General features: G+C 34.7%; 3 protein-coding genes and 1 pseudogene across 3 annotated transcripts; 1 reads left to right on the top strand and 3 right to left on the bottom strand.

Moving 5' to 3' along the window:
- Nucleotides 1-13,978: 13,978 nt before the first annotated feature.
- Nucleotides 13,979-18,700, bottom strand: LOC148581576 (uncharacterized). The gene is made up of 12 exons (XM_088492619.1): nucleotides 18,639-18,700; nucleotides 18,435-18,549; nucleotides 18,306-18,364; nucleotides 17,676-17,793; nucleotides 17,031-17,149; nucleotides 16,469-16,939; nucleotides 16,243-16,320; nucleotides 16,007-16,200; nucleotides 15,737-15,925; nucleotides 15,364-15,547; nucleotides 14,421-14,503; nucleotides 13,979-14,331 (listed from the first exon to the last, which is right to left on the bottom strand). Exons 1-12 carry the CDS (start codon nucleotides 18,698-18,700, stop codon nucleotides 13,979-13,981), a joined length of 2,025 nt encoding a protein of 674 aa, XP_088348745.1.
- A 27,200-nt stretch (nucleotides 18,701-45,900) lies between these two features.
- On the top strand, nucleotides 45,901-53,025 carry LOC148581575 (uncharacterized). The gene is made up of 8 exons (XM_088492613.1): nucleotides 45,901-46,192; nucleotides 47,981-49,152; nucleotides 49,833-50,168; nucleotides 50,250-50,398; nucleotides 50,549-50,603; nucleotides 51,184-51,268; nucleotides 51,372-51,778; nucleotides 53,020-53,025. The coding sequence occupies exons 1-8, from the start codon at nucleotides 45,901-45,903 to the stop codon at nucleotides 53,023-53,025; spliced, it is 2,502 nt and encodes an 833-aa protein (XP_088348739.1).
- Nucleotides 53,026-63,634: 10,609 nt separating this feature from the next.
- Nucleotides 63,635-64,603, bottom strand: LOC148581574 (uncharacterized). Its single transcript, XM_088492609.1, has 3 exons — nucleotides 64,357-64,603; nucleotides 63,917-64,246; nucleotides 63,635-63,786 (listed from the first exon to the last, which is right to left on the bottom strand). The coding sequence occupies exons 1-3, from the start codon at nucleotides 64,601-64,603 to the stop codon at nucleotides 63,635-63,637; spliced, it is 729 nt and encodes a 242-aa protein (XP_088348735.1).
- A 72-nt stretch (nucleotides 64,604-64,675) lies between these two features.
- Nucleotides 64,676-65,793, bottom strand: LOC148581573 (uncharacterized; annotated as a pseudogene).
- Nucleotides 65,794-72,089: the final 6,296 nt, after the last annotated feature.

The following is a 72,089-nucleotide window of genomic DNA, read 5'->3' as shown; positions in this document are numbered from 1 at the left end:
AAAGCCAACAGTTAGTCCCACAGAGAGTTTGCGGAATCTGTGCTGATTATAGCCATTATACTGATGAATGTCCGCAGCTCCAGCAGGAAGACAACACCGTGGCAGCCACTCATAACTTCTATGACCACTCCAACCAAGGGTACAATCAAGGTGGCAGTTACAGCCATGGATGGCAGGACAATTCTAACTAGAATTGGAGGGACAACAATAACAGAGGAGGCAGAGACAATCAGGGAAATTAGAGGTGGAATAATAACAACAACAGGCAGCAGAACCAGAACCAACCTTACAGAGCACCTCACTTGAGGCAATCCCAAGGACCACAGAATACCCAACAGCAGACCTCTCAAATTACTTATCCTTCTTCATCGGCTAATGATGAGTTACTACAATCTATTGATCAGAGACAACAGGCCATGGAAAATAACCTTTATGCTACACTAAATGGTCTGAACTCTACCTTGCAAGCTCTTGTCTCACAGATTGGATCAATGAATAACTCCAATAACCAGCCTTTGAGCTCCAGTGGAATCCCCTCTCAACCATTACCTAATCCAAAGGGTGGCATTAATGCCATCACCCTAAGGTCATGAACCACACTGTAGGAGAGGAATCCGGAGGAGCCAAACCCACCAGAACACGCCTCAGTTGAAGAGGTGATGGAAATAGAAGATGTTGAAGAGGAGGAGAACATACAGGACATGGCTGAAAAAGAAGAAGCTCAATCACAGGAAGAAGAACCAAAGGGTGCAGACACTGCAGAAAACGCCACCCCTATTCCATTTCCACAACTTGCAAGGAAGTCCAGGAAGCAGCTGGAACCTGATCCCAAAATGGTAGAAATATTCAAAAAGGTTGAGGTAACTGTTCCCCTTTTTGATGTTATTCAACAGGTACCTAAATATGCAAAGTTTCTAAAAGATTTATGTATACATAAAGACAAAATTAATGAATTAGAAACTATTCCTTTAGGAAGTTCCATATCTGCTTTAATGGGAGGTTTACCTGAAAAGTGTAGTGACCCAGGTCCATGTATGGTTAATTGTACTATTGGCGGTGTGATATTTTCTGACTGCATGTGTGATTTAGGAACATGTGTGAGTATAATGCATTTGTCTATATATGATATTTTGAGGCTCCCTCCCTTAAAAAGGTCGGCAGCTCGTTTTGTGTTAGCAGATAAAAGCATTATTACAGTGGCTGGAGTTGCTGAAGATGTATTAGTGGGCATTAAGGGGCTCACATTTTCCATTGATTTTTATATCCTGGAGATGCCCCAAAATGACTCAGAGAAGCCATCATCAATCCTACTTGAAAGACCATTCCTGAAGACCTCGAAGTTCAAATTAGATGCTTTTTTAGGAACATACTCTTTTGAAATAGACGGCCGAGTAGTAAGCTTCAATCTGAATGGAATTATGAAGCACCCTCCAGAAGATCATTCTATCCTCTAGTGTGACATCATAGATGAAACCGTGGCTGAAGTTCACCAGGAGGAATTTGAAGAGAAGTACATAGGACAAGGTCCAAGTGTGGGGACATTCTCAGAGGACAATGACAGTGCTTTACCATTGTTACCATCTCCAGACAACCCAGAGCCTGACCATGAGCAGAAGTTAGAATTGAAACCCCTCCCTCCACACCTCAAATATGCTTATCTTGAAGACAAGCAGAAGTTTCCAGTTATCATTGCAAGGGAACTCACTTCCCAATAAGAAGAGCAGCTACTTAGTGTGCTGAGGAGGCACAAGAAGGCAATTGGTTAGAGTTTGGCAGACATAGTAGGCATCAACCCTCGAGTTTGTGAGCACAGAATATTTCTAGAAGGGGGAGCAAGGCCTGTCCGTCAACCCCAGAGAAGACTGAACCCCACTATCTTAGAGGTTGTCAAAAAGGAAGTGACCAGACTACTGGAGACAGATATCATCTATCCCATCTCAGACAGTGAATGGGTAAGCCCAGTACAAGTGGTGCCCAAGAAGTCTAGAGTCACTACAGTGAAGAATGAGCATGGAGAGCTCATGGCAACCAGAGTTCAGAACGCCTGGAGAGTCTGCATTGACTACAGACGCCTCAACCAGGCCACTCGTAAGGATCACTATCCTCTTCCATTCATTGATCAAATGCTGGACCACCTGTCAGGTAAATCACATTATTATTTTTTAGATGGTTACACAGGCTATTTCCAGATTCATATAGCTCCTAAAGATCAGGAAAAGACCACTTTTACATGTTCTTTTGGGACTTATGCTTACAAGAGAATGCCCTTTGGCTTGTGCAATGCACCAGCTACTTTCCAAAGGTGCATGATGAGTTATTTCTCTGATCTTATTGAGGACTGTATGGAGGTTTTTATGGATGACTTTAGTGTATATGGCGATTCCTTCAATCTTTGCTTGGATAGTTTATCTAGAGTGTTAGAAAGATATGTCAGTACAAACCTTGTATTGAATTTTAAAAAATGTCACTTTATGGTTAAACAAGGGATTGTAGTAGGACATGTTATGTCTAATACTGGCATTTTTGTAGATCCAGTAAAGGTGGATGTTATTTCTAGTTTACCGTACCCCTCTTCTATGAGGGAAGTCCGTTCGTTCCTTGGCCATGCAGGTTTTTACGAGAGATTCATTAAGGACTTCAGTAAGGTAGCTCTTCCCTTATCCAGACTACTGCAGAAAGATATTGAGTTCGAGTTCAGTGAGAATTGCAAACAAGCGTTCGATAAGCTGAAAACCACCCTGACTCAAGCTCCAATTGTGAGAGGACCAGACTGGAGCCAACCATTTGAAATAATGTGCGATGCTTCCAACCATGTAGTAGGAGCAGCACTGGCTCAGCATGAAGGTAAGGACCCCTTTGTTATAGCTTATGCGTCAAAAACTTTAGATGCCGCTCAGTCTAATTATACTACTACTGAGAAAGAGCTTCTTGCTATTGTTTTTGCTCTGGATAAATTCCGAGCCTATTTACTTGGTACGAAAGTAGTAGTGTATTCAGACCACGCAGCTCTAAAGTATTTATTAGCTAAAAAGGAATCCAAACCAAGGCTTATACGTTGGATACTGCTACTACAAGAATTTGATTTAGAAATTAAGGATAGGAGTGGTAACCAGAATTTAGTGGCAGACCACTTGAGTCGCCTTGAGCACATTAAAGATGACTCCACTCCTATAGCTGATAATTTTCCATTTGATAACCTGCAAGCAGTATCCGAGGTAGTCCCTTGGTATGCACCTGTAGCTAATTATCTAGTTAGCCGTACCTTTCCTCCAAACTTTACTAAGCATCAAAGAGACAAGCTAAAAAGTGAGTCTAAATATTATATATGGGATGACCCATATTTATGGATATGTGGCACTGACCAGGTAATTAGACGGTGTGTGCCTCAATCAGAATTCCAGTCCATCTTAGAGGCCTGCCACTCATCTGAGAGTGGAGGACATTTTGGCCCTCAAAGAACGGCTAGAAAAATCTTAGACTGTGGATTCTGGTGGCCTACTCTTTTTAGAGACGCTGCTGAATTTTGTAGATCTTGTTTTCCATGCCAAAAATTTGGTAATATATCCAATAAGGATGAGATGCCTAAACAAATAAATTAGGATATATAGTTAGATTTTTCTTTTGTAGAATAGGATAAATTACATAGTAATAGATTAGTTGCATGCATGTTCTACTTGATTGAAAAGACAATAAGTTTCTTCCAAGACCCTATCTTTGGAACGAAATTTCACAAATTTTAATTAAAACTTTTATGTTAAATTTGCTTGAAGTTGTATTTGGAACATGATTTTTGAGCTAAAAAACACACAACCTGTGAGATTTGAGCCTTTATGCATGGTTACATTATTTAACCATAATTATTTTATTCTTGTGTGTTTACTTTTCTATGATTGTAATCTATATTTTGTTTCATCCTATATGTCCAATGTTTATTATATTTATATGCTTGCATATGATTGAGGCCATTATTTGTTTAAACTCACTTATCCAAATTAAGCCTACCCTTTCAATTACCTTTGTTAGCCACTTTGAGCCTTTAAATCCCATTTGTTCTATATTTTACCACATTACTAGCCTTAAGCGGAAAAACAATTATATATCCCAAATTGAATCTTTGGTTAGCTTAAGATAGAATTGTGTGTGCTAAATTAAGTATGGAAAATTGTGGGAACAAAAGATAATAAGGGAATGTGTCATGATAATACAATGGGAATTTGGATACCTACTCATGTGAAATTATAAGAATTAAAAAATCTATGTGCATTGATAAGCTGTGTTTATTTTTATGTTTATGTTGAAAAAAAAAGATCCAAAAATATTCAATAAATAAATAAGAGAACAAAATTACCCCAATGCTAAATTTAAATTCAAGAATCAATGCATATATGATAAAATTAAAATAAAAAGTTGATACATGAGTATGGAAGGTGAAAGAGAAATTTTTGGGTGGCTAGGTATGAATTCTAAAGTTATATAGAAAATATATAGGTTAGGTTAAAGCTTGGGTTAACTAAAGATTCAATTCATAAGCTTACTTAGCCATATATGTATCCTTACCCTTACTTTGGCCCCATTATAACCTTGAAAAGACCTCATAATATTTGCATTGGTATATTAAATGTTGTTGAGTGGTTAGGAGAATAACAAAAATTAGAGAGCATGATTAGAGAAGGATAGAGTGATTACCCTATACACTAGAGAGACTAGAGTGTACATACATCATCAGTGAGGGTTTAATGCTTGAATTTATGTGTTCCCTGCTTTCATGAGCTATCTTCTTTCACTTTTATCTGTTTTTACTGTATAAGAATTGAATTAGTGGAATTTGATTTGTAATTGTTTTGAAGAGCTTATTTACTTTTGATCAAGTAGACAAGAATCATATAGTTGCATTCACATATATAGGTTGCATAGCATTACATGAGTTTTACATGTTCCTACTCATTTATTTTATCTCCTCCAACTAAGCATGAGGACATGCTAATGTTTAAGTGTGTGGAGGTTGATAAACCATTAATTTATGGTTTATATTGTGTTTAATTGTGTGGTTTTATCAACTCTTTACCCACTTATTCATTAAATAAGCATGCATTTATAATTCCTTCCTAAAAATGCTTTATGGTTGAAAACTTGCTTCCTAGAGACTTTTAATTATGTATTTTAATTCTCCTTTATTCCATTCGATGCCGTGATCTGTGTGTTAAGTGTTTCAGGCTTTATAGGGCATGAATGAGTTGGAGATTGGAAAGGAAGCTTGCAAAAATGGAAGGAACACAAGAAATTGAGGAGATGACCAGCGAGAAGTGACGCAGACGCATGGCTCACGCGGCCGCGCGATATAGAGGAAATTGCAGTGACGCGGACGCATGGCTCACGCGACCGCGCGGATTGGAAACTGCATCAGTGACGCAAAGGTGTGGACGATGCGCACGCATGGCAAAGCAAACGCTGAATGACGCGTCCGCATGAATGACGCGATCGTGTGACATGCGCGATCTGCATAATCTGCAAAATTCGCTGGGGACGATTTTGGGCCCTGTTTTGACCCAGTTTTTGGCCCAGAAAAGCAGACTAGAGCCAAGAAACATGCAGAAACGAAAGAGAACAATTCATTCTACACACTTTTAGTTTTTAGATCTAGTTTTACTCCTCCTCTAGGTTTTTCTCTCTACACATTCATAGTTCTTAGGATTTCAATTATTATTGTTTTTGCATTGGGATATTGAGAAGAGTTATTGCCTCAGCAAGACTTCGTCATTCTAGTTCATTCTCTTTACTTGTCTCTTACTCTTCCATGTCCTTAATTTACTCAATTTCACTATTGGATTATTTTAGAATTTATTAATACAAGAATTACTTTTATTTTTAATTGATTTCTTTGATTATTATTTATCATGTCTTTCTTTAATTCCCTTTCCTATGTTATGAATTCTATATTCACGATGAGTGAGTAGTTCCATAACTTGATTGGGAGTTGATTGAAAGGAAGACCTTGAGTTGGAATGCTTAAAAGAAAAATTGTAATTGGGTTTATTGTTGGATTGCCCTCTAGTCACTGACATCAATCCCTTTTAATTAAGCGGATTGGAACTTGTGAATAGAAATAGCATTCCAACTTGTTTGACTTTCTCTTACCTAGTAAGGGATAACTAAACAGAACAACCTTCAATTGTCAATTAATCTTGAGAGTACTCCAACAAGAATAGGGCTTCCAACTAATCTACTCCCAGTCAAGGCTTTTATTTAAATCACATAAATTCTCTAATTTAATTTCCTGTTCATCAACTCAATTCATTTTTGAAAACATCTGATTAATAAAATAGCACACCTTTCTGCAACTCGTTGGGAGACGACCTGGGATTCATACTCCCAGTATTTTAATTTTAATTTTTGTGACAACCCTTCTAAATTGATAGGCAGATTTCTGGTTGGTTGAGAACTATACTTGCAACGCATATCTTATAACAATTCTTAACTCGCCAATTTCCGCCATGTCAGTGCACGACCGACCCAGTGGAGTAGTCATATTCGGACTTGGGCCGGGTAACGTCGGGCTATGGGTAGCCAACCGAGGCATGATCTCATGACCTGCATAGGACTAGAAATGCATCATACTTGGTTGCTACATTTCCTTGCTTATGTCTTCTTACTTGTATATGTGACTGTTATACTGTTATATACTTGTGATTGCATCTGTTTGTATGATTGATTTTTGTTGTGACCTTATAAACTATTAGACTTAGGCTGCGGACCCCCTTTGATTTTTCGTATAATACCCTACTAGGAACCTTAGGTTCTCACCCCCTTTTTTCCATGTCCGTAGATGGGGACTGACGTGGACCCCGCAATGGGGAACGCGGTATTTTGGGGTAGTCTGCGTACATGCACCTATTATCTTTTCGACCATCCTTTCTCTCACCCTCTGCTCAGCCAGGAGTTTGACCCTAACATGCCTTATGATAAACTGCTATCCGAGCTTTACCCCAGCAGAGGCCAGTATCCTTTTTCGCCATACCCTATAAACATGGCAGATCCAGTACTGGAGTCTCCGATCATAGACATACCCGAGTATCCATCATGGTTCAACCCCGAAGAGGATCAAGTGGTTCCTGATGTATCTATGTCCGATGCTCCACCACCATCCCCTGTAGTCGAGCTAGGATTCGACGGGCCAAAGGTTCCTGAACGCTCTAGTTCTGCACCTTCAACCGAGTTTAGCTCAGAGGCATGGATTGACCAGATGATGGTGAGTCTGTACTCTAGCTCTTTTGAGATTGGGGAAGAGGAATCCACAGAGGATGCGAGCAGTAACAACATCATAGGCGCGTCAGAGTGATTCCCTCGCTTCAGCATATGGTGACAGCAGTTTCCGGATATCCAGTATCAGCAGCAGTAGTAATGGTAGTAGTCTTAATAGTAGTGGTCTTTATCCTCGCTTTTGAATAGTCTTTTTAGAGGGATAGCTCTTTTTATTTATTTAATAAAGTAGATCGGGTCCCAGTCTAGGGTGGCTCTTGTGAGCCGGGGCCTGTAAGCATTAAAATAAAGTATGTAATTAAGTATAAACTTGGGTTTTGTGATGAATTAATTCTGCAAAAATTTCATGTATGATATGATTATGCTATGCTATGCTTTTTCTGTTTCCTGTATTAACTGCTTAATTTATAATTATTTCAATATGTGCGACTAGATACACGATTTTTGACTAGCGCTATAGACTCATATGTATACACTTAATATATGGTCTAAAGTATCTACAGTCAACTAAATAGTAGCGTCTGGCTGCTAGCCTTGGTTATGACGGGCTAGAAGTTGGGTCGTTACAGGTGTCGTGCTGGCAGTCATCAGGGGAGAACATGATCACCGCTGGAACTGACGAGGTTAGTGCTTGATTTTTTACTGCTAGGACTTTGAGCTCCTTTTTTAGTATTTACTTTGACCTTTCCGGCGCGTCCTTTCCAGTGATGACATTAACTATTATGGTGGCATTGGTTTCCAGACTTTTTTGGGGGTGTCTGTCGTATTGCCCTCGGGTTGCGTCCTTCTTGTTCTGGTGATCTTTCTCTTTCAGGTTTCCTGGATTCACGGATGATCTTGGCGAGCTCGGGTAGTTTGCCATCTCGGATGGCTTGTTCGAGAGCGTTCTTTAGGTCAAAGCGGTCTTGTGTTTTATGTTCGTATCCTCAGTGGTAATTGCAGTATAGGCTCTTGTTGCCACTTGTTCGTCCCTTCAGTGGTCGCGTCTTCGGAAGGATGCCTCGTTTCACTATTTAGTGACAGATTTCTGTGACGGGGATGGGTAGGAGGTGTAGTTCATGAACTTCCCTACCCTGGGTGGTCAGTTGGGGCAGTGGTTTTGAAGTGTTCTTTTGGGGTATCTTTAGGTGGTGAGTTGTTACGAGGTGCTGTGTTACTGTGCTGTCATTTATTGGCGGCCACGACTTGCCTTATCTCTTCGTTATTTATGTATTCTCTCGCGATGTTTTGGATTTTGTGCATGGTCCAGACTGGCTTGGTGGTAAGGTACTTTGGGAAGTCTTCATTCATTAGTCCATTGGTCAGACAAAGACTGGCGACCGAGTATGTGAGTGCGTCGACTGTTAGGCACTCATTGTTGAACTTGTCGAGGTATTTCCTCGTGGATTTGTCTTGTCTTTGGGTGATTCTAAGTAAGCTAATTGGGTGCTTTGCTTTGGTGATCCTGGTGGTGAACTGGACCATCTTCTTGGAGACATCGTCGAAACTGGCTATGGAGCTGTTCGCGAGGGCATTGAACCATTTGATCGCAGGGGTGGCTAAGGTTACCAGAATAGCCCTGCATCGGACTGCATCGGTGGCTCCTTCCAGATTCATCCTGGCCTCGAAGGCCATTAGGTATTCCTGGGGATCCTTGGTGCCGTCGTACTTCATGTCGGTGTGTTTGTCAAAACCTTTTGGGAGTTTGGCTTTTAAGATTTTCTCCATAAATGAGGTGGCTCCCATTATCATGTTCTCATTTTATGTTCGCTTGGCATCCCAACAGTGTCATTGATCGTCTTCGTCTCATCGGTGCTCTGGATCCCTGGAAACGCTGCGGTTGCGTCATTTTCTGTGTCATCGTTCAGGTGATTTGTCGTTCCTGGTCTTATGATGGGATCGAGTCCTAGATGTTGCTTGGCTTGTGTATTCCGGGTGGTATCGCTCCTTGGACATGAGTCAGCCTTCAAGGTTTTACACTTGGAGGAAAAGTTCTTGGACTATCTGGATGGCTTTCTCTCCTAGACCGTCAGGTGCTCGAGTATTACCTGGCTGCCAATCGTTCTCCTTCGGTTGCTGCCGGTCGGGGGTTGGCTGATGGTGCACAGCGCTGGTTATCCTCTCGTGGGTGGGGGAACTCTATCTCAAAGGTTGGGCATTGGGCTTTGTGGGTTTGAGTTGTGGTGGCGGCTTGAGGATTGCTCCTCGAGCTTCTCCATCATGCTGCCACGACTTGCCAGTTCCTCACAGACAGCGCCAATGTACTAGAGGTCTCTGGTACGGGTTGTGAGATGTATCGAGAACTTGCGAGTTGAGACGGTCGTCAGATTATCTAACTGGAGCAATGGGATGGGTATCTGCAAAGACACTCCGACGCTCAAGTAAGAATGGATCTAAGAATTATAAGGCGTGCGGAATGAGTGATGTACCTGAGGGGGCTTCTGGCTCCCCTTTATATAGCCAGTGGTAGTTATCTTATCTTATCTTGTCTAGCTAAGATAAGAGAGGCATTTGAATTTGAATGTTGGACCGTGATATTGGAAGTTATTGATCTGTTTTGAGCCGTATGGATGGCCCAATTTCGGGTATCCGAGTTCGTTGACCGTTCCAAGGAAGGACCTGGGGGCTGGGTTCGGAACAATTTTGTTAATCTCTTTTTTATTTCTAATTTATTTTACATTGAATAATATTATTTTTTATTGATTATTATATTCACATATAGCATTTAAATGTGGCAAGATAAAAACCGTGTTATATATTTTTCATTATTTCAATCTTCATTATTATTTTTCTTCTCTTTATTTTTCTATCTCATGGCCATGTAAGTTTTAATTTATTATTTTTCTTATATATATTCTATTTTTTACACTATTTTATTTTATTAGATTTTCTAATTTATTTTATTGTATTTTTGTTTTACTTTCAAAAGTTTAGGGTCTAAAGATCTTCCATTTAAATGATTCCAACCATACGATCAAGAAGTATTTTAAGAGAATAGGTTTGAAGTTTGGTAATTTATTGAGTCTAATTGAAATAAACATATTAAAATATAATAAACAGAATCATTAATTCAACATTTATTAATGGATAACCAGAAGAAAAAAATATTGCATAAATAATAGAAATAAGTTAATATTATACAAACTGATTTAGATAGGAAGAAAAAGTAATAGAAGGAAGATATAAATTTTCACCTTTTATTATGTGGTACAAAGATAATATATAATATAATAAATGGCAATGTTCTCATATATAAGAACATGAAACTTAATATTATTCTTTCATGGAATTTCTCTGCATTTATATTTATTTTTGTGCTTAAAAAAAGAACTAATATCATTTAATTTTAATTTTAATTTTTTAAGATAAATAAAAAGATGTGATTTTTTATGCATTAGATAATTTAAAAGATACTTATTATATAGGAAGTTAAAAATACTCTAAACTTAAAAAACTATTTAATAATAAAATTGAGTTTGTTCAAATTATTAAGAGAGATAAAGAGAGAAAAAAAGTTGAAACATTTTAACTAATTACAAAAAATCATCACCATCAAAGCTATTAAATTTGAGTATATTAAGTGAGGATTAAGAAGCAAACCAGAACGATAAGTCTAAAAGTTTTCTGTCTCTTTTTATATAATGTTTTACTTTAAATAACTATTTTTTATGGATAATATTCAAATGACAAATAAAATAATAAAAAAATTCACATTAAATTATAAAAATTAATCTCTTCCTTATAATACAACGATATTATTTCAAAACATGTAAAATAAAATAATAAAGTACAATTTAATTAATGTGCATAATAAAATAAATTTGAAATTTATATAGTAGCAGTCCAATGTGGATAGCAATGGCTTAAATTTCGACTTAAGTTTATAATTATTAGTTAAAAACTTACAATTATGTACCATTTTTTATTATTTTAGTTGAAAATAATATATTTTGATATTATTTTTAAGGATTACTGACATTAAATTTTGATAATTTAGGCAAAATTTTTAAATGTTTCATATCTTAATTCTTTTAGCAAAACTTCAATAATTCATAAAAGTTAATAGAATAGATGATTATAAATCAAAATGATAGATAAGATTAAAAAATTATGATAATAATACTTAGTGATAATTAATTACGATCGGGTGAAGAGAAGGTCGAAGAAGGAAAAAAACAAGAAAGGAGAACAAAGTAATATAATAGTGGCAATGAGACAATGACAAGTATGTGTATAGAGAATAATAGTAAGAGAAAGAATAGTGTTTGATATAGTGAGTGGATATAATAAAAATATAAATTAATAATTAAAAAAATAATAAAATTAAAGATAATTTAAAAAATAAAAAAAATAAAATATTTTTAATTATAATTATGTATGAAAATAAAAAAATGCTTTGAATATAAATTTTTTATCTCTGTTTCAAATTAAATACTATTAAAAATAAATAAATAAACTTAATAAGTAATAACTTTTATAAATAGTTAATTTGTAAATATTTGTAAATATTTATTTTGATTTTGCTACACATAATAACAACATAGTAAATTTGTTTAATATCTTATTTAATTTAAATTTATAAATTTTATACATTCTAAAAATTAAATAATTTATAAAATTTTTATTTTTGTTTTTAGATTTTTATTCTTAATATTTAAATTATTTTATGAAATTTATAATTTTAAAATAAAAATATAAAAATTAATATCTTAAAACAATAAAAAATAATTGAATAGTGCTTGTTGAACCGCTAATAATTATAACATAAATAAAAAATTTAGTTATTATATACATGTAGTTTAAGAATATTCCGATTATGAAATTAGTGTCATTTTATTCTTATTTATAATATTTATGCAATGTATTTAATTTTTAACAGAGCTGGAAAAGTCTTATTTTTCGAGAGAAATAAGAATTTGGTTAAAGAATTGTCGGACACACTCCTCTTTATCTGGGATTTTTTTAATAAATAAATTGAAGAGTATTTACAAATTAATATATTAATATTAAATATAAATGGTTGAATAATTGCCATTTACGGTTTAATTCTTTCTATAACGGTTATGTACCTACATATATATCTTATGAATGCTTGTTAATGTATGTTAACGGTACTTTGTACCTATTTAAGGAATAATCAAAAGTCACATTTATTCATTATGTAACTATTCAATGAATAACCAAAGATTACATCTGTTCATAAGTTACCTGATTTTTTATTCTAACTAGTGTATGAACCCGTGCTCAGCACGGAAAAATTTATTAAAGTAAAAAAAATTATATGTTTAGATATTTAAAAAAAATACAAAATAATTATTATGTTAAAAAATTTATAAAATTATTATCAAAATCAAAGTTTAACTTAAAAATAGTGAGTAATAATTATTTTACACTTTTTTAAGTAAAATAACTATACATTGATACAGAACTTAAAATAAAATTAAAATATTTATATTAGAATCCTATTTTTTCAAAGACTTCTTTATAAATAACATTGATGGTTGAATTTGCAGACATTCCTACGTGATTCATAAGTAAAATTTTTAAATCTCTCTTACTCTTAACTCTTGAAAGTGCCACATATAGTTGTCCATGTGTAAAAACTGGTTGGGCAAGTACAATCTAACATGAGATCAAGTTTGTCCTTGAAACTTATTAATTATCATGGCAAACGATACTATTATGGAAAAATGTCTTTGTTGGAATCTAACTGGGACGGTTTCATTTGTTGGTACCATATTCATTCTTGGAATCAAAGCAATATGACCAACATTGTTACCCGTTAAGACTTCACATTCTATGACATGATTTCCAAGTGTCCTAGCTTGTAGCCTTGTACCGTTACAAAGACCACTGGATTGGTCAATATTCCTCAGTAACATCACCGAAACACCAACTTGAGTATTAATTTATGTGGAGGCAAACCAGAACAATTTATGCTATTCAGTAATTCAAGACCATAGAAATCTAGTTGACTCTCCATATTCCTTTCATCCATACAAATCGAATCCGAACTAAGATATAATTTTTTTCCCTCCAGGAATGATAGCCATCAGATGGTTGTTGACCTCTTCAACGATGTCCAGCATGGGAGCTAGTATAGTTCTTGCTTTGAAAAAATCCTTTGAGGACATGTTATCCAAAATATTTGGATAAGAAAAATGAACCAACTCATCAAATGTCTGGTTCGAAGAAGGAATAACAATATCTCCTAGAAGATATATCTCAGATTCACCATCCATATTGTCACATATTATACAATCACAAACTTTCAATAAGCACTCACCAAATTGCTCTATCTCATCTTGATCTGAAGCAGTCGTCCCTACAGAGAGTCTCATGTTTTTTGTTAGTTTGAGCACGCGATAAAACTTTCAAAGGTAAGACTAATTTGTCTCAATCCTCATGAAATGATAGAAAAAAATTGTCTAAAGTCTCCACCTAGTACAACCACTTTTCCTCCAAAAGAAAAATCTTTGTTATATGTTGGATAAAACCTCATGATATCACCTAAGAACTTATCAAGTGCTTCATAGCAGTACCTACTAACCATTGGAGCCTCATCCCAAATTATAAGTTTGGCTTTCAACAGTAGCATTGCTTGAGGAGAACCAGGTTTGATGTTACATACAGAATCCTTAGTTATATTCAGCGGTATTTTGAACCTTGAGTGTGCCGTTCTTCCATTGGGAAGAAGCAAAGATGCAATACCACTTGAAGCAATGTTTAACACAATATCACCCTATGAGCGAATCTCAGCAGATATAAGGTTCCAGAGAAATATTTTCCCAGTACTCTCATGACCATACACAGAAAAAATTCCTTCATCACAATACACAGCTGTAACAATTTTATCGAATGCATATTTCTGCTCAGGTATTGCGATGGCTAACATGTCTGAGGAATTTTTCTTTAAATCATCCCTGTTAAAGTTTAGCTCTTCCCTGATAACCCTTTCGGTTAACAAAGAACTATCAACTTCAGTTGCTAAAGGCATAGGAAGATAGTCTTTCATAGTTTTACCATAGAAATGTAAGATCTTGTCTATATCTATTAAGCATAACTGATTAATCTCATCATCTAACATGGTTAACTCTGCATATTATACGATACTGTAAAAATTCAAATAAACTAAAAATGATCAATAATGAAGAACTTTTATAATTGCAATTATAAAAACTTACCCCTCATGTTCATCATGGTTCTCTGTCGATACAAAATATCATCTGAGAGTTCATGCCAACATCTATCCCAGACATGTTCTGGTCTTGAGATATTATTGGATGTTAAAAGAATGACAAATAACCTTTTAATATATGATCTTGAGGCCCATGAGATTGCTTCCTTAATTGCATCAATGAATTCTTCGTCATCTTGCAAGAGTCCAAGGACGAAGTATGCATCTCTATACGTAGCATAAATTGTTCCTCCTACTATTTTTATATCTCAAAAATTCATACATCCTCTTTGAGTATTCAAGAGAAGTCATTGGTAATATTATTTGGTATTTGTTGCAAAAAACTTGGTTAAAATCCCACTTTTAAATTGCTAAATGAATTAGGCTATGCGATTTCAATTATTATGTAGCTACACATCCACATAAGATTAATTTTTCTAAAAAATATAGAACAATTCTAAAATTGTATAATCTACAAATTATAACTGCTGAAAGTTATTTGAACATTTGTTTTCTAGTGTAGATAAATCGAATAAAATGGACGTGGGGTACATGCTGTTAAGATTTTAAATTTAAATCATCAAATATATAAGATCAAAATTGAATATAAACTCGTCATTACCTGCAAGTACATGAGTCAACCTTCCAATTGCGAAGCCTTGCTTTCAAGGAAATCACTTTAAAGCATCGTCCATCCAAACAAACTTGGTTAGAAACTCAGCATAAGTCAGACTTCGAGCATAGGGATATGACATGTTCGCCGCCATCCATCCCAAAAACATGGACTTGAGATATTGCTCTTTCGACGATATCATTCACATTAGAAGTTTCACTATAAATCACATGTTGCTCATCCTCCAAATGGAATGGAAGTCTAATCACAAATGGTTCTTTCTCTTAGATTTCATATCCAAATAAATCAGACTGCCTCACATGCCGAAAAAATGTACCTACAATCGTAGTAATTCCTAATTTCCTCAACAACTTGTGTTGCTTCTGACGGATCACCAGTGTTGTATAGGGTAGTTGTTACACGGTCATTGCCCTTGTGTACATACTTAAACAAATACATAATAGAACTTGTTTGGCATGTGTATTCCATATTTATGTGGCACCCGAACTTGAGCAACAATTCTAGATTATAAGGAATAATGAACTTATTGTCTAGTACACATTCCCTTTTCTTCACTGTTCGACCGTTATCAGTATGTCTATATTTGGGAAATCCGGCTTCATCAATGAGTGTTCACTGTCTAAATTCTTTGGGATAAAACTTTGAGCATGATCCATTCTTCATGCAAGGTGAATTCTTATTGTACGAACCACATGGACCATGTACCATATAATTTTGAACAGTTCCATGTAGATTTGGCCTTTCATTTTCATCAGGAATCTCAGTTGTTATATGTTTGTCTATGTCATCTGGTGTTTGTGGCTTGAACTCGTTACTCATGAATAAAAGGATATGTGTATGCGGAAGCCCTCTCTTTTGAAACTCTATAGTGCAAACATCTAAAAATTGAAAAAGACAAATGAGCAAAACATTACAACATAAGATTTTAATAAGGTGTTGCATAAACACAAACTTATTACATCCCAAAATTTTGCCAAAGATTTTTTTCTCTTTTAGGTCATCAATCAAACCATCAAGTTTGATCTTGAAAACTTGACACAATATATCAGCGCGATCTTTTGCCTTTAATCCAATGGGAGTCACTTCTCTTTTTATCTCATTCCATTCAGGGTTGCAGGTCATAGTGATAAAATAGCTAGGATATCCTGCATATCTGCAAATTGTAAATGTATCTTTACAATTATTCATCATGTACCTAGGTCCACCGGTAAAAGCACTGGGAATAATGATTCTTTTGCCAAGCCTTGTAGCATCTACATCCTCGTTTATAAGACTTTCATGCAGACATTTGTATTTATCAACCTTCAACTATGGTTGTTTACACCTAAAGGATTTTAACCTCTCTGATTTCACCATTGTGTAGGCATCTACCAGAAACTGTTGGAATAATCTCTTTGATCTCAGAATTAACGGAGATTCACCCGTCCTTTTCTGTACATAGTTGAAAAGCAAAGAATTGTCGCAAAGTGATTGTTTTGTTTTTCTTTGTAGGCCTAGCGGAGATAGAATCTGATGTTGCAATACCCAAACGAAATCCATCCTTCCCATACAAAAACAACAATGGATATTGCAAGGCTAAATAAGATAGGTGAAAAACATCAATCTGTTGGAGCTTTCTAGTTTGACTCTTTATAATAATATCTCTATCTTTGTTTAGTTGTTCGACATCGCCAACAATCAATGTAGCCACTTCAGATGCAGATGGCAAGTTGTATGTCCTGCCATCTGTAGTCTTTTTATTAATCAACATAAGCTTTATGTTTGTGCAATTTTTCTGTTGGTACCTATCTCTCGCATAGTAAAAACTCTTTGCCAAACTATTATATTTGTCTAGCATGTTTCTTAATATTGCTACAATTTTCTTATCCTGCTCATTTATAGTTTTATTGAAACTGCACACAAAAAAATACATAATAAATTTTATATTATTTTTTTCACAGATAAAAAATAACTAAAATGTTTGACTGGTTGCATGAAAATTACCGAAGTGTGCCTATTCGATTATCAATATCATTTTCTATGTCATAGATATATAGTTGGGCAAATGTTGGTCGCAGACTATCCGGAGGAAGTAAGCTACCAAGCCTATGGTAGTTTTGACCCTAGGCTTAAAAATTGGTGGAGCAGTCCTATTATTCACCCACGGTCAATTTTTTCGGCCATTGATGTAAAATAAAATATTGAATTAAATGCCCTTATAATATTTAGGAAATGAATACTTCTTTGATCTCCTCTAGTATGAAGCTGAATGAGCTCATCAGGAGGCACAGAAAGTAGAGGAAGTTCGATCTTTCCTTCCATACAACATAATAAAAATTTTAGTTCGGGCGACTATTTGAATTTAGCAAGCCTTTCTTCAGACCACATCCATGCTTTACAGTGTTGACATTGATAAATAGGATTTTCTATATCCCACACATCTGCCGAATGAACTCTCTTTAGATACTCATTTGTCATACCGATGCAATTTAGTCCATGATGTACACAAAGATGCAAATAAATATACAGATAAAATTTTTACATACCGTCTATAGTTTCTGAGGATGGTATAAAATTATCTTCTATATTCACATCCGATATTGAATCATGATAACCATTCAAATGGTTTCAACAGCAGAAACTACATACATTCAACTCTTTCACCATCTCAGTACATGTCCGTCCGAATAAAGCTGCGGCCTCCTTATCGAACACAACAAAAGTTGTTGTAGCAGTACCATAAAAAACTAACAAATTCAACTTATACCTACTTTTTTATTAAAAAATATCAATTAACACTTGGTCTGTCACCCTTTAGTTACAATAAAATCATAAAAATTATATTCAACATAATTTAAATGCTCAAACACAATTTTTTTAGGCTTATCAGTTTTCTAGATTTTAGTCTAGCAGAGAAGACTTTGGTATAAAATTGTTGTAGGTATATGAATTTTTTCTATGCACTTTATATCATTTTGCCAATTTTTTTTTTTTTTGTGGATAGACAATATTTCCATCAATCAAAGCAGTTTTTGTTTTTAATAAATTGTTCTCTTATTGTCTATTAAATATTGGTATTAAGCTAGATATTGCTAAATAAATTAAAAAGAGACATAATCAATTACATAACTATATTGTTTTTTTATGAAAAGATTGCACAAATAAGTCCAATTAGAGTCGTACATATTAACCACATTATTCACGTCCTTATTACAACCATCGCAGAATTATGTATCCGCATTAGCTTTTGCCTTCATGCTGCAAACACAAGATTTATACCACCAACTTAGAACAGGTTCAACATCAAGAATAGTAGCCAGAACAACATTAAATCCAACCTACATAGGAACAGTTTGAAAGTAAAAAAAAGAACCAAACATAAAAAGTAGTTTTCTATAAGGCACTCACATCCGCAGCCGCACGTAACTCCTTTGTTGTCTTCCTCTCAGTGGAATATAAAACTTCATCTTCATTAACATATGCCGGTTTGACAGAAAGCACAGACAGGTACTGCGAGATCTCTCTACAGTACATGCTACTTATCAATCACAATGGCATAAAAATACAGTCAATATGCACAACCATAAATAATTCACAATATTGATACAATACCTTTTTTGAAGCATCACAACCTCAGGAACATCTGGATTTATCAAGAGACTGGTACCATACATAATATTCTATAAAATATTGGTACCTATGTACAACAATCATTGCTTAAATGAGTTGTATAATTATACATGACAGAAAAATTATCGAATGGAAAGTAACCAAAAGTGTCCTTAGATTTAAAAAAATAACTATAATCTACTGTGAACCTAATTAATTAGTAAAATTTTTTATTTTAGCAATGAGCTATACAAAAAATATTTATTGCAAATATAAAATAATAAAAAGTATTATATAATAACAAAAATATAGCTTGAAATTATATATTGATTAATTAATTGTTGAGTAATTCAACATAGAATTTACAATAAAAAAAAAAAAACTGGTGATACAATTTATCCACGTGTATATAATAATATTTTTTATCACTTCAAATTTTAATTTCTAGAACGCAAGCCATTTGTCGGAATTGTTATTACTGTTTTCTATAATTTCACTAGTAATTCCACATGATCAAAAGTATTAAAACACAAAACACAGTACTTATAATTTTGCTTCCACGACATGTAGTATCACACTCTAAAATTTAAAAACAACAATTTAAAAGTATATACGCCGTTCTCCATTGCTGGCGTATATACTTGCTTGCTGGGAGAGAGAAGACCCAAAAAGACTAAAAGAGGACTTTGGGTGCGGGTTGAAATTAATTGTATGAGATCCGGATAGATTTTCTATTTGCCCAACTTAGAATCGGGATTAGTCTTCGTAGACCCATGTTTTGTTAAGATGCAATGGAGGCAAGCAAGCCAACATGGTGTGGGCCTTATTTTTTTATTCCCCTTTTATCATAATTCACAAATTCTATACTTTGTATGATTGTTGCATAAATCATGGATCTACATTGGTCTACCTAGGAAATTAATTTATTTTGCTTACGTTTTAGAATGAGTTTAATTAATAATTTGTTATATAAAATTATTTTATATTATTAATAAATCAAATCTAATGATATTAGTTAATAATACATAAAATAATTTCATTTAAAATGAAGAAAGTTTTGCCTTATATTACTTTTGCTTACGGAAATATAAAAATTAAAACTTAACAATTCATGTAATATAAAAGGCCAAAGAAATAAGATAATTTATAAATTATCTTTAATTTATATATAATATAATTAAATTTAATAAATTCAATTAAAATAAATAATAAATTATTTATTTTATTTCAAACTTTATAAATGAATAAACTAATTAACTAATATAAGGAATTACAATTAATGTAGTAAAATTAATCAAGTATTATATACTATAATAAATTACATTGATATTTAAATATCTAATCAAATCAATTAGCTGATATAATTAAGTCATATCAAAACATTTAAAAATACACCGGTCTTAATTAAATACTATCTATATTATATAAACTACATTTAAATCCATTTTTTCGTGCGTATATAATTTAAAGTAATTTACAATTTATTTTATTGAATATTACAATATAAAATAATTTATAAATTAACATTAATTCATATATAATATATAATTAAATTTAATGAATTTAATTAGAATAAAAAATAAATTATTTATTTTATTTTAGACTTCATAAAGGAAAAAATCAATTCACTAATATAACGAATTACAATTAATGTAGTATAATTAATTAAGTAATATAAATGATAATAATTATATTAATATTTAAATATTTAATCAAATCAATTAGTTGAAATAATTAAGTCATTGCAATAAATTGTATTGAATGAGTTAAAATAATTAAATCAGGAAACACTCTCCAGAGCATACCACATCAGCTCCATCATTAAGTGTAGAAATCCGATTTTTATATAATAGAATAGATACATGCAGCATATATATATATATATTATAAAAAGAAGGAAAAGAACATATTCTTTTTAAAAAAGGTGGGATCAGCATCAGATTACCTTCTTAAAATTAAGAAAGTGGTTGATTCTCTTACTACTGTTAGAGCTCCTTTAACTGATGCAGAATACACCAATATCATTCTAGATGGCTTAAATGAAGATTATCAATCTTTTCTCACCTATGTTACAGCAAAAGATCTACCCTACTCTATTCCTGATCTTAAAGCTCTCTTGATGGTTCAAGAAGACATTTTTGAGAGATTCAAAAAACCGGATTCCTCTATGGTGCAGGTAAATTTTACTCAGTCACAACCTGTTAATCAAAACAATTCTGATCCTAGCTTTGGAAGACACACAACAAACATGCCTAGTAGAGAAACTTATGGTAGAAGAGGCCGTGGAGGAAAATCGCAACGTGGAGGCAGGGGTGCATGGAATAATCCTAATCGTCCATAATGCCAAATTTGTGGCAAGTTAGGACATGTTGCCAGTTACTGTTATTTTCGATTTGATCAACAATTCCAGCATGCCCAACAAAATTCAGGTTCATCCTCCATGCACAATGCCCTACCTCCACCTCCCTCCTTTCATAACCCCAGAGCATTGCTAGCTACACCCATTACTATGGCTGACCCTTCATAGTATGTTGATTCTGGAGCTTCTCATCACTGTACTCCAGGTCAGTCCAACTTACAGCAATCACAAGAATACCATGGTCAAGATCAGGTGTATATAAGTAATGGTTCAGGTATAAAGATTCAGCATGTTGGAAAATCCTTTTTACATCATAAACCAACTGAAAAGAGATACTATCTTTATGATTTATTGCATGTCCCTTCAATTGCTCATAATCTTGTTAGCGTATCAAAATTTGCAAGAGATAATCAAGTTTATTTCTCTTTTTGGCCTGATGTGTGTTTTGTGAAATCTCAGGCTACCAAGGAGGTGCTTCTCCAAGGAACAACAACTAATGGCATGTATAGATTTCAAAAAGTTTATATTCTAAAAATAAAAACAGATTGTAGTCAGTTTAATTCTCATGTTCTTATAGCTAAACTTTATCTCTAGATATGTATCACAAGAGATTTGGTCACCCAACAATGCAAATTGTAAAATCCATTATAGCAAGTTATTCACTACCTATTAATAATAATGAATCTAATACTGTTATGTGTGATTCATGTTGTTTGGCTAAATCTCACAGACTTCCTTATTCTCCATCTACTACTATATATGATTCCCCCTTATCTTTAGTTGTCTGATATCTGGGGACCAGCCCCAATTACTGCTCATACAGGTGTTAGATATTATGCATCTTTCATTGACACTTACTCAAGGCACACTACTATATATTTCTTAACCAATAAATCACAAGTTTTCAGTGTGTTTAAACTATATAAAGCTCAAATAGAAAAGTAACTTGGACATTCTATAAAAGCTCTACAAACTGATAATGCTAGAGAGTATTTATCTAAGACTTTTACAAATTTTTTAGCCCAAGAAGGTATTATACATAGGCTTACTTGCCTTCATACTCCACAATAAAATGGGATAACCGAAAGGAAGAATAGGCATAACTGCTCTAGCTCTTTTAGCCACTGCCTCCCTTCCTTTAACTCTATGGAATGAGGCTTTTGCAACTTCAGTTTATTTAATTAATCGTATGCCTTCATATGTAACAAGGAATAAATTACCTTTTGAATTGTTATTTCATAACAAACCTGATTATGCTTCTTTAAGAGTGTTTGGTTACTTATGTTTTCCACATACTAGACCATATAATGTGCATAAGCTAGAATATAAATCGAAACCTTGTTTGTTTCTTGGTTATTCTTTAAATCAGAAAGGATATAAATGCTTAACAAAGTATGGAAAAATAATTACCTCTAGGGATGTTAATTTTCATGAAACTACCTTTCCTTCTCTCTCTTTTTTTCTTCATAATAATAATGATCAAAATTCAGGTGTTAGTAGTACTACAATTACAAAATTTTTGCCTCAGATTATAACTATTCAACCTTCATCCAATGATCCTGCCATCCCTCTACCTTGTTCAATTCCTATGCATTCCACTCATTTTTTGGACAAGCATGCTGGCATTACTAATAGAGAAGGAAATCAACTCTCACACACAACAAATCTAAGCTTATAGTCAACTATGACTGTTCCAGCTACACAAAATTCTATACCAATTTCCTCTGTAGAAGCTGTACTACCCTTGTCTCAGAATCTTCCACCTATCCCTCCTTCAGACAATATTCACTCTATGCAGACAAGGTATAAAATAGGTAGCAAACCATCAAAGACCTTTCAGGTAAGTACTTCTCCAGTAAGCTCTATACCTAATTTTGAATTACTTCCAAAAAGTGTTCGAAGTGCTCTTCAGAATCCTTTATGGAGAGAAGCAATGCTTACTGAATATAAGGCTCTATTACATCATAATACTTGGACCTTAGTTGAGCTTCCTAAAAATGAAAAAGTTATCACCTGCAAGTGGATTTTTGCTGTCAAGAGAAATGCCAAAGGGAAAGTTATAAGACATAAAGCGCGATTAGTTGTTAGGGGTTTTATCCAAACTGTAGGAATAGATTTTGATCAAGTATTCTCTCCTGTAATAAAACCTATTACAATTCGTATCATTCTGACTCTTGCGTTATCTAAAGGATGGAGAATACAACAATATGATTTTTACAATGTCTTTTTGAATGAAACTTTACATGAAACTGTTTTTATGACTCAAACTCCAGGATTCGTTAACTCAAATCCTAAATTAGTTTGTAAACTCAACAAGGCCATTTATGGTCTTAAACAAGCCCCAAGGGCTTGGTATTTAACAATTATTGCTACTCTTCAGTCTTTTGGTTTTACAGTTACAAAATATTATCCCTCACTGTTCACAAGATTTACTACTAATTTTGTTATTTACATTCTCATCTATGTTGATGATATGCTTGTTACTGGTGATAATGAAACTGATATTAAAATTGTGCTTATTAAATTGCATTCCACTTTCTTATTAAAAGATCTAGGGGATCTGAATTTCTTTTTAGGAATAGAAGCTGTCAAGCATTCCAATTCCTTACTTTCTTTATGTCAATCAAAGTATATTCACAATTTACTTTTGAGAGATGGAATGCAAGATTCAAAACCAATCAGTACACCTACGGTAAGCTCTCTGAGATTAACAGCCAATGGTGGAACTCTCTTTGAAAATCCAACCTTGTATCGTTCCATAGTAGGAGGGTTACAGTATGCAACTATTACACGACCTGACATTAGACTAACTCAGTTCATGTTCAACCCATGTCAAGAACACTGGATTGCAACAAAAAGGGTGCTGCGTTATTTAGCAGGTACCGCTGACCTTACACTTCAATTTCACAGATGCACTAACTTGAGATTTACTGTCTTTTTAGACTCGGATTGGGCGAGAAATCTTGATGATAGAAAGTATACTACAAAATTTGGTGTGTATCTTGGATCAAATTTGGTGTCCTGGAAATGTAGCAAACAAGCCACGGTCCGCAAAAGCTCTACCGAGGCAGAGTATAGAGCCCTTGCAGCAATATTCATGGAGCTGCTATGGATTCAAAACCTTCTTGCTGAGCTACATCAGCCTTGCTCTGCTCCTCCCATTGTGTTTTGTTATAACATTTCAGCTGTGTTGCTTATCTATAATTCAATTTTACACAATCGAACCAAGCACTTTGAGTTGGATCTCTACTTTGTGAGAGACAAAGTGATAAAAGGCTCCATTGCTGTTACTCACATTCCCTCCACAGAACAAGTAGCGGATATGTTAACTAAGCCCTTATCCTTAGCCAATTTTGATAAGTTCAAGAGCAAACTCAGATTGGAAATAAGACCATCATGAGTTTGTGGGAGGGGGGTATTAACATATATAAAGAATATAAAGAATCTGTTATAAAAAGAAGAAAAAAATAGATTCTATCTAATAAAATTAATTGAGCAATTCTCAAATTAATTCAAATAATGTTTTCAAATAATTATGTTATGAGGAGTAGGGTTAGTTAGATTAGTAGTGGAAGCTTCTGTGTGTGTGTGTGTATATATATATATATACTCCTACTCTAGTGTACAAACAATGAATGAAAAATAACACTTTCTAATTCTTTCTGCATAAGTTTTATTCTTCTGCTTAGAAATTCTTTTTCTTTCTTATTCTTACAATATATATATGAATTACTCACTGTTCAATATAGAGTGTAACAAAATAATAACAAGTACTAAGTGTACATTTGATTTTAACTATTGAGAGTTTTCTTTGTTCAAGAGAGTTAAGAATTTCTTATTATTGCTAACTAAGAAATTCATTGGTTTCATTGTATCCTGGGAGAGTATTGTCATCAATCTTATAGCAACTAAGTGTGGGGACAAATATCTCTCTAAAGAAAGCGATCTAATCGTGCCTTGAAACCACTACACAAATATAAGATTTTGTCATCTTACCATCTTTATATACCCAACATTTTTAGAGAGATATTACTTGAAAATGGCACAAGATCAAAACACCACGTTCAAGGTCATGAATCAAGAGTTTGTTAAGTTAGATTGCTTTAATGGAACAAACTTCAACCGTTGGAAGGACAAGATGATGTTCCTTCTTTCGGTTCTCAATCTTGCATATATGATTGACCCAAAGACTATACCAATTGCCGATACCGCTGAAATGTCACACCGGAAGAGAAAGAAAAGATTGTTCAATTGAAGAAAAAACGTGATGAAGATACTTTCGCATGTCGAGGTCATATTCTCAACACTTTATCTGACCGACTCTATGATCTCTACATGTCAATTCAATCACCATTGGAGATTTGGAAGTCTTTGGAAGAAAAGTACATTATCGAACGACAAGGAACAGATAAGTTTATTATGATGAAATATTTTGAATTTATTATGAGTGATACTATGCTTGTCATGGATCAAATTCATGAATTACAAATCCTTGTAAGTAGACTTCGTGATCTACAAGTGGTGATTCCTGAATCATTACAAGTTGGAGCAATTATTTCAAAATTACCTTCATCTTGAAATGGTTATAGGAAGAAACTTTTACATCTTGGTGAGGACTTCACAATTGAGAAATTACTAAGGCATATACGTATAGAGGAGGAAACTCGAAAATGTGATGCTGTGTATCTTTCTCAAAGTTCAAAAGTTAATCATATTGGTGAAAACAACACCAATAAGAAGAAAAGAAAAATTTTCTAAAGATTCAAAGCAAGATAAGAAGAGACAAAGAGAGTGTTATCATTGTCACAAGAAAGGACACTACATCAAAGAATGTAGACTTCTGAAAAAGGAAGCACCAAAGACCAACTTAATGGAAGAGAAGAATCTAATTAATATGGTTGCAAAAAAAGCACAAAATATGTATATTGGCATGGTTACAGAAGTCAATATAGCAACACAAGAAAAATCACTTGAGTGGTGGTTAGATTCTGGGGCTACTGTTCACGTTTGTAATTATCGCAACCAATTTAAAACATATGAAGAAGTGAACAATAGAGAAGTTTTGATGGGCAATGACAACTCAGCCAAAGTTTGTGGTCAAGGAACTGTAGAATTGAATTTTACATCTAGAAAGAAATTAAGTTTAATAAATATACTTCATGTTCCAAATTTGAGAAAAAATTTAGTTTCTGCTAGTCTCTTGTGTAAGAAAGGATTCAAAGTTGTAATGGAATCCGATAAAGTGATATTGCTTAAAAATGATATATTCATAGGAAAAGGATATTGTACTGAGGCCATGTTTAAATTTAGTATTAATAAAGTGAATGTTTCCTTGTATGTTGTTGATTCTTGTGATTTATGGCATAGTAGATTAACACACTTAAATTACAAATCAATTGAATATATGCATAAAAATAACTATATTGATCTTAGTAACAAAGATTTTAATAGAAAATGTGATATTTGCATACAATCCAAAATTACTATGAAACCTTTTTCTAAAGTTGAAAGAAATACACATTTACTAGAATTGATTCATAGTGATATTTGTGAATTAAATGGCAATATTACTAGAGGAGAAAAAAGATATTTTATAACCTTTATTAATGATTGTTCTAGATTTACTTATGTGTATTTGCTTAGAAATAAAGATGAAGCTTTTGAAATGTTTAAAAAATATAAAATGGAAGTAGAAAATATGCATGATAAGAAAATAAAAGTTCTTTGTAGTGATCGAGGTGGAGAATATTTTTCTAATGAATTTGATCATTTTTGTGAATTACATGGTATTGTGCATGAATCTTCCGCTCCATATACTCCGCAACAAAATGGTTTGGCGGAAAGAAAAAACCGTACCTTATTGGATATGTTTAATTCAATATTATTAAATGTAAAATTGCCTTACAATTTGTGGGGTGAAGCATTATTGACATCATGTCATATCCATAATAGGATACCATTAAGACATAGAAAGGTTTCTCCTTATGAAATTTGGAAAGGAAGGAAACCTAATTTGAATTATCTTAAAGTGTGGGGGTGTTTAGCCTTTTATCAAGTTCCTGATCAAAAGAGAACCAAATTGGGGCCAAGAGGCATAAAAGGCACTTTTATAGGATATGCTCAAAATTCTAAAGCATATAGAATATTAGACTTAGTGTCTAATATAGTTGTTGAATCAAGAGAGGTAGAATTTATTGAAAATAAATTTATCAATGATTCAACTTCTACTTCAGAATATTTCCAAAATGATACTAATATTTTACAAGAAATAAATAAATCAAAATAATAAACGTCTAAGCGACAAAGAGTTGATTGAACCAAGAAAGATCTTGAGAGTAAGAAAAGAAAAGGACTTGGGTCCAGATTTTATTTCTTCTCAGACTATCACATTTTTGGTAGAAAGAACTAGGGATTCTGTGACAAACAAATTCCTATTGTGATGAACATAGAGGGTGATCTTCAAACGTTCAAAGAGACTATGGCTTTAAGGGATTCTGCTTTTTGGAAAGAAGCAATAAATGATAAAATAAACTCAATATTATCAAATAATACTTGAGTCTTGGTTGATTTACCTCCAGGATCAAAGTCTATAGGATGTAAGTGGGTATTTAGAAGAAAGTATAATACTGATGGTTCATTACAAACCTTTAAAACAAGGTTAGTGGCCAAGGGGTTTAGACAACAAGAAAGTTTAGACTATTTTGATACCTACGCACCTGTGGCAAGAATGACTTCTATTAGGACTCTTATAGCATTAGCATCCATGCACAAGTTTCATATACATTAAATGGATGTTAAAACAACTTTTCTAAATGGAGATCTTAATGAAGAAATTTATATGGAGCAACCGGAAGGCTATGTGCTACCCGAAAATGAAAAGAAAGTTTGCAAATTAATTAAATCTTTGTATGGGCTAAAACAAGCACCTAAACAATGGCATGAGAAGTTTGATTAAGTGGTGTTATCAAATGGATTCTCACATAATAGTGCGGATAAATGTATTTACTCAAAATTTACTAGAGATTATGGAGTAATCATTTGTTTATATGTTGATGATATGTTAATCATCGGAACAAATTTAGAAGGAATTCATAGAACGAAGGAGTATCTAACTTCTAAATTTAAGATGAAGGATTTGAATGAAGTTGATACAATATTAGGCATAAAGGTGCATAAGAATGAAGTTGCCTTTACTTTAAGTCAATCTCATTATATCAAAAAGGTATTGGAAAAGTTTGATCATCTCACAATTAAAGAATCCAATACGCCCTATGATCCTAATCTTAAATCAGAAGGAAACATACCTATAGCACAATTAGAATATGCTAGTGCTATATAAAGTTTAATGTATACAATGCATTGTACTAGACCTGATATAGCATTTGTGGTATGCAAATTATCAAGGTTTACAGGAAAGCCTAGCAATCAACATTGGAAAGCTATAACAAGAGTTCTTGGTTATCTCAAGAAAACCATAAACTTGGGATTACATTATAGTGATTATCTCACAGTTTTAGAAGGTTATTCCGACGCAAGTTGGATCACAAATATTAGTGATAACAAATCCACTTCAGGATGGATTTTCACTATAGGTGGTGGAGCAATAAGTTGGGCCTCAAAGAAACAAACATGTATTACACATTCTACTATGGAGGCTGAGTTTGTAGCTTTATCAGCCACAGGTAAAGAAGCAGAATGGTTAAGAAATTTGTTATATGATATAAAGTTGTGGCCACAGCAGACGATAGCCATTTCAATCTTCTGTGATAGTGAATCAACCATGTCTCGAGCATATAATAAAGTTTATAATGGAAAGTAGACATATAAGTTTGAGACATGAGTTTGTGAGGCAACTAATAGATGATGGTGTAATTACCATCACTTATGTAAGATCTCAAGAAAATTTAGCAGACCCTTTGACTAAAGGTTTGTCAAGGGATAAAATCAAAGAGACTACTGCTAAAATGGGACTAAAACCTATTATTGCTAAATGATGAGAACCCAATCTTATTCTAGTAGACCACTAGTTTCAAGGTTTAATAGGTAACAAGTTATTTAGCAATTGGAGCACTAAGGTATAAGATTTAGTGTTATTTACAATAAATTAGGAGAGTGGATTAAAACTCTTAATGGAATGATAAGATTATTTATCAAAAGATTCCACCTATATGAATATAGGAGTGGTGCCGTTCTAATCGAGAATTTTAGAGGTTTTATTCTCATAAATATTCATGAAACCAGGATGAGCACAAGGCCTATAAGTGCTTAAAATTATAAACTCTTCAACTTGGAGGTATAAATAATGTGTGTGATTTTTTGTACTAGCATATGGAGTATAGGTTTAATCAATTAGACACCTATTACTTCGTTAGAACTTTAAAATTTACACTAAAAGAATGTTTAATATTAGTGACACATTCTTTATGCATATACTTGTATAATATTTAAATTTTATAAATAGTGGAGGATTGAAGAGTATTTATAAATTAATATATTAATATTAAATATAAACGGTTGAATAATTACCATTTACAGTTTAATTCTTTTTCTAACGGTTGTGTACCTACATATATATTTTATAAATGCTTGTTAGTGTATGTTAACGGTACTTTGTACCTATTCAAGGAATAATCAAAAGTCGCATCTATTCATTATGTAACTATTCAATGAATAACCAAAGGCTACATCTGTTCATAAGTTACGTGACTTTTGATTCTAATACATGCAGCATATATATATATATATATGAATTACCCACTGTTCAACATAGAGTGTAACAAAATAATAACAATTACTAAGTGTACATTTGATTTTAACTATTGAGAGTTTTTTTGTTCAAGAGAGTTAAGAATTTATTATTATTGCTAACTAAGAAATTCATTGGTTTTATTGTATCGTGAGAGAGTATTGTCATCAACCCTATAACAACTAAGTGTGGGGACAAATATCTCTCTAAAGAAAGTGATCTAATCGTGCCTTGAAATCACTACACAAATATAAGATTTTGTCATCATATCATCTTTATATAACCAACATAAATAAATAATTTTATTTTCAAAAACAAATGAAAGAGAGTTTAGCACTTTAGTTACCCAAATCAACTTTTTCTTTTTGGCAGATGAAAAGCAGATCAGGTGACTAAAACCCGATCTGTAGCTGATCGTTAAAGGCCATTCCAATGTAGAGAAAGGCACAACATCTATGGAGTAACGAATAGCAGCGGAAGGAGGTTTGAAATTGCTCACTAATGTTTGCATATGTATTCCTATTTGTGCTGGATGACCCAGCCTTGACAAGAACAAAAAAAAATGATTCGGGTGAAAATCGCCAAAGACAAGCTTGATTTGGCATCACATATTAGGATGCACCTCCCCAATCAGCATGGCACTTCCTTGCTTGGCCATTATAAGCACAATTGCGAGACATGTTCACAATGAACAGCAATTTAAAACCTAAAAGCTAAAGGCCTAGAAAACTTTTCAACCTCAACTTTCTAATTCATTGAGAACGCTACCATACACTACAGCAGAGGCGGAGCATAGCGGCATTTTTTTACTGATTAGCGGCGGTTTTAAACCGCTGCAAAATCAAAGGCCGGCGGCTCTTCCAACCGCCACGGTTATGGGCGCGGGGATTATATTTAGCGGCGGTTTTCAGTAACCGCTGGCATAACCGCCGCCAAATCAATATTTCGCGGCAATCGTTCATAAAAACGCCACCAAACATGGGTGACACAATTACTAGCATGTTCACCGGCAGTTCCAAAACCGCCACTATTCACTTTGATATTTTCATGATGCCGCTTGTTTTGCTGCGCTTTTAGAACCGCCACAAAACAGTATTTGTTTTTTCCGAAGCATTTTCCGGCGGTTACAAACTGCCGCAATCTTTGACAAGTTTCCAGTTACTTTGGGTGACTTTCCTATGGTTCTAAACCGCCGCTAAATTAAGAATAATTAAAAATAGGAAATTTGAATTTTTATTAAAAAATCGTATAATTTTTAATATCAGAACTATTTTTTTCTTTTTGTGGCTATTTAGATTTTTTTAATATCTTAAGTGTTAATATTTTAGACCTTAGAATGTAAAATTGTAGAAAAAATAAATAATTTTTATCTGCAAGCCAAAATAATATATTCATAAAAATATGAAGAGTACAAATCTCTTGCAAAGAGTTGCATAGTCTAATTCAAAAAAAAAATACTTGATTCGATCCAAAATATCTCTAATCCTACTATTATTGTTCACTCTATCATTCCACGGAACTCATCTTTACAGCGATGTCTCGTGGCAGCTCCTCACCCTGCCTTTGAAAAAGATAAATCAGAGCTCTCTCCATCGCCTGCATCTTTTTCTTCTCTGCTGCTGCCTCGTCCTCCATCGCCTTCCTCTTCAACATGGTGAATACAATGTTGTCGCACACATTCTTCTCTATGTGCATGATGTCAAAGTTGTGACGTAATTTGTTGTTCTCCCAGTATGGCAGATCAAAGAATACACTCCTCTTCTTCCTGGGTGACTCGTCTTGCACCACGATCTGCTGTCCACGTCTTCTTTTACCGCCCACCGCTTGCACCTTGTCCTGTGAGACGGTCACACCCTCCAATTATCTCAGGACATCCCTGCCTGTCAATTTCGTAGTGGGGATCTATCCTTTACTTTACCATCAAATCTAATCCGGTCTTGTCTATATCTGTGATCGCGATTCAAGAAGCGACCATGACCCATATAACACCATTTCTGACTGAAGGTGAGTCGCCTAGTCTCGGTGTCCAAATTACACATGGGGCAAGCTCTCCCACCATACGTATTCCAACCAGATAAATTGCCCAAGCCAGGAAAATCGCTGATAGTCCATATCAACGCAGCATGCATCTTGAATGTTTTCTTCTCACTAGCGTCGTAGGTATCAACACTGTCCCACAACTGCTTCAACTCATCGATCAGGGGCTGTAGGTATACATCTATGTCACTGCCAGGCATTTTAGGACCGAGAATAATCATAGAGAGTATGAAGTTGGTTTGTTTCAAGCAAATCCATGGGGGTAAGTTGTATAGAATAAGAATCACTGGCCATATTGAGTACTTTGAACTGAGGTTTCAATAAGGATTGAAGCCATCACTAGCCAAGGCTAAGTGAACACTACGCGGATCGCCAGAAAAGTCAGTATATCTCATGTCAAATGCTTTCCAATCCTCGCCGTCTCTGGGATGCCTCAAGAAACCGTCAGAGTTGGTGCCTCTCTTGTGCCATAACATGTCCACAGCTGTCTTGCTGGACATGAATAATCACTGCAACCGTGGAATCAGAGGAAAATAACGAAGAACTTTCGCCGCTTGAGGTTTACCATTCTTCTTGACAACGGCGTTGATCCTTACTAAAGAATTCTTCCGGGTCTTTTGCTTCCACCTGTAGCATGCAGTCATTCGGACATGCATCTATCTTCTTGTACTCAATACCAGCTTTCTTATGATCCTCTTGGCATCGTGCAAGGTCTTCGGAATCTGTGCATGCTCAAAGGCATCCCCCAATAGCTCTAGAATCAGTCTGAAAGCCTTGTTGCTCACTTCGCACATGCACTTTATATGGAACAGCCTCACCAAGAAAGAAAGCTTCAAGAATCTTGAACATCCCGGATATAATTCCTGCCCGCCGTCCTTAAGCAAGTCTTGAAAGGAACGAGCCTCGTGACTAGGTTCATCAGATAAGTACGACAACCCACCCGCAACATCTCCAGCATGCCCATCCATGGAATCTTCATCCTCACTCTGCAGTCCCGGCAAATTGAATGCATCGTGGATCATGTCACGCATTTGATCTCTTGAATTTATAGTGGGATCTAATTCTTCCCTACCGCTGGGTCTCTCGTCTATGATCCTCTCACCGTGATGTAACCAAAAGGTATAGTTAGGGGGAAATGGTTTCATCAGAAGATGATTGTATGCAGCTTCTCTAGTTTGGAAAACTGGAACCCACACAAAGGGCATGGACAATGTATCATCCCATCGGATGATGCATTGGCAAATGCGAAGTCAAGGAATCTATTCAGTCCATCCCTATATTCTGCACTACCTCGTGGCTTTGTAATCCAGCTCTTATCAATGTCTAAATAAATGAAATAGCACATACAAATAGATAATTAGTAAAAAAAGACATGGAACTAAAAAAATTTAAAAAAATAGGGTGTGTGTTAGGAGAACCAATAACAGTCTATCACAATTATGATATGGGAGAGTACCATACGTAATAAAGTCGACAATATATTACAAGCAAAACCATGTAGGGAGCGACGGAATAACTCAAAGGGAAAACATAAACAAAGTTACTTGCATCCCGGATAACATGAAGCACACGAAAGGTATTGGGAAGGAGGCTTACTCATTGCAAAATTCTATGCTTTCTTAAAAGAATACTGGTAGAAAGAATTGTTAGTTTCAAGTCCAAAAAATGAAAAGACAAAGAAAAGCTTCCTTAAAAATTGAAAAAGAAAACAAGATTAACTGTTAAATTTAAAAAATAAATAAGTCAATAAATATAACTAAAAAATTATAATGTACAGTAAATAGAATCTTCAAAATATCTTAAAAATGGAAGACATAACAGGATTGAAAGTTAGAATTAAAAGACAATTAAAAAAAAGATAAATTAATAATTATAACAGATAGAGGATAGGATCTTAAACTTGTAGATATATTATGCCTTGTATGCTTATAAGAAAGTCATATTATAGTTCCCCTGTCCTGTCTTTGACCGTGTAAATAGAATAAATTAGTTCAGTGAAAAAAATAAATTATTAACCCCTCAGCTCAATTTCAATATATCGAAAAAAACACTTGTAACAGGTTTATTATACTAACAACCTTTGAGTTCCTTATTTTCATGCAGAATACACCTCCATTAGAGGCTCCTTTAAAATTGATAGAAAAAGTTCTGGTGGCCAGAGATATAAAGCGGAAAGATGATGGTGTTCTTTCTATCTCAAGTGATATGGATAATATTTTTGGAAAAGGGTTAAACACAAGCTTCTCATCAAGATGCTTTGTTTAGAACCATGCCTGATCCATCATTCAAGAATCAATTAATGGAGACTTCAAGCACAAAAAGTTTGTCTATGAATTTGCTTCGAATCCAATTGCAATTATTGATCTTACAATATAAGAGTATGACCAAATCCAATTATCCAAACAAATTTGTGATGATCAGCATGAAAGTATTATGTACATCGAATAAAGCCACTTTATTCAAAGACTATATTGCCTTTTGTTACGCCAGCAAGATTCAATGCTTAATTTCCTTTTAATTTGATCTTTGTGTTACTTTTAAATTAATAATGTCACTTTATTTAGGAGATATTATTCTCAATATAAAATGCATTTACGACTAGATCTTATCAACTTGAGATGTGACCGTTTGAAAAGATCAAATTGAAAGTAGCATTCCTTCTAGATAGCCATAGTCAATGCAATCAGGAAATTATTATCGACAAGGTCCAAGAACTTGCATCCTAATAATTAAAACTAGATTAGTCCAGAAATTATTGTCGTCAATATCCAAGAACTTGCATCCTAATTAAAACTAGATTAGTTTAGGATTCAATATAAGATTCTTTAATTAATAATACAATAAAAACAAGAGTAAATACTAAATACTCTATCCAACCATGACCATTTACTTGTTATAGAATGAATACTAACAAAGTTGAATCAATAGTCTCTGCCCTCTGTAAGCAGCAAGTATATTGAATTAGATATGTAGAGTTACATAAGAATTGTGTTATGACTATTGCTCAGAGCAAATGAATCAACAGGAGTTTATGAAAATGGTGCATCAAAAGAGGTAAATTGCAGAAAGGGAGCTATTAACTATTTAACTCAACTTCTCTACTACTATATAAAGGTGTTGAATACTTGGCAGAGTTTAACTGCCATGCCTTGCCATTGCATTGAAATTTAACCTGTTTTGAAAATAACATGGATGGGAATATTCCTTCCACGATTTATCTTACATTTTCTACGAATGTTTCTTTTTCTCTTTAACAGCACCTATTGTCACTTGTTAGGAATCTAATAGAAAATTTATATAACACGATAATATAATTATAAAATTTTAAACTACAGAGATTTTTTATTAAAAATTTGATAAAACTGTAAGAACCTATAACTTAATTAAAACTTAAAATAAATTTCCAGCTACTTGATTCAAAGATCACTTCAAATCAAACTTTAGAATGAAAAAAGTGTTTGTCTTGTAATAAATTTCTCTCTCTATCTCTCCCACTTCACACTTCTCATAATTAATATGGATTACTCATTACATATTACACATATACTTTTTGCTGTAATTCGTTGAAGTGTCTCCAATTTTTTTACTTTAACATCATGAATCTATATTTATACTATTTATTTCAATTTTTCTTTAATGACTTTGTTATTAGCTATGTTCTTCTGTTTATGCAGAGGTTCTTCAGGAGATTAAACATCAACTGAAAATCTCTATTGCAAATTCGTACATATACATGCATCAAACATCTCTCACTTTTCTTATTTTATTACCACTTTTGATTCTTCAATATGAAAATAAAAACACACACATGATCAAACAACAACACGGTTTCTCATCATCATCCACTTCTTCAGTTTTGCCATTGACGATCGATCGTAAGAAAAAGGGGAGGAAAAAGGCAACAATAAACAATCAATTGAGAATTACAAAATCTGTAAAATTAAATCAATCGAATGGTATCAACATGCTCTTCTGATCACTCAAACCACTCAACCTTGTTTCTCAACTCCACACTCATCACACAATACGAAAAGTACTCTAGCTGTCTACACAATAAGAGAGTGACTCAAGGGTGAGAGATAGACGATATTAAGCTGAACCAACCAAGTCTCAATACCTAAGATCAAAATTAACAGATCAATTCATTCTTGCTAATCATAGACAGATGTATTATACTCTAATTTTTGTTATCTTTTAGAAGATAAAATTACAATATGCTAATTAATCGTACTCAATTAGCTATCTAGCTAGTCAACTCTCACGTGCTCTAAAAGTTAAAGTTATGACAAAAGGAGAAAAAATATTAGCCAGCTGAGCTTGCTCATAGTGGATTAAGGAACATGAATCAAATCCCTAACTCTAAACAGCTTCAATTAACCCCAATTTATAGAAGATATAGACAAATACTTGTTCAGATCTCTAAACCAATAATGAAAACCCAGAAGAAAGGATCAATGTGGAAGAACGAACCAGTGAAAGGGGAGAGGTGTGATAGCTAAGATTGGCGCACGGTGGAGGACGGTGTAGCGGTTTCACGCAGGATCGATGAGATGCTCAACTTCGTCACCGGTTATAGAACCACGGTTGGTAGCTGCGCGATTCGACAGCCAACACGGAAGCGCCTAGTGGAGCAGAGGTCAGGGATTTGGCAAGGGGTTTCTGCAAAATTGGGGGAGTCGATTAATGGTTGTAGGATGACAAGGGGGAATCAAAAAATTCATTTATGATAGGATCCTCACCTGGGTGGGTTCTTGTGCTGATATTACGCGGCTCTGCTCCCGCTCGTATTTGGCGCGCTACCAAAATCAACTGGCGGGTTTTGCAAAATTGAGGGGAGGGGGGAATCAATTAATGGGGGTAAGGTAATTAAAAGGGGGAATTGAATTAATGAATTGAAACTCACCTAGCGGCGTTTCTGGGTGTACTCGCGGGTAGGTTGTGACACAGGGAGATTGGGTGCTCTTCGCGCCTCTGCTGTTGCTTGTGTTCGCGCCAAGGGGATAGGTAAAATAAGGAGGGTTGAAGATATATAGAGCCCAAATTCGCAGCGGTTCTGACTGCACGGCCGCTATCCAGGGTTGTTTTGCGGCTTCTGTCCAGACCGCTGCTGACCTCTGCCGGGATCTATTCAATTAGCGGCATTTTTGGCCACGGCCGCTGTTTAGCCGCCGCTAGGCTCCGCCTCTGCTGTAGTGATACATTGTTCGGACTATTGTGTTGTATGTCAAATTTACACAGATGCAATAAATAATTAGAATGGTTACATACACCATTTATTTTATAGGTGGGATGAAGAAAAAATATGAGAGAAAATATTCAGTGATGAGAGATCTCACTTTATACTCTAAAATAAAAATCTAAAATTTAAAGAATTCAAATTCACATAAACCCAGACTAATACGTGATGGAATAATGATCTTTGAATTTTTTAATTTAAAATTTAAAATGTTATTATTTAACTTAATTTAAATATATTCGTAAATAAAATAATATTAAACACCACAATTTGACTAGTATTTTATTTTAGTAAAATCTAGATATGATCATAATCAAATCAAATCAAATACGGTACTTACTTCGTAATTAATATTTTAATTTAGAATGAAACACTATTTAATTTAAAATTTAAAATATTGTGATTTAGATTTATCAATTTGTATTTAATAATTTAAATTAAATAGTATTTGATCTTAAAATATAATTTAATATATTTTAAATGATAATAAATAATTAATTATTAATTTTAACAAAATTAAATTAAATATAAAAAAACTGTTTATGATACGATAATTTTTTATATGATAGTCTTTTACATTGACAAATGATAATTATATATGAGATAATGATTGTGCTACATACATACTATTTTAAACTATTATTTTCAGTTACCGTATACAAATAAGTATACGAATATAAAATTCAAAAATTAAAAATCAAAATTTCACGCTCACTTAGGTTAACACGCGTTGCACCATTCTCTTTCCAATTTTAATTACGCGCCCAAAACCCATCCTCCTTCTCCCTCTCTTGCACGAAAAATCTATCCTCCTTCTTCTTCTCTCACACGAATTTTCTCTTCTCCCTCTTTATTGAGTTACCAATTTTTTATTCGTTGAATACTTAACCACAACACTTGTTCAACCTCGGTAAATCCTTCTTCGATAACATTATGGAGTGCTTCTTTACTTATTTTCGGACTTCGATCGTAGCTTCTTCTTACACTTCTCTGAGGTAAGTGGATCTGGTTTAGAAAACTAAAACTCAAAATAATTTAGTGATTATGTATTTTTGATTCTTCATTTTGAGCTTTTTCAGCTTAATTACATGATAATGAGCAAGAATGGATGATTAATGTTTGTAGCGGTCTCTTAATTTTTTTCGGTTTTTGAATTCTACCCGAGAAATTTCAACTTAACTGATAGCTTTGTGTGTTCTATTTTTTTGAAATTTTTAATGCATGTGGAGTTTACTTTTTCAGAGACGGATGTTGAAGTAGAACTAAAGATATGTTTTTACAAATATTGCAGTATTCCCATTTTTTTTCTTTTCATAAAAGGGGAAAATGAGTTAGAGTATGTTTGTGATATGAGTCGGAGTCTCATTTTTTTTATTTTGTTTTTAATTGATTATAACTAGATTTTTGTGATATGAGTTAGAGTTTGTCTGATTATTATATTAATTGAGTTTGATTATGCTTAATTTTTAAAACATGATATTGTAGCATGTTTGATTACAGCATAGTTGATGTTACCTTTGGCATGTTTGATTATAATTGGATTTTTGTGATATGATTTAGAGTCTATTTTATTATGTTTAGGTTTTAAAACATATGATATTACAGCATGTTTGATTATAACATACTTGATATTTGATTATTGCGTGAGTTTTAACTTTTTTTACTTTTTGAATTTAATCTTGCATGCATTTTTCAAAACTAGCAAATTAAACAACCAAAATCCAATCAAATTCAAAAAAAAAAGTTAAAACTCACGCAATAATAAAATATCAAGTATGCTAATATCAAACATGCTGTAATATCATATGTTTTAAAACCTGAACATAATCAAACAGACTTCAAATCATATCATAAAAATCTAATTATAATCAAACATGCTAAAGGTAATATCAACTGTGCTATAATCAAATATGCTGTAATATCATGTTTTAAAAACTAGGTATAATCAAACTCATTCAACATAATAATCAAACAGATTCCAACTCATATCACAAAAATCTAGTTATAATCGGTTAAGAACAAAATTAAAAAAATGATACTCCAACTCATATCACAAGCAAACTCCAGCTCATTTTTTCCTCTTATGAAAATTAAAAAGAAAAAAAAATAAAAATTCTACAATATTTGTAGAAACAGATCTTTAGCTCTACTTCAACATCCGTCTCTGAGAAAATAAACTCCATGCTTTAAAATTTTCAGAGAACTAGAAGACACAAAGCTATTAGCTAAGTTGAAATTCCTTGAGTAGAATTCAAAAACTGAAAAAAATCAAGAAATTGCTACAAACATTAATCATTCATTCCAGCTCATTATCATGTAATCAAGTTGAAGAAGCTCAAAACGAAGAATCGAAAGCACACAATCACCGGATTATTTTGAGTTTTAGTATTCTAAAGTAGATCTACTTACCTTAGAGAAGAGTAAGAAGAAGCTACGATCGAAGTCCGAAAACAAGTGAAGAAGCGCTCCATAACGTTATCGAAGAAGGATTCACCGAGGTTGAACAAGTCTTGTGGTTAAGCATTCAACGAATAAAAAATTGGTAACTTAGTATAGAGGGAAAAGAGGAGATTCATGCGAGAGAGGAAGAAGGAGGATGGATTTTTCGTGCAAGAGAGAAAGAAGGAGGATGGGTTTTGGATGCGTAATTGAAATTGGAAAGAGGAGCGTGTAACGCGTGTTGACCTAAGGGAGAGTGGGGCTTTCACTACAAGAAACAGTGTAATTATCGACGGTCAGATTTTCCATCGAAATGGCTTGTCGTAGATAAAATAAAAAAGAAATTATTAGAAATCTATTCTATTATATAAAAATAGGGTTCTTGCACTTAATGATAAAGCTGGCGTGGCATGCTTTTGAGAGTGTTTCCTGATTTATTTCTTTAACTCATTAAATACAATTCATTATGATGGATTAATTATATCAACTAATTAATTTTATTAGATATTTAAGTATCACACAATTTAATATTATGTATATCAATTAATTAGATATAATTATTAAAATATAATTAGGCTCAATTAGCATTATTCAACATATTTGAATATTTATTATAGGATATTACGTCTTTATTATTTCGATTCCTTATCACCTATAAATACCTTTCTATATTGTATCATCCTACACAACTTGAATACTCACAAACATTTATCTTATTGCTCCATCTCCCCTTTCTAACATGGTATCAGAGCTATGGTATCCTCCTTGAGGAGGATAAGTTGATTTTCTTCTGGTGAAATCACCATACTTTTCATACTTTTCTTCCGTGCCATTTTTTTCTTTCTCTTTTGTCAATGCTTTGATGCTTTTCTTACCTCACCGATTAGCTCATCCACTACTTACTTATTCTCATGGAGAAACTATATATTTTTTGTCACCTTCCAATAGTTTGTCATCTCTTCGCACTTTGTCACATTTCAATAGTTTTCCGGCAGTTCGCCATCTTTTCAGCAGTTTTTCGACAGTTGGCCACTCTTGCAGCTGTTCCGTCTACGTTCTCTTTCGGCAGTTCCGTCTGCGTTCCTTTTGGCAGTTCCTTCTGCGCTTCCTTCTGGCAGTTCCATCTGCGCTTCCTTTCGATAGTTCTGTATGTGCTTTCTTCAGACAGTTCCGTTTTCACCCGTTATATCAGTTTATGCATTTTTTATTTAGTTGTTTCAAATAAGTTTCAAACTCAAGTTGTCACTTGAGTTTGAGGGTTTTAGGGGGGATGTTAGAGTATAATTAGGATCAATTAGATCAATTAGCATCATTTAATATATCTAAATATTTATTATAGGATATTACGTCTTTATTATTTCAATTCTCTTAATACCTATAAAAACCCTTCTATATTGTATCATTCTACACAACTTGAATACACACAATCCTTTTCTCTACTACTCTCTCTTACCCTTTCTAATAATAATAAATACAATTTAATTTAGTTAAAAGTTCATTATTTTATAGTATATATATATATATATATGACAGAATAAAATTGTAAAAATAATCTTTTTATCACTTTGGATATTTTAACTCTTTTTTCTTTTTTTTTCTCTTTACGTGTAATTTTGTTTTGCGTTAACTTTGTTTATTTAATGATAAAATATACTCATGTTAATTCTATCGTATAATAGTTAGTTTTTCTCCTATGTATTTTGATTTGTATAGTTACTATTGATCTTGCTATTTTTGTTTTCTTGAATTGTTCTTTATTTTTTTATGACTTGATAATTTAAACAAAAAAGCAAAAAATAAAAAATAAAAAAATTATGGCTAACGGCGAAGGCTAGAAGCCTAAAGCAGCAATATCATTTCTCAGCATTATTATTAATATGAAATTTATTATTTCTTTTCTAATATTTTTTAATATGAGCTTCATTTTTTCTTTATTATTATTAATGCTTTTATTATTTTCTTCTCTAATTATAAATTTTCTTATAATAATTCTTTGATAGAATATTTTTTTGGTCTAATAGATTTTTTTCTCCATTTTTTGTCAAAAATAATTTATATTAGGAGAAAAGAAGAAGATACAAATTAAATTTTAAAGTTCAAATTTAAATAAGATGTATGTGCAAAGGGTAACTATTGAATTGAGATCTAGAATTTATTTGGTAGATTTAAACTCTTTGTATTATCGTCATTGAAAATTTCAAATACTATTATAATATTCTAGATATTTTTTTTATCTTATATTGTTCTTAAATTATACATTATACCGTGTATTTGAAGAGTTTTATCTTTTTTTAAATAAGTGTGACATCATATACTTTTTTGGATACAAAGGGATAATAAAGTTGAAGTGAGTAACAAAATTGATTATATAATAAGATACAAATTTTTAGAATTTCTAGCACAATTGACAAATTTTTAGTTTTAAAATAAACTTTTATTCTATTTTTTATTTTTTATTTGATTTTTTTATAATTTTTTCTTGATTTTCTTATTAATTATGATTGTAATAATTCTTCACAAATTTTTATTTTATAGAGTAAATTTATCAATCATAAAATGTAAAAAACTTAACCAAAAAATTAAAAAAAATATTGATTAATCACAAAATAAAAAATTATGAATTGTGCTTTAATTATGTTGTAAATACAAATTGGGGCTATTTAAAATTAGTTTTTTTATCATTAATGTTAACTTAAATTATAATAAGGTAAAAAGTAAATATTGTATATAATAATTTAATTTAATTATTTATACTACCAAAATTATTTTTTATTATATCCCATTTATTTTTATTCATTATGTAATACACATTCTTATATATGTTATAGAAATATGATTTGATTCCATTAACTTGCCAAATTTTTTTGAAAAATCTAAAGCTAAAGCACAAAAATATATTTATAAATATTTTACTTTTTTAACTAAAAAATATAATATCTTTTGCCATATTTTTTGAAATCCTAAGTTAAATATGAATATTAATTTTTGAAATATAATAAATATATTTTAAATTTTTTGCATCTAAAAACAATATTCTATCAATGTTAAAATTATTTAAATGGATAAGTAATAGTGAATATAGAATTATTTAGGATGAATAGAATTAAGTACATCTTTTTATTGAAAATATGAATTTAAAAATATTATATTCAATTCTCAATAATCAACCTCTCATTGAATCATTGTATGTTCAAAAGATTTTTGAAGAAATGAAATAATTTTGGGTATATAAATTTTTGTAAAAATTTAATTATTCAATATATTTGTTGTCGTTAATTAAAAAAGTAAAATTGAAATGACAATTTAATATTTCTATACTCTTAAAATATTATTTATTTATTTTTCTAGCATTCTTTATCATTTAATGATCACATTAATATAATTTAATTCATTAAAATTATTTATCATCATTTGATTGAATAAAAATTCTATTTTATCTAAAAATTTTAGGATTTCTCAACCTCAAGATCATCCGTGTAAAATCATTAAGAAATATAACTAAGAGCGCGGAAGCGTGTCTTCATTCGAGAGCATGATTGAGATCAGAGAGCTTGGATTTTGTGGTTCTTTAATCTTCGTCAACCAAAACCTTCGTTCTATATCTCTAATAGGGATGAATCACAATTCCACTGTGAGAAAAGAGCTACGGAGACGAGTTTGATGTGTTGGAGACCAAAATCCTGAAGTCATTATTTATATTTGAGTGTGACACTCATTAAACCTAAAACTCAAATAAAATAGTATCTATGATTTTAATCTCATTTATTCAAATCAAAAGTAATAATGACTTATTTAATTCAACATTTATGACAATAAATGAGATCACCATTATATAAGTCATTTAATGTGAAATTACTTAATTTGCGATTATAATTAATATATGTATTGCCCATAAATATATTAAGAAATAATAATTCCCTAACAATCTTCCACTTGGACTATACATATATATTTTCCTGAGATAATCACACCTTACAAATTTTATTCGCACATCTGAATGTTATTTCTCTAATTACTTTAATAATCTGGTCTATCTCATATATTAGTTATGGAATTACCACAACTTTTATCACTTTTGTGTCACAACAAAATCACGATGATCGTGATACACCACTATTTTATGATATATTTTGAACTGAATTGAGTGGGGTTTGTCAACTCTCACACTTATTCACGTAAATTGTATGTTTTTAAGTTTCCTTCCTAATTTTGTGCTATGATAGAAAACATGCTTCCCATGCCATTAAATAGCTAATTTTAATCCTCTGTTATTTCCATTCGATGCCGTGATATGTGCGTTAAGTGATTACAGGATTTATAGAGCAGGAATGGCATAGAGGATGAAGAGGAAGCATGCTAAAGTGGACGAAACACAAGAATGTTAAGATTTGAGAAGCTGGAAACGACGCGCGCACATGGCTGACGCGTACTGGTGATCAAGCCATTTTTCACTGACGTGTACATGTGACTGATGCGTACACGTGACCAGGAGCGTCGACCACTAACGCGTATGCGTGATTGATCCGTACGCGTGACCTTGTGCAGAGCCCACCAACGCGTACGCGAGGTTGACGCGTACCCGTGACGAGCGTCACGTGCTGCAATTCACAGAACTCACTGGGGGCGATTTTTGGGCTGATTTGGACCCAGTTTCAAGCCCGAAAATATAAACTAGAGGCTGGGATGGAGTTGAGACTGGGGACACTACACACTTTAGCTTAGTTTTTTATTAGTTTTGAATTCTAGTGAGAGAAACTCCTACTTCTCTCTAGGGTTTTTGGCATTCTTAGTTTTGCTTTGAATTGGATCTTGAGAGAGCTGCTGCTACCTTCAATTGGAGTCATCTTCCTTATAGTTTTCTTCTCTAGTTCCTCTATTACTCTTTTACATTTGGTTAGTTTGAATTCATGTTTGGATCTTGTTATGATCGAATTTTGTTAATGCCCGAAAATTTTGTTTATTTTTCTTGTTCTCAAGCTCGAAACAAATCTCTAGGAAAATCCTAACCAATAATTCGCATCTTATGTCAACTCCTAGGGAAAACGACCCGGGATTTTACTCCCAGTTATCTATTTCACTTGTGACACATTTTAAATTCGATAGCGGAAATCTCGTCAGTCAAGACTGTACTTGCAACGTTAATTTGGAAAAATACTTTTGGTAATACTTTACCGGCATTTATCCGCTTATCAATTTTCGGCGCCGTTGCCGGGAAGTTGCATATGTGTGCTAAGTTATTGGCTGGTGTAAATACTTTCATATTTGCATAATTGCATCTTTTATTTGTCTGTTTTTTGGTTATCAGTAGTATTTATTAGTTATTTTGCTTAATATATTTTGTTGCCATGAGCTCTATGTTTCTTTTATTGAATGACGCGTGCATTACCGGATCTGAGCTTAGCCCTATTTGATCCTGAAATTGAAAGAACCGTTTCACTTATTAGGCAAGCTCGGCGTCGGTTAGCCTCCGAGGGTGGTAAAAGGGTTTCACCCAATTCACTAATCTTAACCGAGGTTGAATCCGAAGCATCATTTGAGGAAGAAGCTAACTCCTCTCCTACTAAATCTATTGACGTCTCTTCTATTGATTTAGGTACCAATACTATGGCTGCTCCTAGAAGGATTACTCTCAAGGAGGCAGGAGCTCTGAATTTCACTCTCCAACCATTTCAAGTGCGTCATCTGATTTTTACTGCCGATTTCGAACTAAAGACCGCATTGATCAATCTACTTCCTAAATTCCATGGTTTACCCGCTCAAGAGCCCATCAAGCACCTTAGAGACTTTCAAACATCTTGTTCAACTACTAGGCGGCATGGTGTGGATGAGGTTGCCGTTTGGTTATATGCCTTCCCATTTTCTCTTGAGGGAAGGGCAAAGGAGTGGTTCTACACTCAACTCAAAGCTGTTGTTACCAATTGGGATTTGATTAGAAGGGAATTTTTGGACAAATTCTTCCCACCAGAGGTCACTGATAGATTGAGGAAGGAAATCTCTTGCGTCATTCAAGGTGAATTAGAGACACTCTATGAGTATTAGGAATGTTTTAGGAAGCTCCTTGATTCATGCCCCCATCACAGGATTGACGAGTTGGTGCTTATTAGTTACTTTTGCCAAGGCATGAGGCCTCAAGATAAGGTCCTTTTGGATGCTTCGAGTAATGGTTCTATGACAAAGTACAAGACGATGGCGGAAGTATGGCAACTTATCACTGATTTAGCCGAGTCTACTCAACATGCGAGGCACATGAATAATCATCCCAAGGCTATTGCGGAAGTCTCCTATAGTACTGAGTCTGCTCTCACCAAGACTTTGGGAGAGATGACCAATATCCTGAAGTAAATCCAACTCAATCAATAACAACCTCCACCTCCTCCACAACAACAATGTCAACAGTTAGTCCCTCAGAGAGTATGTGGAATTTGCGCTTGCTAATCTCACTATACTGATGAATGTCCACAACTCCAAGAGAACAACACCTTGGCGGCTACCAATGCTTATTTCAACTGTCCAAATCAAGGGTACTATCAACAAGGTGGTAACTATAATCAAGGTGGTAATTACAATCAAGGTTATCAAGACAATCCCAACCAAGGATGGAGAGACAATTACAACCAAGGAGGAAAAGACAATGGTGGAAACCAAAGGTAGAACAACAATTACCAACAAAACCGATATCAACAAAACCCTCCCTACCAACAACAAAACCAAGGCCAAAGATACCAACCACCTCACCAAAGGCAAGCTCAAGCACCTCAACTCAATCAACCACAAGCCCCCAAATTACCTACCCTCCTTCTTCCTCCAACCAAGATGAAACACTCTGTTCTATTGTTCAAGGATAAAAAGAGCTTCAAAATTCACTTACCTCTAGCCTCACCAGTCTCACCTCCACTCTCCAAGCTCTTATATCCCAGATGGAACCACCTCTACCTCCAACACTCAACCTTCAAGCTCTAGTGCACTTCCCTCTCAACCTTTATCCAACCCCAAGGGTGGAATCAATGTCATCACCTTGAGGTCTGGCACTATATTGCAAGAGAGGAGTCCCGAGGAGCCAAGCTCAAGCCAAGTGATGAATGAATTTTTGTGTGGTTTAGAATTTCACAAATGGAATCTCGTTGCAAGTATAGCTTCTAAACCAACAAAGAATCCTTTCATACAAAAATTTGGTTGTCACAAGTAACAAACCCCTAAAAATAATAACCAAAGTATTCAAACCTCGGGTCGTCTCTCAAAGGAATTGCAGGGAAGTGTTCTTGTTATTGGTTATGAGATGTATATTTTGGGGTTTTGATAAGAGACATGAAAGGTAAATTGCAAAGGAAGTAAACTAATAGCTAAGAAAGCTCTTGGCAAGGTATGAGAACTATAAGTCCTATCCTTATTATCATCATCAATTGTGACATCAATTGTCCATTGCTCCCACTTAGTCAACCTCTAACTATGAAGGAAAGTCAAGTGGATAAATCAATTTGATTCCTCAAGTCCTAGTCAACTCCTAGAGAAAGACTAGAGTTAGTGGAATTCAAATCAACTAGTAACTTTTAATTATCAATCAACAAAAGAGTTTGATAACTCAAGAGTCTCTAATTACTCAACCAAAGCCAAGAGGAGAAAATTCTACTCTAACATCCTTCCAAGCATTTTGTCAAACACTTGGAAGGCATAAAAGGAAAGCAAGATAAAATTGCAAGAATATAGATCTACAACCACTAATTGCAAGGAAATCAACAACAATAAATCAATTCAACAATAAAGAAACATGAATCATAAATTGCATTAAAAGAGAAATAGAAGAAACAAAAGTGCATCAACATAAAAGTAAAGAATTACAAGAAGTAAATCATTAATCTAAGAGAAGAAAGGTAGAGGAACAAGAAATTGTAAAGGAAAAGTAAATCAAAGCATGAAATTAACCTAGATCTAAGAAATCCTAATCTAACCTAATCATAATTCTAGAGAGAAGAGAGAGCTTTTCTCTCTAGAAACTAACTAAAGCATTCCCTCCAAAATTCAATTATGACTTCCCTCCCTCAACTAAAGCTTGATTTCTGCATATAATAGGCTCAGAAATGAGTTGGATTTGGGCCTTAGAAGCCCAGAATTCGCCCCCAACGTTTTGCCTTTAATGAAGTCACGTGCGAGCGTCGACGCGTACGCGTGGGTCATGCGTACGCATCGCTTGGCAATTTGCGTTCCACGCGTGCGCATCTGCTGCGCGTGCGCGTCGATGAGTGCATTCCAAATCCTTGATTTTCCATGATTTCTCCACTTTGCATGCTTTTCTCTTCACTCCTTTGATCCATTCCTAGCCTTTTCAACCTGAAATCACTCAACAAACACATTAAGGCATCTAGTGGAATCAAAGGTGAATTAAAACTAACCAATTAAGGGCCTAAAAAGCATCTTTTCACTCTTAAGCGCAAATTAGGGAGAATATATAAAACCATGCTATTTTAGTGGATAAATATGGGAAAAGGGTGATAAAATCCCCTAAATTCAGCATAGAATGCACCACCAAATAGTGGTGCATCACCAAGCCACTCAGGATGAAGACGTTGTTGAAGTAGAAGATGTGGAAGACGAGGATGAGGTACAAGAGGCGGTTGAAGAAGAAGTTGCTCAACTAAAGGATGGAGTTTCTAAGGAAGACAATGTTTTAAAAGAGGTCATTCTCATTCCTTTTTCACACCTAGCTAGGAGGACTAAAAAGCAAGGAGAGATAGATCCCATGATGATGGATATCTTCAAAAAGGTTGAGGTAAATATTCCCCTTTTTGATGCTATTCATCAGGTTCCTAAGTATGCTAAGTTTCTAAAGGATTTGTGCATGAATAAGGAGAAGATTCATGATTTAGAAACTATTCCTTTGGGTAGCTCGATTTCTGCTTTGATGGGTGCTATACCGGAGAAATGTGGTGATCCCGGTCCTTGTATGGTTACTTGCACTATAGGTGGTATACAGTTTGTTGATTGCATGTGTGACTTAGGTGCTTGTGTCAGCATTATGCCTTTATCTGTATATGATGCATTGAAGCTCCCACCATTGAAAAAGTCGGCAACCCATTTTATTTTAGCAGATAAAAACATAATTTCTGTGGTTGGCATTGCGAAAGACGTCTTGGTGAGCATTAAGGGGTTGATTTTTCCTATTGATTTCTACATTCTTGAGATGCCCCCTAATGACTCAGGAAGACCATCGTCTATCTTGCTTGGGAGGCCGTTCTTGAAGACCTCTCGGTTTAAATTGGATGCCTTTTCGGGTACCTATTCCTTTGAAATAGATGGAAGAACAGTGAGTTTTAACCTTGATGAAGCTATGAAGCATCCGACGGAAAACCATGATATCTTTCGGTGTGATATTATTGATGAAATTATGGCCAAAGTCCACCAGGAGACAGTTGATGAGAAGAACATGGTTCAAGGTGCAAGTGTGGAGAAACCCCCTGAATATGCTGAAAACACCTTGCCACCTCCTGTGCTACCAGATAATCAAGTGCCAAGCCATGGGCTGAATATGGAGTTGAAGCTCCTTCAACCTCACCTCAAGTATGCTTATCTTGAAGACAATCAAAAGCTCCCAGTGATTGCAAAGGAGCTTACTTCCCAACAAGAGGAGCGATTGCTTAATGTACTACGTAGAAACAAGAAAGCTATTGGGTGGAGTTTGACAGACATAGTTGGTATAAACCCTCAAGTTTGTGAGCACCACATTTTTCTAGAGGAGGGAGCCAAGCCTATCCGTCAACCTTAAAGGCAGTTGAACCCCACAATTCTAGAAGTTGTGAAGAAAGAAGTGACCCGACTACTTGAAGCCGATATTATCTATTCAATATCAGATAGTGAATGGGTTAGCCCAGTACAAGTGGTTTCGAAGAAGTCCGGTGTCACCATAGTCAAGAATGAGAATGGGGAACTCATGGCCACAAGAGTGCAGAATTCATGGAGAGTGTGCACCGACTACAGGCGCTTGAACTTGGCCACTCGCAAGGATCACTATCCACTACCCTTCATCGATCAAATGCTTGATTGCCTATCAGGTAAATCACATTATTGCTTTTTAGATGGCTATACTGGTTATTTTCAGATCCATATTGCTTCAGAAGACCAAGAGAAAACTACTTTTACATCCCCTTTGGAACGTATGGATATAAAAGAATGCCTTTCGGTTTATGTAATGCACCGGCTACGTTTCAAAGATGCATGATAAGTATCTTCTCGGATCTTCTAGAGCATTGTATGGAAGTATTTATGGATGATTTTAGTGTCTATGGTGATTCTTTCAATCTTTGCTTGGATAATCTTGCTAGAGTATTAGAAAGATGTGCTAGCTCAAATCTTATATTTAATTTTGAAAAATGTCACTTTATGGTAAAGCAAGGTATTGTTCTAGGTCATATTGTTTCTGATACTGGTATATCCGTCAATCCTGCAAAGGTTGATGTTATTTCTGGTTTACCTTACCCCTCTTCTGTGAGGGAAGTCCATTCTTTTCTTCGTCATGCAGGTTTCTACCGGTGGTTCATCAACGACTTCAGTAAGGTTGCACTACCCCTTTCTCAACTGTTGCAAAAGGATGCAGAGTTTTCTTGGAATGAAGAATGCACGGAATCATTTGATAAGCTAAAGAATGCCTTGACCCAAGCTCCTATTGTGAGAGGATCTGACTGGAGTAGGCCATTCGAAATTATGTGCGATGCATCTAACTATGCAGTAGGAGCGCCGTTTGCTCAGCGTGAAGGTAAGGATCCTTATATTATTGCTTATGCTTCTAAAACACTTGATGGTGCCCAGTCTAATAATACTACCACTGAAAAGGAACTTTTAGCAATTATATTTGTCTTGGATAAATTTAGGGCTTATTTACTTGGAACCAAGGTGGTAGTATATTCAGACCATGTAGCATTAAAGTATTTACTAGCAAAGAAAGAGTCGAAACCAAGGTTAATCTGTTGGATATTGCTATTGCAAGAATTTCATTTAGAGATCCAGGATAGGAATGGTTCCTAGAATTTAGTGGCGGGCCACTTGAGTCGCCTAGAGCATATAAAAAGTGACTCCACTCCTATCAATGATGCATTTCCCTTTTACAGCTTGCAAGCAATATCCAAGGTAGTTCCTTGGTATGCACCCATTGCTAATTATTTGGTTAGTCAGACCTTTCCTCCATATTTTTCTAAACATCAAAAGGACAAGCTCAAGAGCGAGTCCAAGTATTACATATGGGATGACCCATATTTATGAAGATGTGGTGCTGACCAAATAATTAGGAGGTGTGTTCCACAATCCGAAATCCAGTCTATCTTAAAGGCATGCCACTCTTTTGAAAGTGGTGGCTACTTTGGCCCTCAAAGAACTGCAAGAAAAATCTTAGACTGCGGATTTTAGTGGTCCACACTCTTTAAGGATGTAAATCTTTTCTGTAATTCTTGCCACCAATGCCAAAGGTTTGGAAACATATCCAAGAGGGATGAGATGCCCTAACAACACGTGTTGTTTTGTGAGATTTTTTATGTTTGGGGTATGACTTCATGGGTCCCTTTCCAAACTCGAATGGTTTCTTATATATTATGTTAGTTGTTGATTATGTTTCTAAATGGGTGAAAGTAATTCCTACCCGTACTGATGATGCTAACGTGGTTGTCTCTTTTGTTAGGAATAATATTATTTGCCGCTTTGGATCACCACGAGCAATCGTGAGTGATCAAGGCTCTCATTTTTATAACAGGAGAATGACAGGTTTGATGAAGAAACATGGCATCATGCACAAGGTGGCGACGACTTATCATCCCCAAACAAATGGCCAAGCCGAGGTATCTAATAGAGAGATCAAGTGCATACTCGAGAAGATTGTTAAACCCCATAAGAGGGATTAGAGCTCTAGGCTTGGAGATGCGCTATGGACTTACTGGACAGCTTACAAGACACCGATCGGCATGAGTCCATTCCGGCTTGCCTACGAAAAGGCTTGTCACCTTTCGGTAGAAGTGCAACACAAGGCTTATTGGGCTGTAAAGGAGTGTAACTCAGGATTGGGAGGAGCCGGAGTTGAAAGTAAATTGCAACTGGAAGAACTGGAGTGCATTCGGATAGAGGCTTATGAGAACTCAAGGCTCTACAAGGAAAAGGTGAAGGCGGTGCATGATCAGAACATCAAGAGAAGAGAGTTTAGAGCTGGGGATCAAGTTCTTCTCTATAACTCAAGGTTGAGACTAATGCCGGGCAAACTGAGATCAAGGTGGGATCGACCCTACGTGGTGGAGAAGGTTGAACTGTATGGAGTTGTCCACCTAAGTCATCCCTCAAGCCCCACATTCTTCAAGGTTAATGGTCATCGTCTGAAACTGTATCATGGTGCAATGGCAAAAAACAACAAGGAGCTGGAGATCTTTCTCTTGAAAGACCCAGCCAAGGAAGAGAAGCGAGCTCATCGACCGTCCAACTTAAGGACGTTAAAGAAAAGTGCTAGGTGGGAGACAACCCTCCATGGTACGATCTTCCTAGTTACATCTCTTGTTACCTTACTTTTCAAGTGTTTTTATACTTTTCTATTTATTTAGATACCTGAATCATGCTTAAGTACCTTCTCTTCTTATTCAAAAAAAAAAAGCATGTCATGCATGCACATGGCTGAAGCACACGCGTGAGACCCCCGAATATGCACCACGCAAAAACAGTGCTGGAACGACGCGCCTGCACGACCAAACAGAATGTTGTGCTGGGGCCATACGAGAAGGGGGCAAAGGGCACGGGCACTAGTCACGCGTACGCGTGGCCTGTTGTGCTGAATTCGTGCTGGAGGGGTGCCAGGATGCGACGCTGCCCATACGTACGCGTGGGGGAAGCGTACGCGTCGCCCCCGTCCCCAAAATTTGTGCTTTCATGATGCTGACACTGTGCTCCCGCATGGCTCGAACAGAATGTTGTGCCGAGACCATGCGGGTAACGCGACTCACCATCACGCGTACACGTAGATGACGCGTGTGCGTCACCTTCATTTTTCATACTCCACGCGTACGCGTGGACGACGTTTACGCGTACGCATGATCAAGCCATTTTTCACTGACGCGTACATGTGACTGATGCGTACGCATGACCTTGTGCAGAGCCCACTGACGCGTACGCGTGGCTGACGCGTATGCGTGACGAGTGTCACGTGCTGCAATTAACAGAACTCGCTAGGGGAAATTTCTGGGCTGATTTGGACCCAGTTTCAAGTCCAAAAATGCATACTAGAGGCTGGGATGGAGCTGAGACTGGGGACACTACACACTTTAGCTTAAGTTTTTATTAGTTTTGAATTCTAGTGAGAGAAACTCCTACTTCTCTCTAGGGTTTTTGGCATTCTTAGATTTTCTTTGAATTGGATCTTGAGAGAGCTGCTGCTACCTTCAATTGGAGTCATCTTCCTTATAGTTTTCTTCTCTAGTTCCTCTATTACTCTTTTACATTTGATTAGTTTGAATTCATGTTTGGATCTTGTTATGATTGAATTTTGTTAATGCATCGAGTTATTTCCACATCTAGTGCTATTGCTTATTTTGTTCTTGTTAATTATTTTCAGGGGTAATTTGAATTGAATCATTTTCCTATTTATTATCATGTCTTTTATCTTTGCTCACCAAGTGTTTGAGAAAATGTCATCTAATATCATGGAGTAGATTTCCTTGCTTGGTTGGGGGTTGATAATTGGAGCCACTTGAATTGTTGCACTCAAGTATTAATTTGTAATTGAAAATTACTAATTAGCCAGAAACTCACCAACCCTAGTTTTTCTCTACGAAGTAACTAGGACTTGTGAGCTAAGGTTAATTGTTTCACTTGACTATCCTTCACTTGTTAGAGGATAACTAAATGAGAGTAATGAGCTTTTACCATCACTCTTGGGAAAGATAATAAAGATAGAATTTCCAATTCTCACCCCCTAACCAAGGCTTTTTATATTGATTATTTTACAACTCTTGCTAATTATTCATTACTTTAATTTCTAGTTATTTATTTTTTTTATTCTCAAGCTCAAAAAAAATCTCCAGAAAAATATTAACCAATAATTCGCATCTTGTGTCAACTCCTAGGGAAAACGACCTGGGATTTTACTCCTGATTATCTATTTCACTTGTGACACATTTTAAATTCAACAGCGAAAATATCGCCGGTCAAGACTGTACTTGCAACGTTAATTTGGAAAAATACTTTTGATAATTCTTGACCGGCATTTATCCGCTTATCAGATCGCCACACTAAAATACTCAACCACATAGATCAAATTTGGATGAGAAAATTCAAAAATTACATGCAAAAATGATCTCATGCATACCTATTTTCAACTGGTCCAACTTGAATAAAAATTCTATTTTATTCGGTGACAAACTTAGATAAAACTGCAACAGTAATGCCCGGGCTCATAGCGACGGCAACTAAGCTGAGTCTGTGGAAGAAGAAGAGAAGAACTTAACAGACTCACAATGAGAGAGAGAGAGAGAGAGAGAGAGAGAGGAATTTACCTTGAGAAAATGGACTCGACAAGAGAAATGTGGCAACGGGCTCAACAGCAACAGTAACGGGATAAGCAGCGATGGCGACATGAGCTGTGAAAGGGTAGGCAGCGATGGGCTCAGCAACAACGATGACGGGAGCTATGAGGTTTTTTGTGAATAAGCAGAAAAGAAGAAGACTCTGGGTGAGGATGACTGAGTTTCTCTTGCATGGCTATAGAGTATGGACTGAAGCTGTGAATCATTGAATCTGTGATGTGAGGCAAATTCTAATTCCTAAAAAGTGTTTATATGTATATATCCAGGGCGAGTACACATTAAACCCGACCATGGCCTGTCCTGAGCAAAATCTGCCCGACTCGGGGTAAGTTATTACCCTCTCAACCGGGTATGGACGGGTCGGGTACCTGCGTATTTGGGTACTCTTGCCAAGTCTATCTATGTATTGATACTCCAATTATTAAGGGTTTAAGCTAGCCAATAGATTGCTACACACAAAAGGCGAGATTCTAACTCCTAATAGTTGTTTAAGCGGACGAGTGAGATGATCACTCAACAAACTCAAATTGATTAAGACAAATACTAATTATTTTTAATATTTTAATATTAAAAATCCTGAGCATTTGATTTTAATTATAACTTTGTAAAATATTTATAATAATAATTACTGTATATATTTTATTTAATTTTTTAATAAATTTTTTTATATAATTTTATGCAGGGACGGATCCAGAAATATTATCAGAGGGCCAATAACATATATAATATTAAAAAATTATACAAAAAATTATATAATGTAAGATGTATTACAAAAATATACCGATAGAGAATATATTTTAAAGTACAAAAATATGTGTGTACTTTTTACTAAAAAAGTGGTCGATTCTTTGTATTATAAAATTCATCAATAATAGAATCTATGTCAAATTTTTCAGAAATTTTCTTTTTAATATAATTAAAACACAATTAGCAAAAAATTCATCTTTCCTTTTGTTTCTGAGTTATTCTTCACAATATTCATAACTGAAAAAAATCTCTCAGTGTAGCAGTTGAAACAAAGAGAATTAATACCAAATGAATTAAGAAGGACGGTCACAAGAAGAAAAAGAATCCACTTTATGGGATTTGAAAAATTTTATTTAAGTAAAAAGTATTAGTAATAATATTTTTTTCAAATTTTTTTAATATTATTACTTACTTTTTAAATATTAGAAATCATTAATATTTAGGTTGGAATAGACTTTTATTTATACTAGACTAAATACTAAATAATTTTTTTAAAAAATTAAATCATACTTAATAATTTATTACTATTAACTTTTTAAAAAAAATTGGGGGAGTCTGAGGCCTACACTCGCCTCTCGGTATGTCCGTCCCTGATTTTATGTATTATCCTATACAGGGTACGGAAACATACACTAGTAAAATATTAAAATCGACGACCATATCGTTTATTATTTTGATAACCTTCTAACATTTTAATATTATCATCACATTACTGACGAAACAGTGGGTGAGAGTTTTTTTTTAAATCAACGGATTAATTGTCTATTTTAATTTTTAATAATTATAATATCGACATTTTTGTCGTCGAAAAATTTAGACGATAGAGATCTCTTTTTTAAAATTAAATAAGTGGTATAAATTTATTATATAAAATAAACAGCTAAGTTTTTTTATTTTTGTTTTAGCTAAAATGGACGAAATTACTGTCGATTTTTATCAACAAAAAATACGCTCACGTTTTGCTTCCTGCATCCCTCGTTTTACTGAATTCTCCTAAAATTAACCCAAACCTTCAGAGAATCAGAGTTGAGTGAGGCTTCTTTTTCTTCTCCAATGCCTGAGAGTAGAGACCTGAGAGTTGAATCCGCTGCGGAGCCCACCGTCGTGCCATCCTCTTCATGTAAGTTCCTCTCTCTCATTCTCTCTCTTTCACTCTTTCTGTCTCTCTCTATCACTCTATCACATTGTGATTTGTGAATCTGCATGTAAGTTCTTCTTCTTCCGCAGACTCATTGTTGTAACATCATTGCCGGTCGTCGTCGCTATGAGCTTGTCGCTAGAACCCGTCGCTGTCACCTCTTATATTTATTTTTGCAGTTTTTGTATTTAGTATTTTAATCATGAAATTCTGAATTTGCATTTTTTAATAACAATTGTATCAATATTACTGAAACTTAGTTAGCATAATCAATTATTCTTGATTTGGAGATTCGATTTACTTATTGAATTTTCATCTTTTCTGCTAGTAACTGTGGTTTGGTAGGGTTCCTATTTGATTTGACATTTATTTTGGTGAATTTATACTTTGAATTTATCAATTTGTTGTTTATTTTACTTTTGTTAATGTAGAATCTAGCTTTGCATAGGGAATTCCTTATAGAAAATTTCATCCGTTTTCAATAGCCTTGTGTAGAATCTTTGATTGGATTTTTTCATTCCATGCATTTTGTGTAGAATTCTGCAGGATTATTTGATGAAAGATTATAGTATTTTACGATTGAGTAATGAGATGAAATTGAATTCAACCCTTGCAGGTCTAGTAACATTGTAAAAGATTGCTGAGTATAGTAAGTAACAATGGCTGCTTTAGAGGAGAACAGTTATTGTACTTACAAAGTCAGAACTGCATCTTCCTTTTCTTCAATTGAAAGAATAGAATTCAGGAGGGATTTTTTCAATAATAAAATAAAAAAAATTATTATTTTTTCAAGCATGATTTTTGGACCTAATTTCTCAAATACGATTTTTTTTTGGCATTTAAGCAAGTTCGCCGGACCCCCGGCGAACTCTATAAAAATTGGCAAGTTCGCCTTACCCCCGGTGAACTCTATAAATTTTATAGAGTTCGCCTAACCCCCCGGCGAACTCCACTCAAGTTTTTTGAAACACATACTTTTAATCCATATCATAGTCTAGAAAATAGTATATAGATCTATAAATAGTATATAGGAGTACACAAAAATATACGGACAACAAGCATGGCTTCTTTAAGGATTTTTTTAATTATAAATTAAAAAAATAAGCCATATTTAACAATGACAATTGTTACATGGGTAACCGGAGATATGTGGCTTGGGATTGAAGAATTGGCCCAAGCGTAAAAAAGGAGGTGGTCTCTGACTTGCCTTGTGTCTGAGAGCCACCGTCTGACTAGTGTTTGCGAGAGAGTGGGGGGTGGTACCTGCAAAGACACTCCGATGCCTAAGTCAGCAAGGGGTTTAAGCAAGTTTAGAGAGTATTGGAACTTAGAGATACCTGAGGGGTGTCAGTGTATTTATAGTGGTGATCCAATAATCACCGTTGGAGTAGTTCCACTTCTGAAGGTGGATAACCGTCCTTTTATCTTAGGGTTGTTGAGATATGGAGTCTAGAAGTGGGTTGAGAGATTTTAGGAGCCGTTACTTACATGAATAAGTGCTATCTACTAGCTATCTCTTGAGCCCGAATTATTAGGGAAGAAGTCTGTGTTGAGTCCGACCTCTTCTGAGGAGGTCGTTGGATGACAAAGGCAAATCTTTGGATTGGGCCTTTTGAGTCCTACTCTACCCTGCTCTGCTATTGAGATCCCGAGTTATGTGTTTGACCTCGGTCTCTGAGAACCACCTAAGATATTCCAATGATTTATCTAAGTACCTCTTCATATTAGGATCTTTAGCATGGTACTCTCCATTTACTTAGGAGGTCACCACCTGAGAGTCGTTGAACACAAGTACTTTGGTCGCACTGACTTCCTCTGCTAGCTTCAATCCAGCGATCAAGGCTTCATATTCTGCCTGGTTGTTAGAGGCTGGGAATTCAAATTTGAGGGATACTTCTATTTGAGTTCCCTCTTGGTTGACCAATATTATGCCTGCACCACTTCCGACCTTGTTGGAAGAGCCATCCACTTATAGCTCCCATGCGGTGGAGGCTTTCTCTTGATCTCCTGCATACTCTGCTACGAAGTCGGTGAGGCATTGGACTTTAATTGCAGTCCGAGTTTCGTACTTAAGGTCGAACTCGGATAGTTCTATAGCCCATTGAACCATTCTACCCGCAATGTCCATTTTTTGAAGAATTTGCTTCATGGGCTGGTTTGTTCAGACCTTTACTGTATGTGCTTGAAAATAAGGCCGTAGCTTTCGAGAGGCTAATAATAAGGCATATGCAAACTTCTCGAGTTTTGATACCTTAATTCGGGGCCTTGTAGGACTTTGCTGGTGAAGTACACAGGATGCTGCCCGACTTCATCTTCCTGTATTAGAGCTGATGCTACAGCTTTTTCGGCTATGGACAAATACAGGACGAGTTCTTTCCCAACATTAGGTCGGGTCAAAATTGGAGGTTGGCTTAAAAACCTTTTGAACTCCTAGAATGCTTCTTCGCATTCTGGAGTCCATTCGAACTGGCATCGTTTCCTTAGTATAGAGAAAAGTGGTAGGGATCTTAATGCTGATCCTGTCAAGAACTTGGAGAGAGCTGCAAGTCGGCCATTCAATTGCTGGACCTCCCTTAAGCAAGTCGGGCTTTTCATTTCTAGGACTGCTCTACACTTGTCAGGGTTGGCTTCAATCCCCCTTTGTGTTAGCATGAATCCCAAAAATTTTCCAGACTCCACCGCGAAGGTGCACTTTGCGGGATTCAATCTCATCACGTGCATCCTAATAGTGTTAAAGACTTTCGAGAGGTTAGTCAAGAGGTCGGCCTCATCCTTGGTTTTTACTAGCATGTCATCTACATATACTTCCATTAGACTTCCAAGGTGAGGTGCGAACACCTTATTCATCAGCCTTTGATACGTGGCTCCTGCATTTTTTAACCCAAAAGGCATAACCACATAGTAATAGTTCGCTCGAGGCGTGATGAAAGATGTTTTTCTTGATCCGGCTTGTACATCGGAATTTGGTTGTATCCCGAGTATGCATCCATAAACGACAAGTATTGATATCCCGACCTGGAATCTACTAGGGTATCAATATTTGGGAATGGATATGGGTCTTTTGGACACGCCTTGTTCAAGTCGGTGTAGTCGACGCACATCCTCCACTTGCCGTTTTGCTTCTTGACTAGCACCACATTTGTTAGCCAAGCCGGATATTTGACCTCTTTGATGAAGCCGGCTTCTAGGAGGGCTTGTATTTGTTCTTCCACCACTTGAGCTCGTTCAAGTCCGAGCTTTCGTCTTCTCTACTGAACGGGTCGTGACCCAGGGTACACCGACAGTTTATGCGACATGAGCTCGGGATCTATTCCTGGCATGTCTGAGCCCTTCCAAGCAAAGAGGTCGGAATTTTCTTGTAGGAGCCTTATAAGCTTTGGCTTCAAATCTTCTTTCAGGTTGGCTCCTATGTTGGTATTTTTTTCTTCCTCCTTTCCGACCTGTACCTCTTCGGTTTTCCCCCCTGGTTGTGGTCGTAATTCTTCTTTAGCTTGGACTCCTCCGAGCTCAATGGTGTGAACCTCCTTGCCTTTTTCCCTCAGGTTTAGGCTTTCATTGTAGCACTTTCTTGCCAGTTTCTGATCTCCCTTGATGGTGGCAATTTCCTCTGGCGTTGGGAATTTCATGCAAAGGTGGAGGGTGGATACCACTGTTCCGAGCCGGTTTAGGGTTGTTTTGCCTATTAAAGCATTATAGGCCGAACCCACGACGACGACTATAAAGTCGATACTCAGAGTCTTGGATTTCATCCCCTTTCCAAAAGTTGTGTGTAAGGGTATGAATCCTAGTGGCTTTATTGGTGTATCCCCCAGTCCATATAGAGTATCAGGGTAAGCCCTTAATTCTTTCTCATCCAATCCTAGTTTGTCAAACGCTGGTTTGAACAGGATGTCGTCCGAGCTCCCCTGATCTACCAGGGTTCTGTGTAGATGGGCATTGGCGAGAATCATAGTGATTACTACCGGATCATCATGTCCGGGAACAATGCCCTGCCCATCTTCTTTGGTTAAAGAGATGGTTGGGAGGTCGGGCGATTCGCCTCCGACCTGGTAGACTTCCTTCAGGTGTCTCTTGCGAGATGACTTGGTGAGACCTCCCCAACAAACCCTCCTGAGATCATATGTATGTGTCTTTCCGGGGTCTGTGGTGGTGGATCTCTTCGGTCCTCCTCATCTCGCTTTCTCTTACCATGATGGTCCGACCTTTCTATGACATATCTGTCAAGCCGACCTTCTCTGGCTAGCTTTTCTATCACATTTTTTAGGTCGTAACACTCATTTGTTGAGTGATCATACAGCTTATGGTACTCATAGTATTCGCCACGACTTCCCCCTTTCTTGTTTTTGATGGGCCGAGGAGGAGGTAGCTTTTCAGTGTGACAAATTTCCCTGTAGACATCGAGTAGGGAAACTCGTAGAGGAGTATAGGAGTGATATCTCCTAGGCCTTTCAGGGCCGACTTCTTCTTTTTTCTTGGGCTCTCTCTCTTTCTCTTTCGATGAGTGAGAGTGCCCAGGTTGCCAACTCGGCTCTCGCAGCCTGGCGTTTTCTTCCATGTTGATGTACTTCTCAGCTCTTTCCTGTACATCACTTAAAGAAGTCGGGTGCCTTTTCGAGATGGACTAGGAGAAGGGGCCTTCTCAGAGTCCATTTACTAGGCCCATAAACACTGCCTCTGTAGGTAGGTCTTGAATTTCTAAGCACGCTTTGTTGAACTGTTCCATGTAGTCTCTTAGAGGTTCTCCGATCTCCTGTTTCACTCCTAGGAGACTTGGCGCGTGCTTTACTTTGTTCTTCTGGACTGAAAATCACATGAGAAACTTTCGGGAGAGGTCGTCGAAACTGGTAACCGACCTGGGGGGAAGGCTATCGAACCACTTCATCGCTGTTTTTGTCAAGGTCGTCGAAAAGGCCTTACAGGGAGTAGCATCAGAAGCGTCGGCTATGTACATTCGACTTTTAAAGTTGCTTAGGTGATACTTTGGATTAGTAGTCCCGTCGTATAGTCCATATCGGGGCTTTTGAAGTTCCTTGGAATTTTTGCCCTCATTATGTCCTCACTAAACAGGTCTTCCCCCCACCCAAGGGAGAATCTTCTCGATCACTGCGAGAGTTCCGACTTCGGAGAGCAGATTCTAATCTCAAGAGCTTTTCTTCAAGCTCCTTTCGTCGCTCGACCCCCCTCCTCAAGTTTCTCTCCACCTCTCGCTATCGCTCCAGTTCTTGTTCTAACTATTCCAGCCGCCCTTAATGGCCGTAGAACAATCCCATTAGATCGGTTGCATGGGATTGTCCATCCTTTCCTGATTCGTGCCCCTCAGAGGGGGTTCCCCTTGGTCTTTTACTCCGGAGGGACCTTCCTTGTATTGGGTGGTCACCCCTTAGTGAGTGACTATGGCTTTGTCGTTGTTACCAGCGTCTTGATTCTCTTGCTCAGAATCGGACGCTGTGTTTCCATCTTCGTTTAAGTCATCCACCATCATGGGTTAATCTCCAGGTCCCCGGCAATGGCGCCAATGTTACGTGGGTAACCGGAAATATGTGGATTGGGCTTGAAGAATTGGCCCAAGTGTCAAAAAGGAGGTGGTCTCCGACTTGCCTTGTGTCTGAGAGCCGCCGTCCGACTAGTGTTTGTGAGAGAGTGGGGTGTGGTACCTGCAAAGACACTCTGATGCCTAAGTCAGCAAGGGGTTTAAGCAAGTTTAGAGAGTATTGGAACTTAGAGATACCTAAGGGGTGTCAGTATATTTATAGTGGTGATCCAATAACCACCGTTGGAGTAGTTCCACTTCTGAAGGTGGATAATCGTCCCTTTATCTTAGGGTTATTGAGATATGGCTTCTAGAAGTGGGTTGAGAGATTTTAGGGGCAGTTACTTACTTGAATAAGTGCTATCTGCCAACTATCTCTTGAGCCCGACTTCTTAGGGAAGAAGTCTGTGTTGAGTCCGACCTCTTTTGAGGAGGTTGTTGGATGACGAAGGCCAATCTTTAGATTGGTCTTTTGCTGTATTTGGACCCGGACCATAGTGTTGGGCCAGGATAGGAACAGCAACCATTGTTATCGTCTCTAAAAATACATAGGTACACCAGAATAAGCTATATTTAACAAAAAAAATTTTTAATTATAAATTAAAAAAATAACTATTTCCCAAAAATAATCCACTTCAAATATATTAGATTGGAAAGTTAACAATAGTAACCATTATCATCGTTTTCAGAGTACATAAGAGTACACAAAAGTACACAGGAATAACAATCCTGGTTATTTTTGGGAATTTTTTTTTAGTTTATAATTAAAAAAATTCTTGTTAAATATGGCTTATTCCGGTGTACCTATGTATTTTTAAAGACTATAACAATGGTTGTCATTATTAAATATGGCTTTTTTTTATTTATAATTAAAAAATCCTTGAAGAAGCCATGCTTGTTGTCGATGTATGTTGTGTACTCCTATATACTGTTTGTAAATCTATATACTATTTTCTAAATGATGATATTGATTAAAAGTGCGTGTTTCAAAAAATTTGAGTAGAGTTCACCGGGAGTTAGGCGAACTTTATAAAAATTATGGAGTTCGCCGAGGGTAAGGCGAACTTACCAATTTTTATAGAGTTTCCGGCGAACTTGCTTAAATGCCAAAGAAAAAAATCTTATTTAGAGAATTAAAGTTTAAAAATCATGTTTGAAAACATAATAATTTTTTTTATTTTATTATAAAAAAATATAGAAAAAAATCCGAATTCACGAGATCCATATGAGCTGTAAGTCTTGAATTGTTTTGCCAGGGAAAACATACAATATATGTGCTTGCTTCCTACTTATTTACTTATTGAGCATTAAAAAACTTTTATATATATAATAATATAAGGTGAGAATTGATATCAGTAACTGCATCAACTCTACTTCTTCTTCCTCACATCATCATCACCAAAAGCCATGGCAAGGTTAGCTTATCTGCTGGTTTTTTTTCCTAATTATTCTTCTTTTTCCGGAAAGTATAATTTCCAATTTTAATTCAACTTGTTGTTCACTTGTTGTCTTTGTTAATCTTCTTCCCAAAGGAAAGCACTACGTTCACAAATCACAATCCCAATGTTTTGAGAGCACAGTGAATGCTTTAAAGAGATGCTAAAGCGCGAGACGTGAGCATGTTAATGGTTTAACGATTGTTTGGCCTATAACTATGATCTCTCCTTCTCCAAGTAACTTCATTTGGTACTTTATATATGGCTCAGGTACTGCTATCCCATATGCTCCAAGTCAGTGATGGACATGACCAGGACATGGAAGAGAATTGATAAAGAGGTGCTTGATTAAAATAAAGCACATAGAAGTGATATTTTACTTGATTTATTTTTCTTTATATAAACACAATTATTCAATCAAGATGCAAGAATGTTATTGCTTGCCAAGGTTGCGAGAATCGGACCGGTCATCGAACCGGTCAAGTGACTGGTTCAATAGTTCAACCGTAGTTGAACTGTGGTTGAACCAGTTTAATTAAATATAGAGTAAAATTATAAAAAATTGAATACATAATTTAAAAAAATTAAATTCAATAATTTTTAAACTAATAAGATTCAAAATTTAACAATTTCACAAAATGAACAATACATAATTTATCATTAAAAGGTCATAAACAACTTCAAATGACAATATTCAAAACGCACATAAATGACAAATGACAAACACAATGTTTTGCAACCAAAAGAGACAATATTCAACAAACAATACTTCAACTAAACAAAAACACTACTCATCAGAAGTCATAATCATCATTAAGTGTTCCGATGTCTCCATCATAAACAGGTAATCCAAAGCTAGCATCTTCAGAAATACCACCAAAAGAAGTATTTGAGGATTCAATTACAACATCAGGCATATTCACTTCAACTTCCATGTCTCCACCATCTAATAAAATAGAAAGAAAACTCAATAAGAAATCAATGTTAATGACATGTATCTTTATGGAAGGAAACAAAGTTTGCTATGTCACTCACCATTAGGATACGAAGGCATAGTATTATCAGTGTATATAAACTTTCAATGCCTTCAACATCTCCATTAGTAAATTCAGGATCATCCTCATCTGCCATTACCCAAAAATCTACTGTGTCAATGCTTTGAATGTCAATTGGGTCATAATTCCTCTTCTTTCGATGCAACCTAGATTGAAGGCGTAGGTTATAGGTGACATAAACAATGTCACTTAGCCTTTGATGCTCTAATCGGTTCCTCCTCTTTGAATAGATTTGTTCAAAAAGGTTCCAGTTCCTCTCACATCCAGATGAAGAAGAGGTTTGATGAAGAAGACGGACTGCCACTTTTTGCAAATTAGGAGCACTCCCACCGTGTAGCCTCCACCATTCACCTACGTAGATATAAAAATCAAATACTTTTTAATGTTTACCAATTATCACCCAACATAATAAAATTTGAAACTAAACTGAACTTGGATATGAAATAAGTCAAATAACTTACCAAGTTCGAGTCTTGATGCCGCTCTCTTAGCACTTTCCCTCCCAAAACTTTCTTTACAATCTCGATACAGATGTATCTCTTGTATTGCAGCAACTGAGTCATCACAAAGTGTTTCAACATCAAGCAAATCAAGTAAAGATCTCAAAACATTTGCCTTCTCAACAAAACCCTCACTGTAGAAAATGCCCGGATTTAAAAAATACGCTGCCGCATGGAGATCACGCTTCAAATGCTTATCCCACCTCATTTTCAAGATACTCGTGTATGGCGTATAAGCATCTTTCCGATTTCTGAACATGGTCTTGATAGCATTTTTTGCTCATTGCATGCCTTCATACACGATTCCCAAAGAGGGTTTTTCATCAGCATCAACAAGCCTCAACAACTTAATTAGAGGACTAACAATTTTCATAGTGGTAAGATAGTCTTGCCAAAATTTGTTGTCCAAGACAATTGAGCTAACAATCTTTCCATTAGCACTTTTGGATAACTTATGAGAAGTAAAATATTTGTCTACCATCAATGTCTGCAAATCTTCCTTGTGATCATATATACTTTTCAAAGTAATGAAAACAATGGCAAAACGTGTGACTCCTGGTCGAACAATTTCTGTCCAACTTTTTCTTTTTCTAAGCCAAGACAATAAGATCATATGATTGTAGACAAACACAGTCACTTTTGAAGCACGGGAAGCAAGGTCAGATATATGACGAATACTTGCAATATCTTTCAAAATAAGATTGATACAATGGGCAGCACAAGGAGACCAAAATATATTTGGGTATTTTTCATGAATAAGTTTTCCAGCAGATACATAATTAGCAGCATTATCAGTGACCACATGCACAAATTAAACAATGCATTGGTAGTTTTTATCACATCAGAAGCATCAACAGTCTTAACAAATGACATACCAGCAGGACAATAAACTAGAAAGTTAATTAAAGTTTGTTGCCTTTGATCAGTCCACCCATCTGCCATCAGTGTACAACCAGTGCTTTTTCATGAGCTCCTATACTTCTCAACCAGCAACTGACACTCTCTCTTAAGATCAGCCAGCAAATGAACTCTCATTTCATCATATGACGGTCCCTTAAAACTAGGTCCAATTGCAGCAACACCATCCAATGCAGGTTGAAAGTAAGGTGATTGAATTGCATTGAAAGGAATACGTGCATCAACAATCCATTTGGCAAGTCCCAACTTAGCCTTGTGCACAATTTCTTTACTAGCCAAAATACTTCTCAGAGTCGGTTGAGATCCTGGAGTAGTTCTTTCTTTAAAGTAACTTCCAATTTATGTAGCTACTACAACTCTTCTCTTTCCTTTGTCTCCCGTTGTTGTAGGAACAGCAGCTTGTATAGGGTTAGGCAATTCAGCCTCTTCTACAGGTGCTTCCCCACCATAAGCCTCCTCCTCAAATTTTCTTTTCTTCATCTTATTTTTTTTTTGTTTTCCATTAGAATCTTTTTGAATTGAAGTTCAACTTCTTCAGTTACTTTGCTACATACTTTGATTTGTCCAGGTATTTTTGCAAGATGATATTTCATCCTATATATCCCCCCTCCATTATAAGTATTCAAACAAAAGATACACGTATATTATGCCTTATGATTTTTATCATATTTCACAGTGAAATATTCCCAAGCCGGGTCAGATTTTCCTCGAGAGGAAGCTGTCTGAGATTCTTGTCCAGCATTATGTTGTTGTGATTGATCATTTTGTGACTGTTCCATCTAAATTCAGAATGCCACCAACCCAGAATCCAGACCAAATATCAATTCATAGTTCATAGATCATAGTTCATATAATTCATATGGCATTCAGGCATTCAACAGAGCATAATTGAAAAAATCAATAAAATGAACATAGCAGAATTGAACATACAAATTCAACATACAACAAATTTGAAATAAATTTATTCAAAATTTGATTAATCATATAAAAAAAATCAAAAATAAAAAAAGGCTAGAAAATAGAAGGCCAGAACTAAAGAACAGAAGAACAAAACTGAAAAAAAATTAAAAAATTAAAAAAAGAACAGAAGAACTGAACTGAAGTATGAACTCTGAAGAACAGAAGGCCAGAAAAAAAATGAAAAGTTGAAAACAATGCTAGAAACCCAAAACTTACTCGCGACGGTGAGTGACCCCGACGATGAGTGACCCGCGACGGTGAGTGGCCCTAGCTCCGGCATCGGTTTCGATTCAGGTCGGTTGTCCTTCCTCCTTCGTATGCAGGCATGCAGCAGCTCCAGGGGAAGAGGAAGACGATGGACGCTCGAGGAAGAAACAGTGTGCCTGCGACTGGTGAGTCTGAGAGCGAACAGGGGTCGGTGCGACAGACGGCGCGGCGGCAATAGAGGCACAAGGCGGTGGAGGCTAGGCTTGGGGGCAGGCTTCCTGGATTAGCAGATTAGGGATTACTGGATTAGGGTATGCTAAAGTGGCGGGCTCGTTTCCTTCATCACGCGTTCTTATTTTTTTATTTTTTTTTAAAAGCAAAACGGCGCCGTTTCATTATCAGGAGAGAAAACCGGTACCTGCAGAAACCGGCTCGATTCGTCCAGTTTACCGGTTAACCACCGGTTCAGTCGGTTTTTCAATCGGTTTTTTGTAGGACGGTTCTGTTGGTGGACCGGACCGACTAGGTGACCGGTTTCTGGTTAACTTGGTTGAACCAGCCGGTCCGGTCCGGTTTCCAGAAATTGTTGCTTGCAGAATGTTCTGCTTCAATTATGATTTCGTATTGATATGTTTATTCTCATCTTATATTAGATTGAAGCAACTGTCATGCCCGAAGATTATCGATATAGGGAGGTAAACTTCCATTCTCTGACATGTTTTATTTTGTGGTCCTCAGATGCCCTTAATTTCATGTTTGGATAACTAAGTGTGTGTTTAGATTACAGTTTGTAAATGGGAGTTTGTATATAATTGATTTTGCAAACTTGATTTTGATGAAAAGTAAGTTTGTGTTAACGTGATTTATGTTTGGCAATCTTTATGTCAAAATGGATTATAATAAAGTAAATGTTGTTTGGACTATACTACTCGAAATTACTTTTAGATGAAAAATTACTAAAAGAGACATCAATTAAAATAATTTTTTATATTATTCTATTATTTTACTTTAGATATTTGAATAAATCTTATTAATTCATTTTATAATAAAGTTAATATTTACTTACTAAATTAAAGTAACATATAAAAATTGACAAAATATATTTTAATACATAAAAACACTAATCAATATTAAATTAAAAGATAAAACACTAATGAAATACATAAAAAATAATATCTTATACAAAATTAGTACATAAGAACACTATTATTTCTACTGCATGTGATTAATAATTTGATCCCTAATCGCATCTTGAACACGGTCCATTTCTGCAGAAGAGCTAATGGTTAGAGTTTGATCTGAGCTTTCACCAACATAACTATTATCTTATCCATCAAGAATGTTTGCATGTTCATATTGATTAAACTCAATATCTGTTTCAGAATGTCTTCTAATAAAATTATGAATAGCCATTGTTGCACACACTATCTGCACTTGAGTTTCAATTTTGAACTTGGGCATGTGTCGCAAGATAGCAAATCTATTTTTTTACACTCCAAAAGTCCTTTCTATTGTGCATCTTAAACTTGAGTAATAATAATTAAATACTTCATTATGATTTGTAAATCCAGAAGAACGTCTAAAATCTGCAAGATGATAGCGCTCACATTTATATGGACCAATATATTCTTTCGGTGTTGGATAACCGACATCTACCAAATAATATTTACCTAATGAAGAAAAAAATAGTTACATGATAACCAAGTAAATATAGTTTATTTGTAAGAAAATGATAAAAATTAACCTGGAGGAGGATGCGGAAAATTCATGGTAGGAGTTGTAATAGCATTATCAAATACACGAGCATCATGCGCAGTGCCTTTCCATCCAGGTAAAGCAAAAATAAAGCACATGTCCCAATCACATACAGCCATTATATTTTGTGTTGGATATCCTTTTCTTCCAATAAATTTGGGTTGATCACTTGGACTAACCACATATGGGATATGAGTACCATCAATTGCTCCTATAGCATTTTTAAAAAATGGCCAATATCGTTGGTCATTTTTTATTTTGTTATGAACATTCTGAAACTTAGGATCCAATGCCTTAATATATTTAATAGATAATCTCAAGCAAGCAATCAATACCTCATGAAAATGTCTACTTACTGACTCTCCAGAATATTGAAACCTTTCTTGTATCATCCTATTACCCACTCCATGACCAACCGTATTTAAGAACATTGCAACCATTTCTTGAACTCCCATTTGTCTTGTACATTTTAATCCTTATTCAACTAGTTCATCACAAAATTAAAAAAAAAAATATATTTTTCCATCCGAAACATTTCATAACAACGAATGCCATGGCCACATAAAATTTCTTGCACCCATAAATAACCTGTTTGTTCACTAGTTTTGCATGATTTTTTACACAGATAATTGACTGCATATTGACCAATTAATGCAGAAATATTTTCAATTTCATCTGTTTCTTCTTCTATAATGGAAAGTAATTTTGATTCTTCATGTTGTTCCTTTTCATACTCTTTAAACAAATACTCCATGTTCATTCCAAATTAATTAACAAAAATTAAGTCCTACATAAGAATATAAATAAATTCTTATCAATACCAAGCTAAGAAATAAATTATATATAATAAGAACAATAATTAAGTACCACAAATATTATATAAAATGATAAATAACTAAATAAGCAACACACAAATTTTTCTATTGTCTTATCCTAGCATAACAAAAAATTCATGGACAAATTAAAATGGAGTACAATAATAACTTAACTAGTTTTACATGAAAATCACAAAAAAAAAATATTAATTTTACATGAATGGTAATAGATTATATGCTGCATGTTTGAGCCAATCCAACAATCTTTGCTCATATCCTTTTAAGGATACAAACATTTCTCTAGTAGGTTTAAACATCATTAGTTGACAACAACGACTATGAAAATCAGGATCACTAGTGATCATTTTCATCTTTTGAATCTCAGCCATTACTTTCCCAATAGATGCACCAGGTACGAGAAATGTGGACACAATAGTTGAGCGTGATTCAGATGCAGAGGCAATTCTACTTATTGCATCCGTAATTTGCTTTGAGGCAGGGACTTTAAAATTTTTTTTGTTGTTTCACAAACCACATCTCTCTTTCTTTTTTCCGTACTCTTTTGACTATTATTTTCTTGAGAAGAGTTAAGATTTATGTGTTGAAATTCAGAATTAACTCCCACACTAGCACCTATACCTTCTTCACTATTTCCGGAACCTTCTTCTATATCAACATGACCTTCCTCAAAGTATGGTCGATATCCATCACCATATTCTTCTATGCCACTAGGTAACATCCCATATGAGGGAGTCCAAGCAAATTTGCCATCGGCCATAACATCTTTAAATAATATAGTTAACTCATCTTTAAAAAGAAGTCCTTTATTTCTGAATTTTCCATATAAGGGATTTTCCTGCATTACAACTAATCAACACAAGACTTATTACCAAAATTAAAGTTGAAATTTTTGCTTTAATAATAAGTTACTACGTACCAATTGTTTTCTCTCTTATCCTTTATTTGGTGCATCAACGGTATGTTTAGTATAATCTCATCCTAAACCCATTTTTTTGCCAAAAAACTTGTACCATACTGACCATTCCTTCTTAAGATTGTCCCACTTATTTTTTAATTGAATCTTATTATATTATTTTTCAGTTTTTTCATTAAATTGAGACGAAGCATCTTTCCAACCTTTTTTGTAAGAATAGTTCCATTACGTTTTAGCAACTTGATCTAAACATGCTTGGATAAATTGTTTAGTAGTCTCCATGTCCCATGCTGCTTTTGTCTTTGGAGATTCATTGTTACTCATTGTTCTATTAGAAAAAAAATGTAAATTTTAGATATATATATATATATATATAAGAATATTTAGTCTAATATATTAACTTTTTTTTTTAATTTCAGGTAATAACGTGAGAATTTTAATTTAATATTATTTTTATATCGTATTCTCAATAATTTTATTTTTATAAGACTTTTTTTGGCATTCAACTTTTATAATTTTATTAATACTTATGAATAATTTTTTATTTAATTTATCTTTTGTAATGGGATCAATTAATCTATATTATAAAAAAAGTTACAATAAAATATAATATATGAGAATTATAATTATAAATTTTACATAGTCGAATAAAAAATAAAAAATTTTAACCGAAACAAAAATAAAGTATAATAAAATATATAATGAGAACTCACATAAATAAAAAATAATAAAAATTTTATAAAACCAACAATATATATCATATGAATAAAAGAAATATAATAAAAAATAAAAAAATTTTATATGAACTATATCAAATAAAAAAATAAAATAAACTTCGTATAAGATATAACCACCGTGCATAAAAGAGAATAAAAATAGAATTCATATGAACAAGAAATAATAAGAAAAAAATAAAAAAAAAGTCAATGATAAAAATAAGTAAAAAATAAAAAAGAACAAAGTCAAATAAAAATAAAAAAGACACTTTATATATTAAATATAAAGAACAATAAATAATAAAAAAAATATTCATATGAACTAAAAAACAATAAGAAATAAAAATATAAAAGGGAGTATTATACATTTTATAATATTAAACAAAAAAATATTTTATAATTTATTTTAGTGTCGTTTGTACTCTTTAATTTAGTATCATTTATATGAATAAAAAATAATAAAAATATTATAAAAATTAATAAAAATAAAAATTTATATCAACAATAGTTGTCATATAAATAAAAAAATACAATAAATATATAACAATAGAAAAATAAAAAAATAACATCAGAATACTAAAAAAATGATATGAAAAATATTTATCATATAAATAAAAAATACAATAAAAAATATAAAAATCAAAATATGAAAGAAAGAATTAAAAATAATAAAAAAAATTAAAATCTTTACCTTGGCAATGATGAAAATAAATCTGGAAAAAAAAATCTATAAGAAAGAACATACAGAGAAGAACATATAGAAAACTAATGGTGAAATGATATAGTTATGTGCATCCTTTTTATAGAAGAAATGAAGGATACAGTTGGTAGATATGGAATAAATTTCTTACCTAATTCCTCCAACGGTAATTAATTTTTCCAACGTGAACGCAGAAGCTTGAATTTGTAGCTTCACGTGAACGTACGTTCAGAGGTGAAAACACTTCTGGTTAGGGGTTCCAAAAAGTTGCCAAACATGATAATGGAACGTTCAAGACGCTCAAACGGACTTTTCTATTCCCCAAACACACTCTAAGTAAGAAGCAAGCACATACATTACATGTTTTCTCAATAAAATGCAATAACGTGAGGACAATGTATACATATTCTTGGAACTTAATCCAATTAAAAATCTTTTCCTTCTCATTTGATTGACATTACTAGTTTGGATTGCCAGGGAACTGAATCGGATTGGTCTATTGCTAATCCTTGCTTCTTAAGATCATCTGCATGGCAAACACAGAAGCAACTGAGCCCTTGCTATCAAGATCTGGGTAGTTAAAGAGATTCTGGGCTTTGGGCCATTCACTACAGCATCTCCTCTGATGACTCTGACCTCCTAAGGTTACCTTCCAACCTCTTTTCTCATAATTTAAAATTCCTGGCACT

Source organism: Arachis ipaensis, chromosome B10 (genome assembly GCF_059453495.1).
Source record: "Arachis ipaensis isolate K30076 ecotype BB chromosome B10, ASM5945349v1, whole genome shotgun sequence".
NCBI lineage: Eukaryota > Viridiplantae > Streptophyta > Magnoliopsida > Fabales > Fabaceae > Arachis > Arachis ipaensis.
The sequence above is the reverse complement of the archived record's forward strand: the minus strand, read 5'-3'. Positions and strand labels throughout refer to the sequence as shown.

What these genes read in the sequence shown, in the direction of transcription:
- LOC148581574 (XM_088492609.1), bottom strand. Translation starts at nt 64,603, where the DNA reads ATGAGGTGGGATAAGCATTTGAAGCGTGATCTCCATGCGGCAGCGTAT. An exon ending in GGCATCAAGACTCGAACTTG is followed by an intron (nt 64,247 to 64,356) that starts GTAAGTTATTTG and finishes ATATCTACGTAG; the next exon opens with GTGAATGGTGGAGGCTACAC. An exon ending in AGATGTTGAAGGCATTGAAA is followed by an intron (nt 63,787 to 63,916) that starts GTTTATATACAC and finishes CTATTTTATTAG; the next exon opens with ATGGTGGAGACATGGAAGTT.
- LOC148581575 (XM_088492613.1), top strand. Translation starts at nt 45,901, where the DNA reads ATGAATGTCCACAACTCCAAGAGAACAACACCTTGGCGGCTACCAATG. An exon ending in GCGATGCATCTAACTATGCA is followed by an intron (nt 50,169 to 50,249) that starts GTAGGAGCGCCG and finishes GATGGTGCCCAG; the next exon opens with TCTAATAATACTACCACTGA. An exon ending in AAGAAAGAGTCGAAACCAAG is followed by an intron (nt 50,399 to 50,548) that starts GTTAATCTGTTG and finishes TCCCTTTTACAG; the next exon opens with CTTGCAAGCAATATCCAAGG.
- LOC148581576 (XM_088492619.1), bottom strand. Translation starts at nt 18,700, where the DNA reads ATGTATGGTACCAGTCTCTTGATAAATCCAGATGTTCCTGAGGTTGTG. An exon ending in GCTTTTACCGGTGGACCTAG is followed by an intron (nt 16,201 to 16,242) that starts GTACATGATGAA and finishes TACAATTTGCAG; the next exon opens with ATATGCAGGATATCCTAGCT. An exon ending in AACCATGATGAACATGAGGG is followed by an intron (nt 14,332 to 14,420) that starts GTAAGTTTTTAT and finishes TATAATATGCAG; the next exon opens with AGTTAACCATGTTAGATGAT.